Source organism: Gopherus evgoodei, chromosome 2 (genome assembly GCF_007399415.2).
Source record: "Gopherus evgoodei ecotype Sinaloan lineage chromosome 2, rGopEvg1_v1.p, whole genome shotgun sequence".
NCBI classification, from domain to species: Eukaryota; Metazoa; Chordata; order Testudines; family Testudinidae; genus Gopherus; species Gopherus evgoodei.
The window spans coordinates 240,695,152-240,767,240 of record NC_044323.1 but is presented as its reverse complement, the minus strand read 5'-3'; the positions used below and the strand labels follow the sequence as shown (position 1 = coordinate 240,767,240).

Genomic DNA, 72,089 nt, shown 5'->3' with positions numbered 1-72,089 from the left:
TTCAGGTAGAATTATATGATTTAGGCCATGCAGAAAAAAACAAACAAACAAACAACAAAAACCCTTGGGGGTTATATCTAGGTTCTAACAGTGTGAATTTTGCCTCAACCATATTTGGCAATTGGCATTCAGGGTCTGTTGCTCCCATATGATATATAGATATTTAAAAAAAGAAAAAAAACAATAAAATCTCTCTGGTAGTTTAAGTTAAAAGACTGACAGGAGAAACAAAATTACAAGTGTCTGTTTCAGATGCTGTTTGCACCTTTTTAGCTGAAATACTCTATATAATGCAAGTTAATTAATTTTAGGGTTTTTTTTAAATTAAAACTCTTGTTTTATTGAAGCCTGAAATCAACCTCTGCAAAACACATAGTAATGTTTCACAGCATTTTGTTTACATAATATGCATATGTCTGTGTTCCCATTGTCACAAAAATTGATCTGAAAAATTGGACAAAGTAGCAAAAATGACACTTTTTGTTGGAGCCACATATATGTTTTAATATCCAAGGTTTCCAGTCAAAAAGTCTCTTCTGTGTCAGCAGAGAAAATATCAGCAACCACATGTTTTTGGGAGTTTTGACTGATATATTAAAGGCTCCAGCCTTTTTGCTATTATACATATAAAGAGATAGTATCTTATTCAAATAATTACAGTTAAAGCTAGGGACAAAAAACAATGTGTCAGCCACTAGCTACTGGTCAGTGCTTATTTCCAGCAGCAGGACTTGCATCAATTGATGTTTTTCTACCTGATGAAATACCCGTGTTCGCTATACAGCTTGTCACTAATGTATCTATAATGAACTACTGGTGGCTCTCCAGTGGTTCAAAAGTAGCTCTTCCATCATGGGAGGCCTGAGTCCACTGGTGTCTTTCGAGCTCCATTGGAAGTCATTGGAGTCCATGGCATTTCCTTCAGTCCTGTAGATGGGTTATGGATCCAAGTCTTTCTTCCAGGTCAAAAATCTAAGACCCGATCTCAGGTAGAAGCAATGGAGCATTAATAAAAGTGGCTGTCCCCCATTCAACCCCACAAACCTAGTGACAGTGGAATTGTCAGGCACCAATCTCAAAGTAAGGAGAACAAGCCACTGCCAAGAAGCTAATGAGCATGGAGATAAGTGGACGAGAATAAGGAAGTCTCTAATTAGCACATAACTGTAGCTTTAATAAAAGTGTTTGCATATGGTTCTATAGTTAGGTGATAGCCACACAAGTCATTTAATTAACATTCCTACATGTATATTTTGGCAAAGAGGATGGAATCCTAGAATCTTTCATAATAACAATGTTGCTGTTGTAAAAATATTATCTGCTGGCATTCTTGTGATTTCATTCTGCTTCAGTATTTTCATTTTATTTTTGCTGCAATTGACTGTTTGAAATACAAGATTATTTTAAACTGATTTTTAATCCTAATTTGAAAATAAACATTCTCATTCCCTATGTCAATACAGAACTTGCTGTGGGCTCTCTTGTGGCTATTAAAGCTATTGCTATAGTTCAGATCTGATTCTGCAAGGTACTCAGGGCATGATTTTTCAAGGTCTGTAGGCGCCTAACTGAAATTAATGGGAGTTAGGTCCCTACATACCTTGAAAAATCTAGGCCTTAGCTAGCACGTTTCAGGAGGCATTCAGCACCTCACAGGATTGGGCCCTCTGTGCAGGGATGGGAGTAAAATTGAACCAATGGCAATTCCCATAGGTGCTCTGGGAGTGCGCTGGAGAGCAGCAACTGCAGTGCCTTTTGCACTCCTTCCACTATCAGCCCCCTGGTCCACTAGCTGGTCAGTGCATCTGGCTGTAGGATTTTGGGTCTCCACTTTTCATGTGCATAATGAGGTTGTGGTCCCTGAGCCCAATTTCCCACCCTTCGTGCACACCTATAGCCATGCTAACACTAGGAAAAAAAGTGAATTTTGGCATGTGTTAGCTAACATGGGTTAACTAGCATGTGCTAAAATCCTTGTGTAGACAAGGCAAGTTCTAGTTTTAAGACATGTTAACTGGTTACAGCAAAACCCTAGGTTCCTCCCCAGGGTTGACACTTACAAGTTAACACCTATGAAGATACTAGGGTGACCAGATGTCTCAATATTTGACCCTTTGTCCTGTGTCCTGATCAATGTATGATAGGAACGCCATTTGCCCTGATATTCAGGTAAGGAGGTGAGCGAGAGGGAGGCGCTGACTCCATGGGTGCTCCAGGGTTGGAGCACCCATGGGGAAAAATTGCAGCCAAGCTCCCCTCTCCTCGCCTCCTTCTGCCCCGCTCCTTCCCCCCCCCCCCCAAGCGCTTCCTGCTGCCAACAGCTGTTTGGCAGCACTTAGCATTTTCCAGGAGGGAGGGGAGGTGCAGGGACATGGTGTGCTCAGGGGAGGAGGTGGAGAAGAGGCAGGGAAAGGGCAGGGACTTGGGGCTAGGGGGTGGAATGGGGGTGGAGCGAGGGCAGATGCTTGGGCCAGAAAAGGCAGGGGGGGTGAACACCCACCTGGAAGAGGGGAAGTCAGCACCGTAGGGGTGAGTGGTGGGCAGGGGGGTGAAGAGGCAAGCGGTGGGTGGGGGACTTAGGAGGGATGCCACAAGCCAGCAGGGGACATGGGGATGAGGAAGGGTGCTGGGAAGGCAAGCAGTGAGGGGGCAGGACCTGGGGCAGAGTGGGAGCAGAGCCTGGGAGGAGCTGGGGTGGACTGTGAGTGGGGCTGACGGCACCCCAATGTGTCCCGATATTTTAGTGTTGTAACCTGGTCACCCTAGAAGATACAGATTGCCCTGTCTACAAGAGGGTTTTAACATGTGTAAGCCAGTGGTATGAATGAGCTCTCTGCTGCCATCTATTGATCAACTGGAAGAAAAGACCTCAGGAGCAGACCTTATTTGCATAGACACACATGCTTAGTGAAGGTGGTCAATAAACTGCTCTGCTTTTCCAAGGTGATCAGTCGTGGCTGTTTTGGATTAAAAGTCTTAAGTGCAAGTGAAAGAGTGTAATAAGGAGTCTGTTTAATGAGTACTAGATGTCATCTGATCCTCCCCCTCCAGGGTGTAAAGACAGAGCTGATCAAACTCAATTGAGAGTCCTTGTCTCTTCTCAGGTTTCAGAGTGGTAGCTGTGTTAGTCTGTATCAGCAAAAAGAATGAGGACTACTTGTGGCACCCTAGAGAGTAACAAATAAATAAATGTGTTGGTCTCTAAGGTGCCACAAGTAGTCCTCGTTCTTTTTGTCTCTTCTCAGTTCCCATTGGAGATGAAATCACTGCTGAGCAGATCTAGGGGGCTGAGCCTTAGACCTGGTGTGGGTACAGGGTTCCAGTGAAAGACAACACAATGGAGGCAGCAGAAGCGAGTTTCCCCAGTACCTGTTGAAATCACTAAGAACTGAAATCACTAAGGACTGTTCTAGGTGGTGAAACCTTAGAACACAGTATTGAGGCTAAAGCCATCATGGTGAGAGATGCAGTATCAGCATCAGATGCATCCCCCCATGCAACAAACCCTAAAGCTGTGATTCCTAATAGCTGGGCTCATAGACTTTAAGGTTAGAAGGGATCATTATGATCATCTAGACTGACCTCCGGGCTAGGAGATGTGGTGCTGTTGGACCAAGGACACGGCAGAGCAGCAGAGGGGGGCAGCAGCAGAAAGCGGCAGAGGAAGTAGCAGCAGAGCAGACCATCAGCAGAGGAAGTGGCAGCAGAGCATCAGCAGTGGTAGTGGCATCACTTGCCCATCCCCCCAAGGCCTGCAGGTGAACCTACCTGAATACACTGCTGGACTCTGGGACTTCGCTGACTTTGGACAACAAATCATGAGTTGGGTGTGGCAGAGGGAAAGGGAAAGTGGTATGCTGAAGGGACACTAACCACTGGGTTCTCACACTGCAAGATGGGAAACTGAGGCAAAGGACAACTGCCCAAGATGCTGTGGAGTGAGTGTTTTACCTACTGTTTGCATATTTCTGTGTCACTGTTGATGTGTTTTTCCAAATTAATGCTGTGTTCCCTCTCCCATTAATAAAAGTTTGTTATATGCACACTCAGTGTTTGGGAGTGGGGAACTATTATTTATTAGAGGTGCCCAGAGATGATGCTTAGTTTTTCTGGACTTCTGGGCTGGGGCTCAAGACAATTTTGTTTTTTAATTTTAGGTGGAACCTCTAGATGTTGAACCCAGACCTTGTTGCTCTGATGACCACCTGGCAGCACAGTTACACATGTGTAAGATAACCCAAGTTCATAACATTTTTTTCTAAGTGAAGGGGAGAAACCAGAAGATGGCTCTATTTTTAATTTAATAGTCTTATTGTAGATGTTGAAAATGACAGTTTTGCAATAAAACAAATTCAGGGTAGTCCCAAATCCAAACAAAATGACTCATATACATTTCAAGTACAGATTAAAAATGGGCATTTTTGCAGCTTAATATTTCCATGATAATTTTAAGATAATAGAGTTTTTGAATGGGGATTAAATAGTAAGGTACAGAGTTGCAGGTAGTTTTCTTGATATAAATCATTTTCATGAATATAGACGTCTATCTGGTCAGCATTAGGACAGTGGATTTTCAACAACCCATGCCTGTATTAGAGCAATTTAAAACTCAGAAGGTCCCACATTTCAAAATTTGTTTTTCTTCCATATTGGAATGGAAAATTTTCAGACATTCCCACAAAATGAAATTCATATATAAATCATTTCAAGTAAATCAAAATATTTCAATCAAGTGGAAATATTTCATTCTGATTTTGACTTTTTACCAAATAACATAATATAATATAATATAAAATATTTCAAAATAAAAGTTGTTTTGAAACAAAAAATAATCAGTTTTCCATTTTGATAAGGTAAAAATAGATCTCATCAAAAGGCTTTGTTTCAAGTTTTTTTTCTAGATGAAATATCATTGAAATCAACATGATGCTGTAGAAAGTTTCAGATGTGATGAAACAGCAGTTTCTGATGGAAAAACATTTCATCAGAAGTTTTTTTTATCAGCAATATTTGTGACAACATCAGAAGAATATAAGGTTTAGCAATGACTGCTTTTGTTTTATGCATTGTATGGTCTTTAATGCTTATTGTGCTTGACATCAACTCCATATTGGCTTCATAGATAGGCTTACACAAATCGTTATAAAGTTTTGGCAACAATACTTCAAGCTCGGTCTTATAGTTCTCCCTCTTGTGTCTCTTTACTCCTCCATCATTATGTAACCCGTGGGTTTTATTTTGTTGAGAACAACATTCTAGCCACAGCAGAGTCATTGTTGATTCAGCATGATCTGTTCTATTCTATTATAGTCTATTATATTCTATCATAAAACAATTGGAAAAAGTATACATTAGTGTAATGCAATTGCATAACTAAAATGATATAACTTAAGCCATGCAAAAATTAAAGTTCCAGCAGCATCATCAGCTGAGCCTCATTGTGCAAGCTGAATGTTTCATGGTGTCTTTCCAACATAAATATCACACAATTAAGCAAGAAGGCAAGAATAAAATAAATATACAACATGTGCTGACTGGCTGAGTTAACATTGCTGTGGAAATCTTGATTCTTATATTCTTTCTGTGCTTGTGACTGCATCCACAATAGTGCATGTACAGCAATATCTATTTTATTTTCTAAATGAAAAAAAAGTGTGTGTATGTGAAGGGATGAACTGGTTAGGCCCAGTAATGTTATATGGTTTTAGAAAATGAGGTTTTTGTATTCACATTTGATAAAAATGGATTGGGTATGATTATGTATAGAAAAAAGTAATTTTTAGTTATAATTTTCTTTAAGGGGCCAGATTCTCAGCTTGTATAAACTAACATGCTCCTTCTATGCCATTTGGCATCAGCTGAGGAATTGGCCCTCAGGCTTTTTCAGCAGGACTCAATTTACTGAGTGACCATGCGTTTACAGGAGGAGGGATATACCAAATCGGTTCCAACAACATTTTTAAAACTTCACAACATTTCTAATTTAACTTTTCTGTAAAAAGCATCAAGTATCAGAGAGGTAGCCATGTTAGTCTGGATCTGTAAAAGCAGCAAAGAGTCCTGTGGCACCTTACAGACTAACAGATGTTTTGGAGCATGAGCTTTCGTGGGTGAATACCCACTTCGTCGGATGCATGTAAAAAGTGTGGCATATAAAGAAGATATGACACTATGGTATACTACAAAGACTTTACTGGCATTCGTTTTGAATGCATAAATAAGCACTTGTGAATAATGCTGCCAATAAAACCTATATACCACACCACTCTCTATTCTTTCTGGTATGTATAACTTGGAATGCTGCCTACTGGCTGAATTCATACTAGTGTGGTCTGTAGGAAACAACCTTGAATCGAGATTTTCTCTCTGACTAGAATAAGTTTATCTCATCTCTCTCCCTCTCCTCTATAGAGACCATCCTAGTCTGGGTCCTGCCAATATTTGGAAATTCAATGACTGGAAAAAGTCTAGCCAGCAGCTGCCAGCCAAAGTAACTGGTAACTGAAAGCAAGAGTAGATAAATCTCCCCAAAGGAGAACCAAATATAAGATATGCAATAAATGATATACAAAAACAAAAATGGCAAGTATAACCAAATCTTATTCCTATTTTCTCAAGTTTGGTTACAAAGGGGCTTCCACTGAAGTGCATGACAAAGCACCTATCAACTTTGAGAGCGGGTTGAGATCCTGATCCTTGTGATCTGATTGATTTCGTGAGCTACTGAGTGCTCTTGTTTCCCATTCACTGGGGTAGGGAAGGGTGTAGGGAGTGGGGTAGCTAGGGGCTGTGTGTAGACAGGGGGTTGCTAGGGGCTGTGTGCAGACGGGGGTAGCTAGAGGCTGTGTGCATACAGGGGGTAGCTAAGGGTGTAGGGAGGGGGTAGTTAGGGGCTGTGTGCAAGCAGGAGATAGCTCGGGGTGTAGGCAGGGGGTAGCTAGGGGCTATATGCAGGCACGATGGTAGCTCGGGGTTCAGTGAGGAGGGTAGCTAGGAGCTGTGTACAGCCAGGGGGTAGCTCAGGGTTTAGGCAAGGTGTAGCTAGGGGCTGTGTGCAGGCAAGGGGGTAGCTCAGGGTGCAGGAAGGGGGTAGCTAGGGGCTGTGTGCAGGCAGGGGGTCGCTCAGGGTGCAGGGAGAAAGGTACTAGGGGCTGTGTGCTGGGAGGGCTCCCCTGCAGTCCCTGTTTCCAAAGGGCTCTGCCAGCATGGAGCTGGGTCCCCCTGCCCAAGCAGCTCTTACCGGCTATGTGAGCAAAGTGGGCTGGGCACTGAAGAGCGGCTTCAACACCCTGCACCAGCAGCAGCAGGAGAGGAGGGAACACTGTGTCTGCCTGCTTCATGGCACCAGCCAGAGCAGCAGCTGTCCCGCACTGCCCAGTTCTGGCTTTCAGCCTCCGACCTGGGCAAGGGGCGGGGAGAGAAGGAGGTGGATGCTGGGGGTGGAATGCCCCAGGACTGCCCCGTTCTTGCCCTGTAGTTTCGGAGGGGCGACACCTCTATGTCCTCCAGCTCTGTCCATAAGCTCAGCGCTTCTGCACTGTGGGGTGCACCAGGTCTTGGGGCTCTGGAATTCAGCCCTGCTGCTCCTGGCTTCAACAGCAGGGGACATCGGGGATCTGGGCTTCAATCTGGCAGGGGGTGCCTGGGACGGGGGCTTCAACCCCACAGTTCCTGGCTCATAGGAGGTGCTGGGATATGCATGCCATCTATTGCACCCCTGCAGTTAGGGAATCCCGTTGCCAGTAATCCAGCCACTATTTCCCACACATTGCCCAGAGTCACGGTCTGTAGCAGGAGGCGATTAATGGCCCTGCACACTTGCATCACTGCAACCCCCACAGTAGAATTCCCAACTCCAAACTGATTTGCGATTGATCAGTAATAGTCTGGAGTTGCCAGCTTCCATACAGCGATCACAACTGAGTTCTCCACTGTGAGGGCGACTCTCATTTTGGTGTCTTTGCAGTGCAGGACAGGGATGAGTTCCGCACATAGTTCCAGGAAGGTGGCTTTGTGCATCTGAAAGTTCTGCTGTCACTGCTCATCATCCCATACCTGCATCATGATGTGATCTCACCACTCAGTACTTGTTTCCTGAGCCCAGTAACTGTCCATCATATGCAACTGCTCTGTGAGTGCCAATATCAATCTTGAATTGTTTCTTTATACGGCACACAGCAGGGCAGACACCAGGATGTCCTTATCAGATTCGCAGCTCATGAAATACAGTACTGCCAGATCAGCTGCATTGTGTTCGTAACAGTTAGCACAAGACTGGAGAGGAGTGCAGGATCCACGCTTTCAGAAAGAGATGGCAGGCTCACAGTTTACAGAAATTGTTGAAAAGCAGCACGAAATATAGTCGGAAGCCCATAGAATTATGGGATGGAGAAAACTGCATCATGGGACGGTGACCCCCAGGACTCCAAGCAGGAGCAGATGGTGAGTTGCACAGTCAGATAGCCAGCCATGGTGCATTGCTCTCTCTGCCAATGTAAGAGCACCAACTGTGGATGCATTCCACCCACACAAGGAGCATTGTGTGGATATGCACAAGTGATTTCATCTGAGTGGTTTATGACCATCGACGGAACTTAAGTTGACATAACTCTGTAGTATAGACATAGCCTTAGACTGACCAGATGCTAGAAGTTACAGTACATTTCCACTCCCTATCACACTCCATTTGGGGAACTATTTATCTTGGGGCATGGCTACACTTGCAGATGTAGAGCGCTTTGAGTCAAACCAGTCTTTGTGGAGCTCAGTAGGGAAAACGATGCAGTATGTCCACACTGACAGCTGCAAGCGCACTGGTGTAGCCACATTAGCAGCTCTTGCAATGGCCACAGAGAGCAGTGCATTATGGTAGCTATCCCAGCATGCAAGTGGCTGCAATGTGCTTTTCAAATGGGAGGGCAGGGTGGAGTGTGTTGTGTGTATGTGGGGGAGAGAGGGTGGGTTTTGGGGGGGCTGAGAGTATGTCAGCTTGCTGTCTTGTAAATTCAGACAGCAGCAGAGTCCCCTCATCCCCCCACCTCTCTCTTACACACAGCATTCCACAGTAATAGCTTGCTTTGTTTTGGAGCAGATAAGTATGCTGACTGTCAGAAACGGAGCTTTCAAAGGGCATATCCACATTCCTGCAGCGATTCCAAAACAGTGACAAGAGTGGCCACTTGACTTAAGGGGATTATGGGACATTTCCGGAGGTTGATCAGATGCAATAATGCAACATCTCATTCACACTGATGCCGAGGCATTTCAGCCGAGGTGCAGCAAGTGTTAATCTTCTCATGGAGGTAAATTACCAGGAGTGCTCCAGCTGCAGAGTCCAGAGTGCTCTAAGTGGCTTGCCAGTGTGGACGGCTGATGAGTTAGGGCACCTGGGGTTTCTTTAATGCACTATAACTTGCATGTGTAACCATGCCCTTAGTATGCTCAAGCAGATTGCTTCTGACAACTTCCTTTTTGAACATATAGCCTTGCTAAAGTGTTGTCACTTCTAAAGCATTATACTATTAAGTTTTAGGTCTTGTCTACATTTAAAATGCTGAAATGCTGTGCCACTGTAGCACTTCAGTGAAGACACTACCTATGCCGACGGGAATTTCTCCTGATACCATAGGTACTTCACGTCCCCAAGCAGCCGCAGCTATGTCGAGGGAGGAGCCCTCCTGTTGACATGGTGCTGTCTACATACGGGGGGTGAGGGTGGTAGGTCACTATAACTACATCGCTCAGAGGTGTGGATTGTAGTTATATTGACATAAGTTCCTAGTTTAGACCAAGCATGAGCCCAAGTAAGACATACGGTACAAATTTTCCCTGGTGTGGCCAAAATAACAGCTAAATACAATTCCAGCTGCTGTATTCAGGGGAATTGAGGGGCTGCTTATTCTCCCGTTACTCTGACAAATGGATTTTGGGATGGTGGTATAATAACCTGCCAATTTCCTCCTTAGTTTGTTCTTCCCGAGGTAAAAGTTTCCAAGGTTGTTAGTGAAACACTAAAAGACACAGATGTAACCTTCCAATAAAGTAATTGACAGAGGCAGTATTCTTTCCAAAACAAAGTATATTTTATTAAATCCCTAATAATATATAAATCCCTAATAATCCCTAATACAATATAATCTAAAAATCCTAAGCAAGGCACAAAATCCCTGACACAATCCCTTATTGCAAGTTAAAGCGCATTCAAACTACAATAGCAAATAGGTCAGATGATTCTAAGGGAAGCGATTTGTTACAGGTGGCCAGTTTGCAACAGACCGCCGATTATACTACATTAAAAATTGTATTAAAAACTGGCAAATTTACTTGTTAAATCCGTTGGTATCCCTTTAAACCATTTCTGCTGCTTAGCTTCTCTGTGCTGGTCACAGTTGTTACAGTTGCAGATTACTCCCTGTAGCTTCTTTTTGCTCTGTCCTTTCATCCTGTAGTTGTTTTGTTTCAGTGTTGCCAATGCTGTGGCCGCTGCTGATGTTTACTGCTGCTTTCAGTATTTTCTTCAGAATTCTAAACTGTCTTTTCAGCAGTTCTTTTCTCCTTTTGGTCAGTCCCCTCCGATCTCTTGCTCCCATCCTGCAGAGTCCTAGAGCCCAGGCTCCAGCCCAAGCCCAGAAGTCTGCACAACAATGAAACAGCCCCATAGCCTGAGCCCCACGAGCCTGAGCTGGCTGGCATGGACCAGCCACAGCTTTTTCTTTGCTGTGTAAATGTGCCTTTAGTGACTCAACCCTCCAGCTAGGTCACATTTTCAACATGACCCCTTTCAGGGTATAAAAAGAGTCCAACAATAGGGAAGTCTTCAGGAGAAAGCAAGGGATTCAGGGCTTCCCCCTTGGGTCAGGGTCTCATGGTCAAGGCCCTGGGGTTTTCAGGATCTTTCCCCATCTAGGCTCTCCATTGAGGGACAGACGTCCATTGCTGTCCCTCTTCAGGGCGTGGTAAGGGAGCTCAGGCCCACACTCTCCAGTGGGCTCCAATTCAGGGGCCTAATGGTAGGCAGTTAAGTCCTGCCCCCTCAGGTGTTATATGGTTGCTTCCCTGGAACACTTCCTACCCATCCCCTTGCTTCCCACTGAGTAAAACAAAGAGCTGAACACAGAGATAATGTGTCTAACTTTCAGAGAGTCACAGGTCCCTTCTTTGTAGGCTTGGTCAGGTCACTGTAGCTGGGCCTCAAGCACCAAGAGTTCAGTGTTCAGGTCAGCTCATCTTTGCTTTCTGCCAGCAAGCTTACTACTCTGCTCTCCTTTTCTCTGCCTGCATTGCAGGAGTGGAGGAGCGGATCTGCCTGGTCCCAGAGCAACTCCTCGCTGTCGCAGCCCTAAAGCCTGTGCTCAAATATGATGTCTGTTTGGCCAATTGTCAGTCAAAAGGTCACATTGGTACCGTGTGCAACACCGTAGTGCCATGTGCGTAGTCCTGCTCTCTTTTCCTGGTCACCTAGGGGTCAGGCTAGTGCTGTGTGCAAAAATACCAGTGTGCCTGTTCTCGAACCTTCTATCGGTCAAAAGGTCAAGTTGGTGCTGTGTGCAAAAGCATAGGGCTGTGTGCAAAAGTAGTGTAACGGGTTCAGCTCCCATTGACGTAGAGGGCACCAGCTCGGAACCTGGTTGGTGAAGGAGCTAGGGACCAATCAGTCGTTGACACGAGTAAGAGTGTCCAAATAAAACTAAGTCTCACGCCAAAATCTGCAGGAGTATCCACATGTTAGCTGGAAGGCCTGATCACCCTTCCAGCCAGGGTCTCTTCCAGATTTAGCCTGCTCATGTTGTGTCATTTTGGTTCTTTGGATTACTTCCCCTCCTCAATTCGCCATGTCCTTGGTGTCTGTACTGCTGGTCAGCTGCGCCTGGAGTGTGGTATGCGCATTTTAATTTCTGTAGATACTCTGTTTGTTTAACTTTTTCCCTTTTTCCCTTTCCTTGCTTGGTACCAAGTTGTGTATATAGTATGTGAGAGTCAAATTGTTGTATTGATTGCTATTGTGGTTGTTTGTTGTATTTTACAGCATTCAATTAATGTACGTACAGTTTATTTGGTTTGTGTATCTGCTCTGGTTTTTAGTGAGCAGTTGATAATAGACTACTTGGTTTCTTGTTGGATGTAAATAGACTGTTTTAAATTGTGTATGGTTTTATTTTGGTAGTATTGTTAGTTGGTAAAAGTGCTCCTCCCCAGCCCAAGTTGTAACTTATCTCGGTCAATAAATGGCCACGTGGTTTGAAATTTCAATCTGTCACGTTTTGATTTTCCTCTCTCAATCAAATCCTTACTCGAACCTGCACTGGTCTCGGACACTCGCTGGTGCATGATTTGTACATTCCATCAAAACGTTTTCTTTGATTTTATTGGCCAATGTATTCTTGAATTGTTTGCAGCAGTGTTTCTCAAAACATGCTGCAGAACACGTTATCATGGTCCACAAAGAATTAGCCGGTCAATGATGATTCCAACCTTAGTTTAAGTGTAGCCAGAGTGCTGAAAAATTCCACTAGAAGAAGTTTTTCTGTCTTAAAAGAAATATTTTTTTCATGTGGGCAAAGAGGGCAATATCACAACACTTCAGCCATCATCTGGCTTTTCTCAGGGGTTTCTAATGCACATGTAGGGAAGGTTGGCTAAGATGCAAGGGAAGAAACTGCTAAAGAAAGTGCTATCAACTGAGAAAGACTGTTCATTAATGTTAAGAATTGTCAAATCATGGAATTAGTAAGGAATGCAAAAATGTAGTAATATATACAGATCTGCACATCCATTAACACTCACAGATAATCATGAGACAGATTTTACCACCCTTACTTACATTTCCTTAGTCTGTGATTAGACCCAAGGAATCTAGGGCTTTGCCTGAAGCAAGGTAATATTCAACATGAGTAAAGGTAGCAGAATCTGAGTCTTATCGATCAAAATCTGTAATGATGCAGCTCACATTTTTCTCTTTTAAAGCACAACTCCCATAGGAAAATGAAAATGTTTGGGATAAGAAAAGTCCTGTACTTTTCTGATGACCAGTTCAGTTATTTGAATTTGGGGAAAAAAACCCACAAAGAATACCCTGAAGAGCAAATTTGTCATTTTAAATAGTACCATGACATTTTTTCACTTTCTTATTGGTATTTCTATACTTATAAACAAGAAAAAACACACTTTAGTGTCAGCCCCGCCTGGCTTTTATACAAATGAATGGTATGGGAATGGGACTCATACATCCTGTGTAGAGAAGACCAGGGAAAAAGGCAGACTCTGTGCTCAAACGAGTGCAGGTAAATGCTCCATCATTATTCCTCCTTGGTTCCTTCCTCCAGTGGTTTAACAGTGGATACATATTTATATTACCTTAGTACTCAAAGGTGAATCATAGAATGCTAATTCCTACTTGGTTTACAACGTACTACATGTGGCCATGTTGCATGACCATGTTTGTCCCCCTTGTTTGCTTTTCATACACTTGTCTGCAAGAAGTTTTGATCATGTAAGTGTTCTTTGTGAGGGAATTTTGGACCCAGAATTAAAATTCATTTAATCATAAACTGGAAATCATATTGTGGTGAAACAAATACCTTTTAACAGAATAAAAACAAAATAAAACAAGTGGGGTATTGCAATTTTAAGGTCAAATATTTCATGAACTGCCAAGACCAGCACTGAATATTCTATTACATTGACAAGAAAACAATTTTAAGGTCCAATGCCTCATGAACTCAAATGGAGGTGTATATATAAAAGTACCAATCGACTTTGTTATTTTGTAGCACAAACAGACTATCACAGTATGACATGGTATAAAGGTTTATTTTGGGGTGATATGCATAAAATATCTTTGGTTAAACTAATCTTGATCAAATTGATTAACATGTATATATGCACACAGCCAGTATAGTTACCCTGCTGAACCATAGTGAGCCCTTATATATTTGTGTGGTCCAAATAAAATATTTTGCTTATTTGATCCTTTTTTATTTTGAAAACTTTTCATGGGACTATTGCCTTTGTGAATATATGTGCTAGGAATAGGAGTGTCTACCTTTAAAATGAGTGCCACGTTACAGTTCCTTTATTGCACGAACTCTGAGTAAGTTGTATGAGCCAAAGAACCAATTTTCAAGAATCCAGTTAAAATATATATTTTCCACCGGCACTATACTCATAGTTTTGATTTTTTCCAATCACTTGTTTCTACTTTCTTTTTTTCTGTTACCTGCTTATACACAGTATGGAGGATTGCATATGGTTTTCAGGTGTCTTTTTAAAATGTTGGCTATGTTTAGCTCAATGACAAAACTGTCATTGACTCCAAAGAGGGGCAGAATGTCACCTCACATATTTATATATAATCAGGTATCAATATGATAGGCCAGAGAGTATTTGATTTCCATTTCAGATATAGCCAGTCTAACTCTGATGAAGTCATTTAACTTTATGGAAATATATGGTCCTGTAAAATTTTACTGTGTAATTAATTTTGGTTGTATCTGCATGAGCAGTAAACTATTTCTACTTTTCTGACCCAGTGTGGGTGATTTAATAATTATAAGTCTTAACATGAATAATTAGACTGTATATTGCAATCTGAAGAAAGAGGCAACTACTTTCTGGGAATGGTTTCAGAGTGCTAGCCATTTTAGTCTGTATCAGCAAAAACAACAAGAAGTCCTTGTGGCACTCATAGACTCATAGACTCTAGGACTGGAAGGGACCTCGAGAGGTCATCGAGTCCAGTCCCCTGCCCTCATGGCAGGACCAAATACTGTCTAGACCATCCCTAATAGACATTTATCTAACTTACTCTTAAATATCTCCAGAGATGGAGATTCCACAACTTCCCTAGGCAATCTATTCCAGTGTTTAACTACCCTGACAGTTAGGAACTTTTTCCTAATGTCCAACCTAAATCTCCCTTGCTGCAGTTTAAGCCCATTGCTTCTTGTTCTATCATTGGAGGCTAAGGTGAACAAGTTTTCTCCCTCCTCCTGATGACACCCTTTTAGATACCTGAAAACTGCTATCATGTCCCCTCTCAGTCTTCTCTTTTCCAAACTAAACAAACCCATTTCCTTCAGCCTTCCTTCATAGGTCATGTTCTCAAGACCTTTAATCATTCTTGTTGCTCTTCTCTGGACCCTCTCCAATTTCTCCACATCTTTCTTGAAATGCGGTGCCCAGAATTGGACACAATACTCCAGTTGAGGCCTAACCAGCGCAGAGTAAAGTGGAAGAATGACTTCTAGTGTCTTGTTTACAACACACCTGTTAATGCATCCCAGAATCATGTTTGCTTTTTTTGCAACAGTATCACACTGTTGACTCATATTAAGCTTGTGGTCCACTATGACCTCTAGATCTCTTTCTGCCATGCTCCTTCCTAGACAGTCTCTTCCCATTCTGTGTGAAACCGATTGTTCCTTTCTAAGTGGAGCACTTTGCATTTATCTTTATTGAACTTCATCCTGTTTACCTCAGACCATTTCTCCAATTTGTCCAGATCATTTTGAATTTTGACCCTGTCCTCCCAGTTTGGTATTGTCCGCAAACTTAATAAGCGTACTTTCTATGCCAACATCTAAATCGTTGATGAAGATATTGAACAGAGCCGGTCCCAAAACAGACCCCTGCGGAACCCCACTTGTTATACCTTTCCAGCAGGATTGGGAGCCATTAATAACTACTCTCTGAGTACGGTTATCCAGCCAGTTATGCACCCACCTTACAGTAGCCCCATCTAAATTGTACTTTCCTAGTTTATCTATAAGAATATCATGCGAGACCATATCAAATGCCTTACTAAAGTCTAGGAATATCACATCCACCGCTTCTCCCTTATCCACAAGGCTCGTTATCCTATCAAAGAATGCTATCAGATTAGTTTGACACGATTTGTTCTTTACAAATCCATGCTGGCTATTCCCTATAACCTTACCACCTTCCAAGTGTTTGCAGATGATTTCTTTAATTACTTGCTCCATTATCTTCCCTGGTACAGAGGTTAAACTAACTGGTCTTTAGTTTCCTGGGTTGTTTTTATTTCCCTTTTTATAGATGCGCACTATATTTGCCTTTTTCCAGTCTTCTGGAATCTCCCCCATCTCCCATGATTTCCCAAAGATAATAGCTAGAGGCTCAGATACCTCCTCTATTAACTCCTTAAGTATTCTAGGATGCATTTCATCAGGTCCTGGTGACTTGCAGGCATCTAACTTTTCTAAGTGATTTTTTACTTGTTCTTTTTTTATTTTATCTTCTAAACCTACCCTCTTCTCGTAAGCCTTCACTATATTAGACATTCCTTCAGACTTCTCAGTGAAGACCGAAACAAAGAAGTCATTAAGCATCTCTGCCATTTCCAAGTCTCCCGTTACTGTTTCCCCCTCCTCACTGAGCAGTGGGCCTACCCTGTCCTTGGTCTTCCTCTGGCTTCTAATGTATTGATAAAAAGTCTTCTTGTTTCCCTTTATTCCCATAGCTAGTTTGAGCTCATTTTGTGCCTTTGCCTTTCTAATCTTGCCTCTGCATTCCTGTGTTATTTGCCTATATTCGTCCTTTGTAATCTGACCTAGTTTCCATTTTTTATATGACGCCTTTTTATTTTGTAGGTCATGCAAGATCTCGTGGTTAAGCCATGGTGGTCTTTTGCCACATTTTCTATCTTTCCTAACCATCGGAATAGCTTGCTTTTGGGCCCTTAATAGCGTCCCTTTGAAAAACTGCCAACTCTCCTCAGTTGTTTTTCCTTTGAGACTAACAAATTTATTTGGGCATAAGCTTTTGTGGCCTAAAACCCACTTCATCAGATCATGGAATGGAAAATACAGAGGCAGGTATAGATGCACAGCACATGAAAAGATGGGAGTTGCCTTACCAAGTGGGGGATCAGTGCTAATGAGATAATTCAATTAAGGTGGAAGGGAGCTATTCTCAACAGTTGACAAGAAGGGAGGAAAATCACTTTTGTAGTACTAATGAATTCAGTGTAATCAAGGTGGCCCATTGCAAACACTTGACAAGAAGGTGTGAATATCAGCGGGGGAAAATTAGTTTTTGTAGTGACCCATCCACTCCCAGTCTTTATTAAGGCCTACTTCGATGGTGTCCAGTTTACAAATTAATTCCGGGTTTGCAGTTTCTCGTTGGAGTCTGTTTTTGATGGTTTTTTGTTGAAGAATTGCTCTTTTTAAGTCTGTTACTGAGAGCCCAGGGAGATTAAAGTGCTCTTCTACTGGTTTTTGAATGTTATAATTCTTGATATCAGATTTGTGTCCATTTATTCTTTTGCTTATTCTTATTGTTTGGCCAATGTTACGGTGGCGGGGGGAGGGCATTGCTGGCACATGATGGCATAGATCACATTGGTAGATGTACAAGTGAACAAGCCCCTGATGGTGTGGCTGACTGTTCCTTATTATCTTCTAGGTGTCTGGAAATTGATTGCTTAATTATTTGCTCCATTATCTTTCCACGTACTGAAGTTAAGCTGACTGGTCTGTAATTCCCCTGGTTGTCCTTATTTCCCTTTTTTATAGATTGGCACTGTATTTGGGGAATGGGACACTCACCAGTCTACATGTATTAATCAGCTAGGGGATTGTGAAATGGTTTCAGCATTAGGTATAGATAAACACTTCAATTATTTGGGAGAAGGTAAAGTATACTTTCATGTTAGAGAACCTGCTAATTTTCAAACTGAAACTCAAAATATTACTGTTGTGGGCACTGTGGTGGCAGGTACCTGGTGCATCAACCAAAGTATCCAAGAAATTCAAATAGGAGACCAAAAATAAACTGTACCCATCATAGTATTAAAGGATCAGGATATTTCAGGAACATCTTGAAGGGGATTGTCTAACCAAGTCCTATTTCAGTTGGAAAACCAGACATACATTACACAACTTAATGCAAAGTTAGAACATCAGGTAGGGAATATTATGGTAAAAATGAATATTGTTGATGAAAAAATTGCAAAATAAGTTGAAATGATCAAAAATGTTATTCAGCTTAGTTGGTGAGAATTGGTTTTGCAATGGCCACCTACCACAAAGGGAGTTTTGAATGTAATGTTACATCTTATAGTTGTATTATGCATTATACAAATTGTTTGTGTATTAATTATTTTTTTAATGTGTTGTTGGACCAAAATAATGTATTTTAGACTGTGAAGCATTCAAGAGAAGTTGAAAATTGAAATGAACTTGTTAAATTAGTTAAGCACGTTGTAAACAGGACCTGAAATGAAGCATAACCCTAAGTAATATCCTCCCTTGAGGGCTGGTGAACCAAGGACAGGTAAGATCCCTAAAGGATAGGGGCAACCTAAGACAGGCCCATTGGGAAAGAAAAGAAAAGGAGTGGAATGTAGGCTGTGCTAATAGTATAGTGTCAGTATAATGAGTGCAGCCTAAGGGCTGTCTATCAAGGTGCCTCCTGTGTGACCTTTGTGGATCTGCACATGTGCAGAATGGACTCCTGGCCCGAAGATTGCAGATCTCAGAGTCTTGTTATGGTTATGATTCATGTGACAGGCTCTAGTCTTGCTCTGCAGAGTAACAGTTCCTGATTTGTTAATTTGTTTACCTATCAATAACTCCGTCACGGTTGGTATTTTTTGGTCAGTTTTTAATACATATACTGTTACCAGTTCTCTAGAGAAAGTTATCTGTTGGTCAGGTCACACCACTACATCTCTGCTTGAAGCAACATTCTGGTGTCCGTATTACTGGCTTCTACCCAGACAGACCATGAAGGTAGTAGATAGAACGTGAGGGGATTACTACCACCAAGAGGAAGCATAGGAAGGTAGCTAGATGGGTAACGCCCGCATCAGTGCCACCTCAGATAGTCTTCCGTTCCACCTCTAATTCCTGTACCGCTTCCCAATGGCTGGTAAGGGAACCCAACTCTGCCTGCAACTCCAGGTTCCAGCCCTTGGACCCTATGACTAGTAATCTCAGTCCCAAGTGCTGTTTCCCTGAGCTCCTTACTACCACACATCTCTATCATCTGATCTATCTCTAGATTTACTACCAGAGCTTCCTCTGATCTCTGTGACTATTTCACCTCCCTTGGCCTCTTGCCAGACTTCCTAGGCTAGGGCAAATCCAGGGCTTATTCTCCTACTAGACTTCTTCCTTCTTCCTGACCAACTCCCTTTGCCTCTAGAGAGTGACTGCAGGCCCCTTCCCTGTAAGCCTCTGTAACCAGGCACAGACTCACCCCTGCGGCACCTGAGTCCTTGGGAATTAGCTCATTTGCCAGCCAGGAACACCCTGTGCAGGCCAGTGATCTGCCTTACCTCACTCTGGCCCCTGTGTCTCTCCCAGGACCCAGGACCCCTTCACAGAGTTTCTGCCCCTCCTTTCAGAACCTCCTAAATATCAGGGTCTCTCTCACTCAGCAGAACCCCCACCCACTATACTCACTTCACCTCAGTCTTGGCTACCTCCCAGTCTCCATCTAGCCCCCACTCACTGGGGCAGACTACAGTATAAGCCATTCATCACAGGCAAAAGGGTTTGGACCTGCTGCCTCTGGCTACCCGTGGACTGCACCCTGCAACCCAGTACCTAATAGGCCTTTCCAGGCTGTAGTGTGGGGCTTTCCTAGGCTGGAGCTCCCAGCTCCTCTGGCCCTTCCCTAGGCCTGCTCCAATCTGGGTTCCTCACTTAGCACCTTGCAGCCAGGCCCATCTCCCTCTCCAAGCAGAGAGAAGCTGAGTGGGCTTCTGGTTCACAGCCTCTTATAGGGGCCAGCTGGGCCTGATTGGGGAATGGCCACAGCTGAGCCTACTTTCCCCAATCAGCCCAGGCTTTTTGCCCCACCCCTCTCCTGGGATGTTTCAAGCCCCGCAGGGTGGGAACAGGTAAACACCCCACTACAACCTCCTTCTGTTCCCGGAAACCCAATAGATACAACCTCCTTCTGTTCCCGGAAACCCAATAGATACAACCTCCTTCTGTTCCTGGAAACCCAATAGATACAACCTCCTTCTGGTCTCACTTCCTAGGCTTCATCTGCAGTTAAGATTTATCAATCTCTGCCTTCCCTCCAGGTGCAGCATATAAGGTTCATTGGCCCTTTCTGACCCACACTAACCCACTTTGGGTTTGTGTGGAGAGAACACCCCATCACACCCATTTTTCTGTTCCTTTACTTCCACACTATCCGTCAAAGCCCCAAAGCCCTTTCTGCTCCAGTAAGCCCCTGAGAGTTTTCCCTATTCTAACTCCAAGGATGTTCGTTCTCTCTGATGGCTAAATTTCAAAGCGGTGCCGCGGCAGCGCTTTGAAGTGTGAGTGTGGTCGGAGCGCCAGCGCTGGGAGAGAGCTTTCCCAGCACTGCACGTAAACCACATCCCTTATGGGTGTAGCTTGCAGCGCTGGGAGCCGCGCTTCCAGCGCTGCAGCACTGATTACACTGAGGCTTTACAGCACTGTATCTTGCAGCGCTCAGGGAGGTGTTTTTTCACACCCCAGAGCGCGAAAGTTGCAGCACTGTAAAGTGCCAGTGTAGCCATGCTGTTTCTCCTTGCCTCCAAACAAACAGTTTCCAACATGTCTGATGACAGCACATTAGTTAGATTAGATATAATACTGAAGAATATAGGTTCTGATACAATAATGAGGGCCATATAAGTCTCTGTGTACTGTAGGTAGACTGTGGTGCTGTTAAGATGTGGCTTTCTCTGATTGGCTCTGGATGGCTTCTCTGTTCAAATCTCATGTGATTAGCTTGTCCTGATCAGAAGCAGCAATAATTCAGTTCCTCACCATTAATTCAAGCTGAGGCTTCAAATTCCTGACACTTGAACATGACAGCCCCTCCTACCTGAGATGACCAAATCTGCTGAGACCCAAAGATGGATTTCAGAAAGGCCTGTTAGGGCTCTGGAAGGAAGAGGAAGTAAATATCTAAACATTTTCAAACCAAATTGCAGTTATGTCCACCCTTATGTCCAAACTTTCTTTCCAGTTTGACTTCTTTATCCATATAGATTACATAGGGTTTTAGTCAGACAAATAAAACAGCAAAAGAAACAAACAAAAGTGCCTCAAAGGAACATCAGGTGTAAATGGGGATCATTTTAATTATTTATTTAAATGCATAGACATTACACATTAGTTCAAAATAATCTATATTTCTTTGTTTTCATAACATCAAGAATTGAAACAGGAATACTAATTGATATCTCAGTTGTAACATACGTATTTCATCATATAATATGGAAACAATATGTTCAATAATTCACTGCAACCCTGTGTCAAATGAAGTTTCTTCTATGACAAACATTTTGAAGGAAGAAAGAAAGAAACCTAAAAATGTGTGAGAAACAAGAAATTCCATTGCATAAATACGTAAAAGATTCTGGGGTTGATTTTTAATAGCAAGAGCCAAATCTTCTGTTGTATGTATGAATGCCAAAACCTTCTATTTTGTTATGGTATGGTATGGTATGGTATGGTATGGTATGGTATGGTATGGTATGGAAGAAAATGAAGAGAAAAGCAAATAGACAAGCATTTAGTAATTATACAGTATCTGAAATCAGTTCACTTATTTAATGAATCCCAGCACACAAGCACTTCTTCAATGAAACAATAAGATCCTGCATGAAACAAAGAGATTTACTTCTTCAGAGCAATCCCATATTGCCACTAACTCCCTGTGAGGAGGGTATTACCTCTAACTTTGTATCTAAATAGTTTCTGCCTTGTGTGAACATGTGCTGAAGATCTAGTGAGTTTGTAGGATGAACAGCATAGAAGGGTGCACTACATCATTATGAGTTAAACATGGGGAAACCCGTTTTCCACCTTGATTTTGTCATTTTCCAGAACACAAGAAAATAATTTTGAATTCAAAATGTTTTATTCCTGTTGTCTCTGTAGTGCTTCTCAAAAGAGAGCTCTGTACAATAATGCTGTTTACAGTGGGTGGCTCCTAAACCAGGAGTTTAAGCCCATTCCATTAATCAGTTTGAATCAAATATTGCAATCCATAACAATATAACTAGGAAATACTTTCTGTTTGCCAGACAAAAACCGTATCCTGGGCCAAACTCACTAACCAAAAATTGAGCAGAAAGAAGGCCTGGGACTTATGCTTAATAATAAACTAAAATGTCATAAATTAATCAGAAGCATTCTTTTTCTTCTAGAAGAAATGAGAACTTGAGGGGATCATGTTCATTGTATGCATAGCAATAGTGAATTCTGAGAGAAGCTCTGAAACCCAATGTATGGGTTCACATACTTTCTGGTTATCAGAACCAGTGCATAGTCAAAAGCCAGGATGCAGGAATTTATATACTTCACAGTTACAGAAAACCACCAATAAAAATGGCAAGTCATTTGTGAGTGGCCTTCAGGTCGGCTGAGATCATTCCACTTTAGTAAATGAAATCAACAGTAACTGAGGGAAACTTTACTCACAAGACTCAAGGCTTTACAAAATATCTTATTACTATGTGTATAAGGCCCCTGTCAGTAATGATTTCAAATAGCCTATGAACACATTTTAATGATCCCAAATCTCCTCCTAAGGGAATAACCTACTTCAGAAAGATTCACTTTGCTCTAATGGCTCTGTGAAGCCATACATCCTACTTCCTAGGGATCAGTTCATTCCCCACTGAATTCCAACAGAAAGGAATTAGGCCTCAATTGATGTCAATGGGAATTTTGCCACTGATTTCAATAGGTCCAGAATCAGACACTTAGGTAGGTAAGAGAAGATAAAGAAGACAACTAGATTTCAATGGAGTTGCATGGATGTAACTGAGAGTAAAATTAGACTTCATATATACATAACTCTCTTTAGCAACACTGGGAGTTAAGCACAGGAATCTGGAAGAAAGTAAGCTCCACACAGGCCGGCTCCAGGTTTTCTGCCACCCCAAGCAATGGGGAGAAAAAAAAAAGCTGATCGGCGGCACTTTGACGGCAACTCAATCGTGCTCCTTCATTCTTCGGCGGCAGTTCGGCGGTGGGTCCTTCACTCCCTCTCTTCCTCTTTGGCAGCACTTCGGTGGCAGCTCAAAGAGGAAGAGAGGGACTGAGGAGACCCCTGCCAAATTCCCGCCGAAGACCCAAACGTGCCTCCCCAAACACCTGCTTCCTTAGCTGGTGCCTGGAGCTGGCCCTGGCTCCACAGCAAAACTGATGAATACCACAGCTAGGGTCTTATTCCTACGCTAAAGAAAAGACAGCAATTCCTGATTCTGGACCTATTGAAATCAGTTGCAAAATTCCCATGGCTTACAAGCACTAGAGTATGTATTGTAACATCAGAAATAAAACTCGTCTTCTGCAAAAATGTCTCCAGCACCAGAATATACAGTTTAGCACCAAAAAGACAGCCTTTACTAGCTATTTGCTCAGTAAATAACATAACAGTGAGGCAAAAATATCACAGGCAATTATTATAACATGAAAGGCTGCACTGGGTTCTTAATGGCATTGCTGCATCCTTTTAGCTTTTTACTCCTATAACTCTTATAAGTGTCTCTTATTTTAAATCACAGTTATTCTTCATCCCTATTTTATTCCTTGTATAGTTTCATAAATATGTTTTATATTTAAAGAAGAACAAAAAATATTGTATCCAAAAGGAATATTTTTCCAATGGCCAGTCTACTGTTATAAAAGCACACTGCTATTCTGCTCTGTAGGAAAAAGAGTGCAGATTTGTAAACCTGTGAAATGGGTGGAATAGTCCCATGATATTTGGGGTTTTGGGGGGTTTCTTTTTTTTCAGCATAGCCCTGTAATGGTGAGGGAATATTATATGACACCTTTGGTCTTCAGCATATTCCTGGTACTTTTATTCCAACAGCATTTTGTGTCAGGTAATCAATCAAGCAGCACTAACATGGGCTATCAAGGTAGATGTTTGCTGGCATTGTCATTATTCAATCCAAGGGAAATTGCAGGAACTCATATAGATAATGCACATTTATAAAAAATTGAAAGGTAAACTGCATTTGGTTAGTCAAATGTCCAGTTAGCTGTAACCTTCTTTGTTAAATGAAATATGTTAAACTAAATGCTTGCTGCTGGTTTTCTCAGAAGCTGCTCTTATGAAATAGCTTATATCCAGATTATTTCCTGCTGTTGTAAATTACAGTGTGATTATGACAGATATAATTATCCGTAGCACCATTACTGTGTTTTGAAAAAAAATCTGCACCCCTGTTTGATAGTAGCAAAGTTTCCTATTACTTATATCTACAGAAAACAAAATATTCCAAAATATCAGCTTATTATTACCAAGTTAAAAAAAAGTTACAGATACAATAACATATATACCCGTTATAATACTTTCAGCTGAATTACAGAATTATAAATTAATTTACAATTTCTAGTTCTGTTTGGAAAGTGTACCACACAATGTACAAGTTGCAAGTTACAAAGTGCATAGTTATTAAACATTAACCCTAATCCTTAGGCTCTGCATCTTAGAACTTTTGTTAATGTAGTCTCTGCCTGTTATTTTTTATAACTTTTTTGCAAATGTAAGGAAATGCAAAAGTAAAATTTTATCTGTTCCCCCTTCATCCTCCAAAAAACATCTGTCATGTGGTACAAAAATGCATTTTGCCTCTATATTCCTTAGTCAAAAACTCCCACTGGGATACAGAACATGGCCTATGTACCACTTAAAATGGAACCTTTCAAATAGAGCCTTAAGTGCTGCACAGAGCTTGTGTTTTCCCTCTGCAAAGGGGTGAATTTCACCCAGTTGGACTATTTGACCAAGCGAGGACTGCAGGACTTCAAGACCATTGTTAACAATAAGGAAAACCTGCAACATTTAAATTCTTACTAAAACAAAAGTTACAGAAACATCACATATGGTTTTGTTTTTAAGTTCTGATGCCTAGTGGCACTATATACTTCTCTAATTATTGTCATGTCAGACAAAGGAATGTCAGCCAGACATATGCTTGAAGAGCTACAGTACAATAAATGACATTCTCTGAGTTAGTGTCTAATCATAGAATCAGAGGGGTAGCCGTGTTAGTCTGGATCTGTAAAAAGCAATAGAGAGTCCTGTGGCATGCGTCTGACGAAGTGGGTACTCACCCCACGAAAGTTTATGCTCCAATACATCTCTTGTCTAATCATAGATATCTGAAGTATGATAATTCCATTTGCCATGTACTACAGAACTCATTCAGTCCATATAATTGATCCCTTTGGCAATAGGGTTGACTACATGTAAATTATTCCCATATTTGTAATTTCAGTAAAGCTATCATGTACTCTGGTAGCAGACTTTCTTAACCAGCCTTGGGAAGAGGACATCTTTGCTTTAAAATAAAATGCATATATATATATATATATATATGATTCTGGTGAAACTCACGAACTTCCAAAGCTCATGAGCTTCAAAGTGCCCAACATATCTGTGCCAGGCAGAGTGGAAATGTGGGAAATTGTAAACAACTAATCACTTGTATTCTATGTTCATCATGAGCAAAATTCTGCCTTGGGATATGAAGGTACAACTCTCAGTCACTTCAATGACAGTTGCACACATGCATCTGAGGGCAGAATTTGTACCCTGGTCTGTTATGGATACCATTCAGGACAAGCAATCTATACATATATACAGTGTTCTAGTTTCAACTGTAGTCCCTTTTCCATAAATTTTCTACTTAGCTCCCACAAGAAGTTTGCTTTTTGGAGAGGATAATAAGTATAATTTTCTTTGCTGGTTTATAAAGATACTTTTCAGGAAATAGCCTCACCATACCGTTTGAAGGACTCTGTCAACTGTTTTACAGATTCTGTTTTTTTGTTGCACACTGTTAACCTCTTCCCCCCTTTTTAAATAAAAGTTCCCTTTTCACTTTGTACTTTTTATTTGAGATATCCTTTAGTCAAAATTGTGCAACACTGAGGCCTGATTGGAAGTTTTACCTGTAGCACTATTTCAGCGAGGGATGTGTTTTTTGTTTGTTTTTTACTAACATATTTATACATGTAAAAGCCCTAGTATGGATCCAGTTATACTTGTATAAAGGTGTCTTATGCCAATATAGTTATTCCCCTTCCCATATGGAATAGTTGTACTGATAAAGAGTGCCTTTATACTGTTATAACTGCATCCACACTAATGGGGTTCTACAATGTTAACTATCCGGTATACTTAAAGTGATACAACTTTCTAGATTAGACAAAGCTTTAGTCAGGTTGGTGAACATTTGCAGTTCCATCATATTTCTTAGTGGTACAAGGGCCAGCATGGCTCCCTGTTCTTTACTTCTCTATCTCCACACAGGCATCATTGATGATAGCAGCAGCTGTGTTTGGAATTCTTGAAATATCTTAAGTTAATCACTGTTGTGCATGGGGGAGCTAACATAAGGCTGAACGCTGGAGTTCCTCCTGCACATGTGTTTACTCTTGCTCAGAGTCCCATTGACTATGCAGGAGTAAGCATAAGTGCAAATGGGAGTAGCCATTTGCAAGATGAAGACAATGTTGGCGGGGAAGGGTAGGAGGTGTACTTTTTTTGTACATTTGTACATTTTTCATTTTTAAATAATTGGTGTAGTTGCCAGTGACCATTATCTATCTATAGCTATAATTTCAAAGGGAGGGGTCACATTTTAGACTTAAGTTGACAGTGCCCTTTTAAATTTTCTTTTAATATCAAACAGAACATATTCTTTAGAAAGTTACACTTTCTTAAGATGATATAAGATTATCCTTCCCTACATGACCATGGCCTGAAATGGAGAACTATAGTTATAAATTCCAAAGAGTTAAAAATGAATCTATACTGTACTCTGAAAGCTAATTATGCAAAAGGATATAAAAAGAAAACAAGAGTATTATTACTATATATATATATATGTGCAAAATTCAATATACAAGCTTTTGTTACTCAGCCATATTATTTGAAAATAATGTAAACTTGTGTTAACTTATTTAAACCAATATAAGTAGTTTGATGTTATTCCTGGAAAACAAAGATTGTCAGTACAAGCCGCTCCATAACTAGGAGGACAAGCAGAACACGGGACTCCTACTTTATACGGCGCTTCTCCAATCCAGTTGCCCCTGAAAATATAAAGTAATACATATTTTTAGTAACTTAAGAAAAATATCTTTTAATAAGTGCAAACTAAGTTTGAGTGATGTATTGCCTATCATGTATTTATAAAATATTTTCATATTGCATTGGTGACAGACACTATTTTTGGAATGACTTTTGCAACTTTGCTCTCTAGAAAGAGAAACCAACCAGAGGGCTCTTGTTAATAATATATTAATGTCACAGTGTTGTTGCAAAGTTTTAAAACTTTCATTGACTGCATATTTGTAGTGTTTATTTTCAAGATGGGAGTGGGTCTTTCGAGGATTTTGTTAGAGGGTTTAGCTCATCAGGGATCTGTTTTGCTGGGTATTGAGTGTGAACTCATGTTGATTTACTCAAAGAAACTGGGAAATGAAGAAAGAATGACATGTAGAAAGAGTGCAGGAACTGTGAGATGGCAGGAAAATTTCACTGAAAGATGAAGTCAGGGGGTCTATTGGGATTTCATGAGGACCCAGGGATTTGGCTGGAGGTTATAGGTGCCCAGTTTCTGCTAGAGGATCGAGGGTACAGGAAGGTAGCAGGCTGCAGAGGCAATCATGAGGAATGAGGTAGCCTCAAATGAGGCATCTGAGTAAGCATCCAGACTTCCAGATGCTTACACAAAGCTCTAAACTTTTAGAGATTGACCCATCATTATTGACTCTGGGATTACAGGATGGTCACTGGAGAAAGAAAGCTAAAATTAGATTTCTACTTAAATGTTGCATTTCACTAAGAAAAAAACCTTCTAATACATGTGTGATGTGCTACAGCAGTGAGTAATGCAGTTATTTGTCAAGCATTTTCTCATTCCCCCTTCCCAGCCAATAAAGATGGATCAAAAAGCCTAACTTCAGGTTGTGTCTTGGAAGAAAGTAGGAGTCTCTCAAATACTTTACTCATTCTTAGTCCTATTCCAAATGGGCACAGCAGACTGCACAAGCAGGGAAATTTGCTAGCTTGATAACAGATACTGTAATCTAGAAGGAGTGCCACAATTTGAATGTTGGCTTCATTCATCGGGAGTGATTAATAGAGCTGTAGATTAAATATATCAATTAATTAGGTCTAAACTATACACACATTTTTAAGCAACCCTTCTTAACACTGTTTCTGAAATCAGAAACTCAAGTAGACATTGTGGACTACCTGGCATATTTTTCAACCAGTTTATAGTAGGGTATACATCAGCCAATAGGAGGCATAGCGCTGATGTCCTGGGCAATTTGAATAATGTTCTTCTGCACCTCTGAAACCCCTCTAGTTTAAAATGGTTACAGTGTTCTTCACTTCCTGCCCTCAACTATTGTATAGTGCTGTGGTATGCTGTGTAGCTGAGAGGTGCAAACGTCTTAGGGATTAGTGAAGTGATATGTAGATATTCAGGTCCTGACCTTGATGTCCTTGCCAAATTTCATTCGTTCTTTTCAGGCAAATTTCCAATGACATAAAAACATGGACATAGGAATTGCCATGCTAGACCAGAACAGTGCTCCCTGTAATACCAAATCCTTTACCTGACAGGGCCAAATACTAGGGATGAAAATACTGGTCCCACTGATTGACTTCACTGGAGCCGGGAATTCAACCAAAATACTTCAGAGGAAGATGTAAGAAACCCTTTAGCTTATGGGATAACCTGCCTATATGGGAAGTTTCTTCCTAGCTCTAGTCAATGAGTGGTTGGCTTATGCTCTGAAGGATGATAGCTCATGTCTCATTTAAAACACTCTTATCTTATCTAGTGCAACTGTTGATGCTCTCATTATCCACATAAAATCTAACCCTTTTTTTTAATCCTTCTAAGCCTTGGCATCCATATTTAGTGGCAATGAGCTAATAACTTTGATAGAGTAAGGGCCTAGTAAAAACTGAGTTGGGATCTCAGGATTTCTGCTAGTAACTGCAAAGTAAATCAGAATTTTCAGAACAAAAGAAACTAAATGTAAAATATCATTATTACAGGGTTAATAATGCATCAAATAATGCATCAGATAACTCAGTAGTTCTCAACAATGCCTCATTCATTTGCCATAATTGAATGAAATGAATGATATACCTTAATAATTTTGTAATTACTTTGTGTTTTGTAATTTTTGACACATATATGCATACATTATAATGCCCAGGTTCCTATTAAAGACAGGCTTAAGTTATGATATTTGGAACCTGATTGGGGTATCAGTCCAAACATCCCCAAAGTGTGGAGATTGGAGTCAGATATGGTTTTACTATCTGATCCTCCTCTAGTTCCTTTGCTACTACTTTTTATATTAATTGTAATAGTAAATATAAAGGACCTGCCTTCTTGCCTCCCAAAATAGAAGTGGTTTCTTCTTTGGAGGTTTTTTCATAAAAATTTACCTGTTTGGGAGTTGCAACTCTTCAGAGAGACAGTTAAAAATTCTCTTCTTATGTATATGGCAGCTGGGACAATGAAATTACTCACACTCATTCACTGCCCTATTCTTTACCACTTATGGATCTGTGACATTTAAAGTTTATCAAACCTTTACAACTCATTATTATTTGTTTGGGTTGTTTTATACAGCACCATTGGCAAGGCCCTTTATAGACGTTTAAGGCCCCAGTCTACAATGGGCCAACTCTTGTCAGTAAGTGCAAATCAACATAAGTATGGATTGCAGAACTGGATTCCCTAACATCGCAAGGGAGTGAGGAGAAAAAGCGGTGGGGGGGAAAGAGTAATGCAAAGGATGAGCATTACAATAACAAAAATAAAGAGATGTGATTTTGTTAAATACACATCTTGTTATTCCTCTTTGGTTTGTACATTTTATATTTCCAATTATTATATTTGTTCAGGGAAGCAGGCCCATCACAAAAGCATGACAGGAATGCTAGCTGGAAAAAGGAAGTAAACAGTCCTATCAAATAACCAATACATGCATGAAGTATAAAAGTAAACAGAATGAAAAGAAAGCAACTCACTTTGGGGCATAGTTGCATACCAAGTAAACAGCTTGTCGCCAAACAGATCCCCAGACATTCATATTGTGGCATGTGTGGACTGCGCAGCCTATACGATTGGAAGTGGCCCAAACCATCTGAATAAATAATCGTTATTCTTTTGGTGAAGTCAACACTGAAAAGAAATATTATTGACACAGACACACACACACAGACATACACACACACGTACATATACACATCACAGAAAAGTCCAATTTTGAACTATAGATTGGTGAAAGAAGAATGGAACTCATATAACCTGTGTATAATGTGTGCACATGGGTCCATAGCATCTCAGAGGGCATCTAGGGTTGCAGTCCTGAGGATATGGAAAAGCATAGTCTTTCACTTCATCATACCATGGCTTTACTAGCTGAAGAATGGATCGATACCTAGATTAATTTAAAGACATAGGTTGTGGGGGAGGGAAAGTTCATTTTCAAAATTTGTTATGTTAGAACATTTGGCTTGGCATCCATAGTACAGTCCATTCACAAACTGCTATTCTGTGGAGACCTGAAATCCTTGGTTACAGTAATAGTCACCAATGATTAATTCTCATGTTCCTGAATGGAATGAAAATCTTTATAAGCTGTAAACAAATTGAGTTCTTGCCATCGCACTAGCTAAAAGGTTCAGATTGGTGTAGCTCCATAGAAATTGACACCAGCTGAGGATATGGCCCTCAATTTTTTAATAAAAATAAAAGATTTTACAAAATGACATCTACCTACCTTCCAGTTCTTACAGATAGGTTTTGGCCCAAGAATCTCAGTAAGTAGGAAGGTCCATGATCCCAAATGCATGTTGCAGCCCAAGCCTCTGCGGACTTGGCAAGAGTTTCATCCCAAACCTGACAAAGTAAAAAATCCTTAGCAGTGGTACTGAAAAATGTAGACTAATGCAAGATGCAGGTATATATATGATATGATATGATCAGGTCAATATAACATATCAGATCAATAGCTCAACACTTGAAGAAGATTTTTATAATACTTGATATTAAATCTGTGGTTACCATGAAAAAATATGTTGTGTGTCTTATAAAAAATAAAATACAGTCAGAGAGCTCCATCATCCACATGAACATGGTTACATCATGTATGGGGACTTGTCAGATCTATCAGAGGGCCAGGACACATCACCAAATTCCAGCACCCCGAGTATGCAGCTGTGTCCCATCCTGTATGGAAGGGTCCTCCTATGACACTATTTTCCCTATCCACTTTCCAGGAGTCTTTGGGGGCTCTTTGTATTGGATAGAGTCCAGAAAGGGCAGTGGGGATCCCATGAATTGTTGGGGAGCAGGGCTAAGAAGACACACATTGTCCTGTGAAACATTCTAGAAAGGATGCAACCTCAGATGGTATAACATATTCCATGAAACCCCTACACATAGTAGGTGGAATAGCCAGCCTGCTTTCTTTGAAGTCACGTTGTCAGGAAAGCGAAGGGCTAGAGTGGGGGTAGAGGGTCTCCTAGGGACCCCTCCTCCAGGATCCACACTGAGCATGTGCTTCCAGAGCTCATCTCACAGGGCATCAAATACTGTTCCCCAGTGGAATAATCAGCAAACAATTCTGTTAGAAGATCTTTTAGTGATTTCCTCCCTCTAAGTTTTCTTCCATGATTTTTACTGTGGGAACAAATGATCCAGCACACAGTTCTTTATTACTAGAGATATTTGCATTAAAGGGGGATTTTTTTCCCTCAAGAGTTAAATAATGTCTCCTGCTTGTACCTCATTTGTTTACATAGATCCTTGGTTTGTGTCTAGACTCAGGGTACATCTTCACTACCATCCGTATTGGCGGGTAGCAATCGATCCCTGAACGAGCTGCTGTCAACTCCAGAACTCCATCAACATGAATGGCAATAGCGGAGTCAACAGAGGGAGCCGCAGATGTCTATCCCGCGCCATGAGGACGATAGGTAACTTGATCTAAGATACTTCGACTTCAGCTATGCTATTCACGTAGCTGACGTTGCGTATCTTAGATCGATTTCCCCCCCAGTGTAGACCAGCCCTCAAATGCAAACAGTTATGAAGTCATAAACAGAGGAATGTGTCAGTTAAATAATATAAATAGCAGCAATCAATAATCTCTTATAGAATGAACACATATTCAGGGTAATGCCTCTAGTAATGAGCATTTTACTAATATCATAGAACATGTGCAAATTCCAAAATATTTAAAAAATAAAGTTATTCTCAAGTAACAAAATATAACTCCAGACTTGGATGCATGTTTATAATGCCTCAAAGTTCAGAGTATTCCAGTTCAGGCTTTTGGTCCTCAGAGTTCAGGGTATTCCAATTCAGCCTTTTGGTCAAGGCCAGCTTTAACAAATAGCAAACAGAAATGCAAAAAATCCTGAAACAATCCAGATAAATATTTTATCCAGGCCAAAAATATATATTTAAAAACAAAAGCAAACCAAAAGCATCCAGTGAAGCTGGAAAATGGAACATACACTTTGTCACATATGATGTAAGATGGACAATTGGGAATAAACACCATAGAGGACAATTTGGCACATAATGCCTATATCTTGACAATGAGCTAATGAGCTGCTATTGATTCTGGGAATTACCGACCAGTGAGAATTATCTCAGTACTATAAAAATAGTTGAGAAAAATCATTAAAGTTAGGGTTACGGAGTGACTCAAAAGTGCCCTCTTTCAGTGTAATCAAATATGAGATGCAGGAGAAGGCATTGATAGTTTAAGTTCATTTAGAATTTCAAAGTGCAATTGAGGAAAGAGCCTTTTAAGGAACTCTAGTAGCTACCAGAAGAAGTAAAGTCCCATCATGGATTAAAACTGGTTGTGTCCCCTCCTCCACCACCCCACCTGGGCTACCTTGACAGTTATCCCCTATTTCTGTGATTAGTTAATAAAGAATGCATGAATTTGAAACAACAATGACTTTATTGACTCTGCAAGCGGTGATCGAAGGAATGAGGTGTGGGTGGTTGGCTTACAGGGAAGTAGAGTGAACCAAGTGGGTGAGTTTTCATCAAGGAGAAACAAACAGAACTTTCACACTGTAGCCTGGCCAGTCATGAAACTGGTTTTCAAAGCTCCTCTGATGCGCAGCGTGCCCTGCTGTGCTCTTCTAACCACCCTGCTGTTGGGCTGTGCATAATCAGCAGCCAGGCGATTTGCCTCAACCTCCCACCCAGCCATAAACATCTCCCCCTTACTCTCACAGATATTGTGGAGCTGACAGCAAGCAGTAATAATAATGGGAATATTGGTTTTGCTGAGGTCTAACCGAGTCAGTAAACTGCACCAGCGTGCTTTTAAACGTCCAAATGCACATTCTACCACCATCCTGCACTTGCTCAGCCTATAGCTGAACAGCTCCTGACTACTGTCCAGGGTACCTGTGTATGGCTTCATGAGCCATGGCATTAAGGGGTAAGATGGGTCCCCAAGGATAACTATAGACATTTCAACATCCCCAATGGTTATTTTCTAGTCTGGAAAGTAAATCCCTTGCTGCAGCCATTCAGACAGACCAGAGTTCCTGAAGATGCGAGCGTCATATACCTTTCCCAGCCATCCACGTTGATATTGGTGAAATGTCCATTGTGATCCCCCAATTTGTTTGAGTGATTCCAGAGAGGCTATTGCAAACTAGCAGTTTATTCCATCACTGCTACAAACTTGGTACAAGGACTTTACTATTATTTGTATATATATGATATATTAACCATTTATAACTCTCTCCTTTTATTATTAAACCTTTAGATTTTAGTTACTGAAGGGCTGGCATCAGCATGATTATTGGGTAAGAACTGAGTTATGTATTGACCTGGCTAAATGGCTGATCCCTTCTGATTCTGATTAAAGTGGTTTTCAGTAACCACTCATCATAAGTCCAAATGTCTGGGTGATGAGCCAAGGGAAGGAATGCATAAGAGGGCTATGTTTTTCGCTTCTTGTTAACTAGCGTGGTGATACAGAAGCTCATTTATGTTACCAATTTGGTAAACTCTAATGATAGAATAACCACCAGTTTGGGGTGTGTCTGCCCTATTTCTTAGCAGTCTTTCCTGAATTTGGTATTCTCAGTTGTGACCCACTGAGGCATGGTGAGAACATGGTGTCCAAAGTTTTCTATCTAATACTAGACTTTAAATAGGATTATATATGAACACTATCAAATAGATTGTAAACTGGCAAAGGATAATGATAAATTACAATGCTTTTTCCATTTGGAGATGGAGAAATGTGTCCAGTGATATACTGCAGTGACTAGTGCTTAGGCTAGTTTTATTTGGCATATGACTTGGAATAGAGAACAAAGAGTGTAGCTGCAGTTAACACTAAATGGGGAGATGTTGCAAACATGAATCAGGACAAAAAAAATAAATAAATAAAGGGATTTTGGAAAGGTTGAAAATATAGGCAAGAAATCCCAAGATTATATTCTTCACTGACGAATTCATCTGATCAAATGTAATCCAAAACATATTTATTCAAAGAACCAAGATACTTAAGAAAGAAAAAGAAAGAAAGAAAGAAAGGTCTGATTGTATTCAGCAAACTAAGAGACTGTCTCTGGAAGCCACCCATATATGTAACTCCTGTGGACTTCAATGAACATTCGACACAGACGGGATCACAGCCTAACTTTCGGTCTGGATGGCAAAAGAGAAATGTGCATATAATTTCAGGCTGTGTATGCAGAAGTATTTTATTAGAGCAGGGACGTAATAAGGCCCTCTTTTTATGGTGTTGATGAGACCACCCCTAAAATACTGTGTTTCTTTTGATTTATTAATTCATCATTATTAGTTTTCAGTCAACAGCACAAGTTGCTAGCAACTGTGAAACATAAAATAAGGCCTAATTCTTGCATTGAAGAGTTTATAATCTAAGACAATGACAAAAGGTAGGGAAAATAGCACCACCATTTAGTAAAGGGTCCAGGTGATAAATGGCCATGTCATGATAATACATTTTTAAACAAATATTATCAATCAGATCCTCAGATGATATAAATGAGCATAGCTGCAATGCAGTCTTGCCCGATTTTTTTGCCATTTGCCAATTATAGTTAGACAGTTTCTTGTAGGAGTCACAGTGGAAGTGATTTCTCCAGAGGGATTTGACAGTTGAGAGGTAATGGACTCATGAACCAAACCAGAGAGGTTTCTACATTTTAGTTTAAATTCATGGATGAAATCCTAACCTTGCTGAAATTAATGGGACTTTTACCACTGGCTTTAGTGAGGCCAGAATTTCATCCCTGTTTTTTTTAACTCTCTTCAAGCAAGAAGTACAGTAAATCTTATCATTCCCATCAAATACAGCAAATAGCAGAGGAAAGTGTAAAACATACTGCTCATAATGAATGAACTGTAAGAAAGTGAAACTAGTATTCTTTCATAAGGATTTTTCAATATGGTTTGGTAATAGTTACAAACAACTTCCATTCCTGAGGTGCTCGTAACTCTGAGGTTCCACTATAGCTTCCATAGTGCCTAATTTGTAGCTGTTAACAGCATCCTGTCACACTATGAAACAAAAGTCTTTGAGACAAGGAAAAACAATATATTTTCTAACTTTGCTGAGGCTGTCTGCAGTCAGAAGTCCTCCATCACCATTGCTTTCACAAAATCTAATGCAAGTTTGCTAAAGGGTTGCTGAATTATACTATACATGTGTTTCAACTTCTAGATATATTTATTTCTTGGTAATTTCCCAAGAGCAAACTGCACCTTTTAAAATGGTCTCTAAACAAAATTACTTCTCTTTTATTAGTGAACTAAAATATTTAATGTGCTTATTCTTAAATACACTATTGCACTTGGCAGCAGCTGTTCAGGACAGTTTGAACATGCAAGCTTTGCTAAGAGCATCTGTGGATGATGAATGTGCAATGTCATGATTAAATTATACTGACTAAAACAAAACAAATTTAAAAATCAACATACTCCATTTTTCTGAGCATGCTATTGGGATATATCAAACTTTAATGACTCAGATTTTATTAGCATGCTGAAACCACATACAATTTTCACTCTGTACATGCACTACAGCAGTTTTCTTTTGCATTCATTGAGTGCCTGCTGTATGAATACTCAATTGTAATAGAATTAATGCCACCTCTGTTTTTAGGTTTGCTCTTTTGGAGGAGTACTTACTGGTTTCAGTGTAGACCAGGCTCAAGTCCCACTGTAACCTATCTTGAAATGACACATTATGCATTTATCACTGGATTCAAAATTAAGCTTTCATCTAGGACTTGTCTATGAGAATATTTATTTTTCAGCAAGCTGGGTTGTGAATCTACCTTGTGCTAACCTCCCATGCACTAATTATCCATGTGGACCCTGCTGATGCACACTAACAGTTTGGGAGTGCACTTACTATACACCCATTTCAAAGCAGGGTCTAATTCAGCACCCACTGATGTCAATGACAATGCTCCCACTGACTTCAATGGGGGCAAAATGAAGTCCACGATTGTATTCCCTCATTATGTTCAGTCCTCATGGAAAAATGGGATCATGTAGAGTTAACAAGGACAGCTAAATGTTTCAGCTTAAATGCTTCAGCAATTACAGTATGCAAACCATGCTGATGTTTAAACTGCCACTGCCAGATGTCAGGATTAGCATCCCATGAAACTATATGGAGCAATTCTTTTCAGAAACTGTTGTTTCAATTTGTCTGTTTGAGGAATTCCTGGTGGCTCACGAACCACACTACATCAGGTGACATACTGAAGGTTTTCATAACTAGGAGGGCTAGAAATACACACACACTCTACAAATACTTAATGGAAGCTTAAAATCTGTGTAGATTGAAGGGTTTACAAGAGAAGTGCCCATGTGTGAGCATTGGTTTAGTCCCAGTCACAGCTCTGGAGGAGCTGGAGTTGATATACAGACCTCAGTCCCTGGATAGCACTGGAAGAAGCATAGGGCTCTTCACATCACACCCCATCAACTTCTCTAGGCAGGTTAGAATGGTACTGACCAGTTCTGGAGGCAGCAGTCTGATAGCCTAACACAAGTCAAAAGGGAAAAATGGTAGAGAACTTTGAACCTCAGACTGGTGCATGGAGGACACCACTCTCCACCTGAAGAAAATAAACAGGCAATCCCACATCTCTTTGTGTATGTGCAAATATTACTTTTAAATGTTATACTAGAGTATATTTATTTGACTTGATTTCAACTGACACAAGTGATTGTTTCCTCCCTGTTGTGAAAAATTATCAAAATTCCACCACTGGATAATCTTGTACCAGAGGAAAAATCCATAGCCACTCAATAAATGAATCACTCACTAAGGAATAGTTTTCTATCACATCTCTTTAATGCATTTTCAGAGAAACAAAGAATAGAAGATGCATAATTTTAACCATCTATATTGCACCTATCCTCACTGAGATTTATGATCTGACTTTTAAATTCTGCAAGACGTGTAATTTTTTTTCCCCCTAATAAAGAAATTGCTACTTTATTCCAAATGTACCAGCAAGGTCTGCCAACAATTTACTACATTTCTTATGCTTCAGAGTGTTGTTACAATCTTTTTAGTGGCTTACTCTGAAAGTAGACTAAAGTAGGTACAGTTAGAAAAACTTATTTTAGCTTTTTACAGGAAGATAAAATAGCATTGATTCAGGCAATATTCTCTATTTTTGAGATAGTGAATAGCTCCTTAAACCAGTAATACCTATTTATAGTTGAAATGGTGTTTTTAAAGTCAGCTCTTTAACTATGTCTATTGCGTAGGAGTAATATTTTAGAAAGAATTACTGATTTTGGTGATTGAATGCAACCGAGTATTCCAGCAAATATATAAATGGGCCTCAGAATTTTAAATTTGTGAAAAGTCAGACTCAAGATCCATAAATAAAATAATTTTGGTTTTGGTTTTCTGACAATTTTTTTTTTTTAAGGAAATCAGTCACTTTCAGTGAAATAATTTCATTTAGTTTAAAACCCATTTGTCTGTTGGAAAAAAAGTTTTGATGGAAAATTTTTGAGCAGTCCCAATGTTTATATCTCAATGCTCCCTTGCTATGATGTGTGAAAAGGGAAGAGAGGAGGTACAGAATTCTTCTCCCCTAAGCCAGAAGGGGGAGAAGGTTGTCAGGGACAGCAGGAGGTGCTGGAAAGGTAAGAGGGCATCATGTGGAAAGGGACAAATCAAGCAAAGTATTCCATGATAGTACCAGCACTTCTCACATGCGCCCATATATTTCTGCATAATTTGTGCTTTCATTTAAGAACATTTACGTTTCTAGCCCTTATAATCACAAATAAAATGTTATAAACATGAATAAGTGTAATGCTGTCTTCCTGAGACAGATACCTTAATTGGCCAATTCATATTAATGGGATGTTAACTTTGAAAGGTAATGACAATGATTTAAATGACATTAATATTAAACTGCTGATCATTTTAGGAGAAATGTTCAACTACTCTGGAATACTGGGAAGATCGTAGGTTTATGGGAAGAGTACAGAGTATAGCCACACTACCCCCTGTTTTGATGCTGGTCCCTTGTTGGTATGAGCTCTTAATCTTTCCTTGAACAGATAATAAACTTGCCCAAATAAAGATACATTTTAATTTGACTAAAATAAATTTTTCACTTCAATGTAAAGTTTGGAGTAGAGAGTCTTTCATGTGAAGCTATATATATATACACCTGAAACCTTACTTGCACATGCATACTTACAGCATCAGATTGCAAATAAAATGTGGAGATAAGTAATTGTGAGGCCACGTGTACCTAAGAAATTAGGCTGACCCAGCTACTTTGCACACCCCTGAGCAATGTTGTAAATTGACCTAACCCCCATAATAGACAGTGCTAGGTTGACAGAAGAATTCTTCCAAGAGCTTACCAACTCTTGGGGAAATAGACTAACTACAGCAACAGAAGAACCCTTCCTGTTGCTGTAATGAATGTCTATGCTGCTATAGCAATTTAAGTGTTGACATAGCCATATTGTCATGCAAATATAAGCAACATCCTCCTGGTTATTAACATGCACATTCCTTTTATATTTGTGTCCTCATTTACATTATATTCATGGCTGCTGATGGATTTTTCTTTTCAGTTAACAAAGAAAAACCAAACCACCACGATGGCCCAAAGAGAAAATGGCAGGTAAGACCCTACTTTTACAGATGGTCCATCAAAACCATTACATTTTTACATCAAACTTCCCATTTTATTTCTTACAATACATGCATTTTTGCTTATTTATTCAACTGGCTGTGCAGATCAAAAATACTTCATAAAAAGTTAAAGCCTAGAGAAGGAGGAAATCCTTTGCAAAAAGACTTCTCTCTGTGACAAAAAAAATTGGGAAATGGGAGGGGGAAATGGGATGACTGAGGAATGAAATCCTTGGCCTCAATCAGCCAGGCTGTCTGTTTTGTTCTTATACCATGCTTATCACTGTAGCATCTGAGCGCCTTCCTGTGGTGCATTAAGCAATGCGACTACATATCTGTCATGTGTTGTTGTCTGTACAGCTAGAAGACAGCTACACATGTAATCATGGGGAGGAATAGCAAAAGTGGCCTGCTGCTGTCCCATTATGCAGGGCTTTGTCCAAGGTGATTCACTCAGTTTGCAGATTCCAACTGGCCATGCTGGCACCCTCAATGGAGACCTACCACATTGTGCAGAGAGATGCAGAATTCCCGCACGCAGCTTCTCTGCTGGCCCCTCTGTAGAGTGGACCTGTAGCTTTTTAAATGTTTTTAGCTAGTCTGTGGACATGTAGGACCCCTCAGTATTTGGCCCTAAGCTTAACAAAACAACCATCATTTCTTCTGCTTGCATGCTTTTTTAGCAGGGTGATTGAAAATGCGTCCTCTCTTCTCCCTCATTCTTTCAGTACATACTGTGTGATGAAAACACATGAGCTCATTGGAATTTATATAGACAGATTTGGCAAGCTTTATATATTTATTTGGGCTGTGAGATCATTTGGATTCAAGGCAGACTCTCTCTAAGAATAAGAAGAGTTTCTTTGCTCTCAGCTGGCACCTGTTAGAAATGTTACTAGGCATACTGTAACTAATTAGTACGTAGTCTGTGTCTAAATCCTGCCTTAATATGTGCAGCACAAATTTGAAAATGTAGATAGAAATTCCTAGAGTCCACTTTGCAAAGAAAAGATCCTGATTTATTATACAAGGCCACCTGTAAGATATAGCTCTCTTTTGGCTATTATTGCAAATAAATATGAGCAAACAGGTTCACATAAAATAACCCAAAGGGAAATTGTTCTGAGTTTCAAAGACAGTTGGTTAACATTTTAAAATATATAACACAGGTCTGAACTTCTGGTAAGCAGAAGTGCTGAAATACTACAAGGACAGGTTGCCAGCCCTCCAGGATTGTCCTGGAGTCTCCAGGAATAAAAGATTAATCTTTAATTATAGATTATGTCATGCGATGAAACCTCCAGAAATATGTCCAACCAAAACTGGCAACCCTACAAGAGGACCGTTCCTATGATATTCATTCCCAGCATGACCGGAATCAGATGTCTTAGAAATCTCTCAAAAAACCTGCTGTCATGAGACTTCAAGCCAGTTTGCAGATTCAAGAGGTATAGATAAGTTTTATATAAATATCTACATTTTTGGGTACCTATTCAGTCCAAAACTATACTCCTAACTTTTTCAGGTTTGCCCATCACTAATGGCCAAATAGTTTTCTTTCAGTTCTCTGCTTTTCTTCATATCTTTAGAACCAAGCTTTAAAACAATAAAAAGCAAAGAAAGAAAATCAGTAGGCTGACACATTTAATAGTAATACGTTCCTTTCATATGTTATTATTTCTGTATCTTTTGGAAAAGTCAAGTGAAAGAGTTACAAACCTCAAGATATTCAGTGTTTTCCTAACCTACTCCAAGATTCATTTTATTTGGCACGATTTTACTCAGGAAGAGGTACCAAGGGGATCTAACTTTATCCAACTGATGATCATACTGATCATTTGCCAAGAGCCTGAAGGAAGAGTCAGCTGAAATCTTTCATCTGAAATATTTTCAGAGAGAAATGTCTTTTATTCAAGAAAGAAAAACGTTAAAGGAAATTTTGTTTCTTTCAAAATTATCCTCTTTTATATGAGCAACCTGAAACTTTTCTAATTTTGATATACCAGAAACTGATTGTTTTTGGTTTTTCATTAAAAAAAATTCTGAGAAAAACATTTCTTCCATTTCCTTTGAAAATAATTCTACCAGAAAGACAGATGTAATATACATAAAAGACCCTATTGGAGCTGCCTTGCTCTTCAGAATTAAGATATTGTCCAAGGAGGGATAAGTCTCAACATGTGATGCTCCACTTTGATACAAGTTGACAGGCATTGAATGAAGATTAAAGAACCATTTTTCTCTGGACCACATCTTCACACTCAGAGTCAAGCTGGCTCTGGGCCACACTGGAGAACTGTAGAGGATGTATGTCATAGGCCTCACTATAGTCAGCATAACTGGACTGCACTATCTAATAGAGAGCAGGTGGTGTCTCTTGCTCTCTTTGGCATGCACATTTCCACAATTCTGGAGAACATTCTCTTTCTCAGTTTTGTCTCAGAGGCTGAAGGAGGACAAAAATGTAGAGAGGTTTGAAGCCACTACCTTCTCCATTCATGTATGAAGCTAAGTATTTTGTGTACTTTGGATCAGGATTCTTGTCAAAAATGTCCGTCTGTTTTTAAGCAAGACGTTCAAGAGGCGCTATATTTAATAATGAATGAATGTCCAATTCTGAGGGCTCAGGGTTACTGCCCTTCTATAAGAAACCTCACTAGGTTTTTCTTTTTCCCCTCTGACTCAAACTCCCAGAAGGCTTTCTGCTGATATTATATTTACATAATGTAAATATTCATCCACACTTTAGGATAGACACTCCAAAACATTTATGCCTAAAACAAGGGAAAGGAGCTCTCATGCCAAAGCAAATTTAAACAGGACATTCCTTACCATTTTATTGTTTGAGAAGTTCTTTAAATTTTGCAGAGAAGGGATGTTTTCCAGTGGTGGTCTTTTCTGTTTATCTTTCAAACTGTTCTCCAATCATTCACCAATAAACACTTCCTGGCTTTTGTTTTTGACATACACAGTAAGAGCTCTACTTGGTCTAGTGGGATGCTGATTCAATCCCTCAGGTAAGTGAGAGCATTCTAAAAGCTGCTCTGACTTATGCTGGCTGCCAGTGTTACCTGAGGTCAATACAGCAAAAGTGGACCATTGGGGCACAGGAAAGTCACAACTAAGGCCCCTTTACATTGCAATGTCCCCTGACCAGACACCAGCTCCCTGTATATTAAGTCTGCATATGCCAGAGTTAGAGCCACTTTGTTCTGCTGGCATGACAGAAAGCAGCCGTAACATAGGGGAGAATCATAACTTGTCTGGCCATTACTTTATTTCAAGCTTTACCATTTATCTAGGATTTGAGAACTATGTGACTGAGAGAATTCGACATACATAACTTCTTTAACAAAGTCCACTGTGTGTTATTCCTGTGTTTGTGCTATTGAGGTAGTTAGCAATCCATCAATTCAAATGATTGAATGATTGGGCCTAATTTTCATTTACACAAATGCTGCCTTTCACTGCTCTGGTAAAGGAGCCTTAAAGTGGATGTAACTGTAATTTACATGTATTAACAATAAAAACATGGGAGGACATAACCTATGCAAAGAGATTAAAGACATTTGATATGTATCAAACAACTTAGAGAAATAATGCAAAGACGACAACTTTCTGTAAATACTTGAGAGGTAATGATATGAAATGGTACAGGGAGATACATTTGATTCATTGGTTACAAACAGTATATAAAGAGTAATAATCTCAACTTCTCAAGGAAATATTTAGGTTAAACATTTGGAAATCATTTCTAATGCTAATGTAGCCCCTATTTCTTTTTCTGATTTCATAATGTTTGGCCAAAAACATTTCACAGGTTATACTAAGGTAAATTATTTGCTAAGAGATGTTATGAGACATCATCACTATGTTCAAGAGTAGACTATATAAAAGCCATATGTGTTCAATGGAGAAGACAGTTCTGAAAGGGGTTGGAACAGACTAAGAAATCCTGTCCAACCCATTATATATGACTCTTAAAGGAGTTTATCCTACAGGTGTTACAAGCATAGTTGATTTCAATGGGATCATGTACATGAGCAAAGGCAAACAGCTCAAGAAACAAAACATCTTCTGAAATATATGAAAGAAGAAAAGAAACTAGTACATTGACACCTGTAGCAGCACTAGTTACATAATGTTAATGTGGCAAAGTATATAAACAGCAAGACATTTTATCAGCACTGCCAGAGTGCTAGAGGACAAACCAAGTAAACTCACTTTGTTTTTTTATGATGAAAGGCTTTAAGGTGTCAAATAAGCCTCTTTAATGTGCTTGGTATAGTAAGCAAAATTGCTTCAATCTATTTGACCTATCCACCACCCAGCATGTACTTCAAAAGCATCTTCAAGAGTAACTGGATGGCTAGGAATGTTTATACAGAGACTTTCACCTTTAGCGCTCTAGTTTTAATCCAACTAATAGTATTTGGAAGTTATGACCATCTAATGGATACTTATGGCCTCTCTGAAATGAATTTGTGAGCTCATTACTGCTCTTGGTGAACTTGAAGATGCTTTCTAAATACACACAGGGTGAAGTACAGGTTGAAAACTAATAACTTGCTGGTCAATAATATCATGGTGAAACATATGTAGCAATATTTTAGGCAAAGTTATGAATTCCCCCTGTATGATATTGTTACAAATGCACAGCCCTGAGTAGGAAAAAGTTGTTAAACAGGTCTCTCCTAAGCAAAGGAATGTATGTTTACCTATAGAATCAAAACTAGGGCCAAATAGATTAATGGATTTTATTCATCTGTTTGCAGTGTTGCTGTAGCCATGTTGGTCCCAGGATATGAGAGAGACAAGGTAGGTGAAGAAATATATTTTATTGGACCAACTTTTGCTGATGAAAGAGACAAGCTATTGAGCTATATAGACCTGAAAATCAGCTCTGTGGAGCTTTAAAGCTTGTCTCTCTCACCAACAGAAGCTGGTCCAATAAAAAATATTACCTCACACACCTTAGCTCTCTCTTTAACGCTCTGCATCAGATATTGCTTAATACAATAGGTCTAATTCTTTTCTTGCTTTCCCTGGTGTAAAACAAGAATAACTCCTTTGAAATCAATGGAGTTACACTTGTGTAAAACATATAAGCAGAAGAAAATCAGGTCTCAAATAATAATGTCAAATAACTCAAACCTTTAGTGCAAGGAGCTCCAGTTTGCCAATGCAAAATCCAAAATAAAAATGTTAAGACCAGAACATGTTTCACATTTATAATATGTCTGAGACTGATGTGTGGCAACAAAAAAAAATATATCCCATTGTTCTTATCAATTTGGCTATCAAATTAAATGTGTCATGGAATCACAAGAAGTCTGGCAATAGGCTAAGCTGGCTACCATATACAAATCTTGTGCATTCTTGGCCTTTCCTTATATCAGTAGTATAGCCAAGAGAAGACCTGTAAACATACAAATTTAAAACAGGAGATGGCATAATGCCCAATGAACTCAAAATATTACTAAATGTAGAGACTGCATGGGAGGCAGAAGAGATTTGGGGTCAGAAAGAGACGTTAAAGGAGACAAGCATGAATGGAGGGACAGTCAAATAATTGGAGTATGGGGTCCAGGTTCCTGTGCTAAATCCTAAATCCTATCAATAGAAGAGACTGAGAATGTGGGAAGGAGTAAGCATGTAGGGCATTTGTGAGGAAAAAAAGGATTCAGTCAGGGGGAAAGAGCAGAATGTGATTTGCATGGACAGTGGGACAAAAACAAGGAGAGACAACATATTCTTTGGGTTTTTTTCCAAACCAGTTTTCCCATCCCTATTTTAATGTACTGTATGAAAAGATCCTCTTTCAGCTTGCCTGACAAGATATCTATTCAATGCACTGAAACAGCATCCTCAGCTACTTCAAAGTTCTCCTGCATCTGACATGTTTTTTCCTAGTCATAAGGTGACTAAGATAATGATTTAGGAAGACCAGTTTCACAACTAGCTGTGCCCCATTGCAGATGCCTCAGGGTAGGATGACATAATTCTGTGAATGTTCCACATGATGCATTTGGTCTATTGGCAACAACAATATGTCCCAAATATTGAGCGTCATAACCTCAAATGTAACAGAGACCTGATGTTCCCAGCAGCACATTACTGATGAAATTATACATACTGAAATTTCATGAAGAAATTACATGGAGGACTCCCAATGGAATCCAAGTTTTCCATAAGACTCCAATACAATGCTGTTGGGTGAGGGACAGCTAGGTGAATTATGGGTAGTGCCTTGAGCTACAACTTGCAGATCTAACTGAATTGTAATATCTAGTCCTTTAGCCCAAGTTCTCTGAACACTGAAGAGGAAACAATGGAACACATCACTGCCATTGTGACCCTTGCTGACTAATTAAAACAGGAAGCAGTGCTTCAGAGGAGGCCTAGTTCTTGTCTTGGTGGCTACTGAACTGGCTGATGCTCAAAGCAGCACAGATACACCTGCTGGATGGCTGGTTGCAAGATATTCTACAGCGAGGATGGCAAGAAAGGGAGTAAAAGGTAGCTTGTCATGAATTTCACCCCTCCTGCCAATGGCAGGATCTTGGTTCTTTGTCAAAGCTGTCAGGTCTAAAGGTCACCACTTTGGGCTGAAGCCCAGCAGAAAGCCCAACAATATGTAATGAAGCCCTAGCAGTTTCTGAGAGGTGTTAATTAACACAAATAAATTAAATGAATGGAGTCATCCTCCTCTTTCCTGCTCGTCACAATTTCTTTACTTTCGTCTTGCGAATGATTCTTTTACAAAATGCTTGAGAATATGAATTTTTTCCTGACATTGCTTTTGAAGCAAATTTCAGCTGGTTTCATTGTAGTCAATTGCACAGTACATTTCCAAAAGACACAAGGCAAAGGGAGGGGGAGGCTAGACGGCACTTCTCCCAGACATCACAGTGAAGTTTATTTGTACAGAATCAATAGAAACCATCAATCACAGAATCCAGTAATTAAAAGTCTGATTGCATTTGACTTTTGACCTTCTTATTTTTTTCTGCCTTTGACCTTTTCACTTAACCAAACTTCAAACTCAATCTCCATCACAGACACAAGCCCTGATGCGGCAAGATTCGACACACACTCAGTTCTCTGAAGTGCCCTTGGGAGATACTCAGCATGTTGCATGACCAAACACAGATTTAGGTAACATCTGTGACAGAGAGAAGTCCAAATTGTTAGTCTTTAGCTGCTAAAGGGGAGGAGTTTGTTTTTATTACCATCATCCCCTTTTCTGCATGTCATGTTAGTGGTGTTATGTTCCTTAAATCTGTTAACCAGCTGTTGTCATCTGAGATGCTCCTGTGTCTTTAAGTGAATATTATACTCCATATACAAAATTTGACTGCCCTTTTAAAACAATGTGAATTCCTTACTTGGTAGGTAAAAGGACTTCTGATTAACTAGCCTATTTTTAATGTTAGAGTACTAAAGTATGCATGCATTGAAAGCTGAAACACATATTACAAATACACTGGCTTTCAATGACAAAGCATTAAATCATAATGAGGAAATAATAACCAGTGTGTTCAGTTAGCATACTGTAGAAACAGATATTTCCCAGAAAGAACTTCAGCCAATAAAGAGAAAAAATGCCTAAGGATATCATGCACACTGATTTCTGAGTAAATCCAACATGTTTAGAGAAACATTTTAAACAAGTACTGTATCTAACAGAGAAATAAAACCATTATATGAATACAAAATATGCACGCAAAATAAAAACCATAATCATCTAACAAATCGATCTTTGCAAATAATATATGTGGAAGAGACTAGCAATGTTCATGGGATGCATTTTTTTTAAATACACCACTGTTATGACTTAGTGTTCTCCCTAGTAATTCAGAAATGGAACTATTAATAATTAGGATCTTAACCACTTGGTTTAGATGCTAATTATTTAAAAGCAGATTGTATATCCCTTACTTACCTTCATGAGCAGTGACTCACATGAGTAACTCTACTGACTCAAATCCCATTGACTTTATTGGAACTACTTGTGAGAGTAAATGTTCACCAGGGTGAGTAAAGGCTTCACAATTTGGCTCTTAACTCTTATAATTATTCATCACAATACTTCAGTTAAAAAAAACCAAAACGTTATAGTAAAGCCATGCAGTGGTTACAAAGCATTTGTCTACTGAACTAAAAAATGTTGGCTTGGCTCTGGAAAATGAAATCACTGATTTATAGTCTCTTATATTTTCCAGCAGGTCTAATGAAACATTATTCCCCTCTCAGAAGTAAACGAAAATCCACTTACCATATACTCCATGTTTGAAGCAGGTGGAAAGACTTTGCCTCTGACTTGATTATGATAATCAAGGATGGCAATCATGTCATTCTGTGAAATGTATCGCTTCCGCCTGACTTTGGGGATTTTTGCAGAGTCCAAGTGAGCTGCCAAAGCTGCTTCAATGTCAGTGAAATTTTTGTTTGAGAGGAATAGGTCAGTGGAATTGGGTAATGCTATTGCACTTGTTTCACAGAGAATGAAAAATAAGAAGGCACAACTGATTGTAGAGATTACTGTCATTTTAGGGCCAAGGGAGCAAGATAGGCCACAGGGTTGCTCAGCTTTAAGACAGGAGAGCAGAGGGCAGACCTGTGGAAGAAAAGGTGTCAAAAGATGTGATTCTATACACAAATTTATGGCTTGAGAGAAAAAGGGAACCTTTCCCCCACCCAAGATCAAAAGGTTTGTTTTTTTTCACAATTTGTTAAATCTCTGATACAAAGCAATTTAGAGCTATTCCTTCATAACACAGAGTATGAAAGTGAACCTTAATATGAACTTTTGAAAACTAAGGTCAAATAAAGTGCCATCATATCTGGACTACCATAATCACAGATACACTTTCTGCACAATGACTGTACTAATACACACCATCGGTTTGTACTACACACCATACTCCTTGTTCTAACTGGGCAGACTGCAAGGAATCTCACAGAATTTTATTTACTGGTGATGAAAAATACATTCCAGGGCATGTCTTTTACTGCTTGCACTCATGGCTCTGATAATGCCTCACATACAAACTAACAGGCAAAGAATATAAAAAAGCATGAAAATAGGACATCTTAGTAATACTATTCAAATCTTACTCCAGCAAAATATGATGAACAGTAATAAAAAATGCATGCAAAGCAAACTTATTGAGTTGAATGGCTTACCTCTGTGTAATACCAAAAATCAGTACAGTATACTGTGATCCCAATTTATACAGCTCTTTCCTAAGCTGTAGTGTGAACCATTGTAATGAGGATTGTGTCTTATTACAAACCCTCAAAGAACAAAACTCTGCTAGTTTTGAAGCTGCTGGCTGCAGGAGCTACTAACAGCTTTTATATATTACAGTCTGTATGATCCAGAAAGGGCAGTCTCTAAGTCTCTTCCTAGCCAAAATGAGAGGGGTGGAGTTTTGCACAGAACACACAATGATTGGGTGGCATCTTTTTAATGTAGGTGGTTAAAATATTGTGTCATACCCACAGCTGCTATACAACAAAGAGGCAAAAGACAAACCTCTTTTTTTCTTAGTACTTCCTACCTTTTCTCTTTCCCTACCCTCATTTGATTAAATTCATCTTGATTTCCTAATACTATTTTATGGTGATAATGGGAGGTATCAGTATTCAAGCAACCAGCAATACAATTTACATAGGCAATGACTGGGTATAAGATAGTGACCTGGTAACTCAGACAACATACAAAGTGAGTGCTCAGAATAATCCATGGGAATTACTTTAAAGAGTGGTTTCTCACTGAGCTATGCTAGTGGGCTTACAGGGCATGCAAGCAGCAGCATAAAAGGGAAGTGTTTAGTTCATTCATTGTGGAGTGTATCAGACACTCAAAGCCCTGCTCCTTCTTGCTCACTCTCTTGCTCTGGCTTTCTCTCTCCCTCTCTCTCTCATACACCTACAAGTTCCAAAGCAAGGATCAATAAAGCTTATAACTAACAAATAGGTCAGTTACCTGAATGTCTGCCTCTGAGAAACTACAGAAACAGAATGACTAAGAGTGAAAGAGGGCCAGGGAACCATCTGTTTCAGATTTAATAGCATATAAATTGGAATTATTTAGGCACAGAATGGTTCAGCCACTCATACAGCAAAGCTGAGGGCACAATACTGAGGCCATGAAGAATGTAACAGCAGCAACAGCCAGTGGCTAGCAGCCAGCAGGGGGTTAGGGATTGGAGCACATTCAATGTCAGGCTGAACTAGTTGCGAAGAATAGGAAATTTGGGGCACTCTGTAAGACAAGGCCCCTCAAAGTATTTTGTGATGTCATAAACAGGATGTGTAATGTTCACAGGACAAGGGGAATGGAAACACTTTCAAAAGAGTTTATTAGTTTATACACCATACATTATCACTTACTGAGTTTGCTAGTACACTAGTTTGCAGTATTTCGCTACATGAATTTGTAGCCAGGAAGTGTGATCCAGTGGTCACTTCATGGGACTGGAAGCCAAGACTTTTAGGCTCTATCAGGGAGCTGTGTGTGTGGTCTACATGAAGTCATTTAATCTTTCTGTGCTGTACATACAATAGTGCTTCATAGACATGTTGAAAGACTCACATATCTGGCTTTTGTTGATGCACTTTGCAATTAAAGGTATTATGTAAGGATAAGGTGTATTATTATTATAGTGTTATTATATATGCCCAGATTATCCAACACAGGTGTCAAAATTGTACCCACAAAATATTCATATGGATGACCAAACAAGAAATTTTGAACACAGGCATATTCTGTGTGTATAATGTTGGATTGTAAATGGGCGGACTCACTGCCGCAGCACCTCCTGCTGGTCATCCTCAGGAATTAGCTCTTCAACCCAGGAGCACCCTCTGCAGGCCAGTGATCTGCCCTGTTTCCTGCTACAGGCCCTGTGTCCCTCCCTGGACCCCAATGCCCCTTTTACATGGGGTTCTGCCCCCTAGCAGCAACCCCTTTTCCTTAGGGTTTTCCCCTCCCCAGGAACCCCTCATCCTCTATGCCCACTTTGCCTCAGTGTAGGCTACTGCCAGTCATTGTCTAGTCTCACACCCTGGGGCAGACTGCAGTATCAGCCACTCATCAGCAGCAAAGGGGTTTGGACCTGCTGCCTTGGCCTACCCCTGGGTTGCACCCTACAACCCCAGTACCTCCTGGCCTAATTCTAGGCCACAGCCTGGGGCTTTCCAGACAGGAGCTCCCCAGCTCTACTGCCTTTCCCCAGCCCCGCTTTACTCTAGGTACCTTGTCAGTTCTTTACAGCCAGGCCCTTCTCCCTCTACAAGCAGAGGAAGACTGTCTGAGCTCCTGGCTTCTCTGACCTTATATAAGGGCCTGTTGCTCAGTTTGGGGTGTGGCCCCAGCTGCTGCCACTTCCCCAATCAGTCCAGCCTAAAAGGCTGCTTTCTCCAGCCCCAGCAGTTATCCAGGGCTGTTTTCACCCCTTCAGGGCAGGATCTATTGGGTGTCTGGGAAGAGGGTGGGTGAAGCCCGCCCACTGCTAAAGGATCCCCCCCAGCTTAAGGGGAGGACCCACAGAACCCACTGAGTTCGGGGGACAACTAATAGAAGAACACGGACAGGAGTGAGGTCAAAGGGTCATAAGAAGGGAACCTGACGGGGACACCGAGCAGAGAACCCCGGACCCCTTCCGGGCAAGAGGAGGGTACCCACCGCTGATACCGGGAGTGCTCTGTGTCTGCTTAGGCTGTCCTGCTGGCTGGAGCGCTCCCCCTCCTTCTCTAGCTGCCCTGCCGGCTGGAGCTCCTTCTCCCTTCCTGGGCTGCTGCTGCTGGTGCTGCTAGCTGGAGTGCTCCCCTCCTGGACTGCTGCTACTGCTGCTGAGCGAGAGGTGGGGGGGCCCTGTGGGCCAGCCCCCACTCCTCCACCTCCGGAGGGAGAAGCCAGGACCCCACCACCGCCACCACCACCGCTGCTGCCACCTGCGTGGGGTCCTTCCTGCCTGGCCACCTGGGTTGTTGGAGGAGGAGCCGCTGCTGCTGGAGCTGTGTCTGCCTGGGGAGCTGCTGGAGCCTGGAGGCGCCTGAGGCCTGAGAGGACCACCGGCTGCTGGGGGAGCGCACAGGTAGACCCTGAAGACCACTGTGGAGGGGGCCCTCAGAAACTGAGTGACTTTTTGACTGTGCTCTAGTGGTGGGGGTGTAGACTGTGTTTGTGGGGGCACAGGGGGTGTGGCGTGGCGCCTGCCCCCTGGTCCATCTGTGCCCCCCCAACCCCCACCACCACCGTTGCCCCCTCCACCACCCCCACAGACTGCTTACCATCTGCCTCGGTCCCCACCTCTGGGACTCCGCTGCTTGCCTGGCCAGCCACGCCCTTTTTCCACCGTTTGGGCCTCCAGCAGCAGCCAGCCAAACCTTTAGCCCTTGCACAAGTGCTCGTGGGTGCACGCACCCCCCCAGCCCCCTCCCCGAACTGACCCCTCCCCCTCTGTGACGGACCCCCCAGCCTTTTCCCCTTGTTGCCTGCCCCATTGCCCCCTGTAGCCTTTTGCCCATCCACTCCCAGCTTCAGTTTGTTTGCCTGCCCCGCCCGCCCCCCTTTGTAGCCTTGTTTGTCCTGCCTCAGCCCCGCAACCGGCCCCTTGGTCCCTCAGCCCCACTCCCAACCTTGTTGAGCCCCTTCCCTACTGCCCCTTCGCCCTGTCCGCCCCCCCCCTCGTGCGCCTGTACCCTTCTCTTGCGCTTGTGCCCCCCATTTGAGTTTTTCCCTCCGGCACTGCACCCCCCCGATTGCTTTTGTATCCCTTCCCTCCCCTAGTGCGGCTAGAGGAGCCGGTTTTCCCTCCCCTGTCCGGTGACTGATCCCCGCCCCCGAGTCCTTGCTTGGCCCCTTATCTGCCCCCCTGCCCCCATTTTGGCACCCTCCTCCCCTGCCTGCAGCCTAGCGGGGAGGAGTGGTTGCTCTTCTTTCCCCTTCCCTCCCTTTCTCCGGTGTTTCCCCCCCCTCCCTACTCGTCATGGCGGGGGATGCAGCGGATGGGACCCCTGGGACGACCCCTGTCCCTCCCGCCCACCCTGCTCCCTCCACGACCCCCCTAGTCTCCTCCGCCGCCGCTGCTGCCGGACCGCCTGCCATCACTCTCGCTGCGGCGCCGGCGGCGGCGGGTGCAGGGGTGACCTCTGCTGCCGCCATGTCCCTCGCCTCCTCTGCTTCTGGGGGACCCCCTCCGGCTGGCGGGAAGGGCCAGGGCAAGAAGAAGGGAAAGGGCCCCGCTAGGAAACCTAAGCCCTCCATGGCGGAGCCTGTCACCTCTGCCGCGGCCCCACCACCGGCCGCGGCGCCCCTCCCCGCTGTTCCCTCCACCAGCTCTGCGGGTGCCCCTCCCCCGGCCCCCAGGGCATACGCCCAGGTGGCGGCGGCCCCCCCCGCCTGCCGCTTCGTCATCTCCCCAGGCTGCCGCCTCCGCTACCATCTATAGCGGCCGGGGCCCCTTCCCCACCTTGACCAGGAAGCACGGCGTCCGTTGCCTCCTGGTGCCCGCCTCGCCCCACGTGGAGACCTACGTGCGGGCGTTGGCGAGGGTGGTGGGGCCCACGGCCATCGTGGCGGCCTCCAAGATGTATGGCAAGGTCGTCTTCTTCCTTGCCTCGGAGGCCGCCGCCCAGGAGGCGGTGGAGAAGGGCCTGGCGGTGGGGGGTGTGTTCGTCCCCCTGGAGCCGCTGGAGGACCTGGGGGTCCGTATTACCCTGACCTCTGTCCCCCCCTTCCTCCCCAATGCCGCCCTGTTGCCTGTCCTCTCTACTCTAGGGAAGCCCATTTCAGTGGTGAGCCCTCTCCCCTTGGGCTGCAAGGACCCCGCCCTCTGTCACGTCCTCTCGTTCCGCCGGCAGGTGCAGCTTCAACTGCTGCCGGCGGCACGTGGCGGAGAGGCGCTCGAGGGGTCCTTCCTGGTCCCCTATCAGGGGGCCCATTACCGGGTGCACTATTCCACGGGGGAGGCCCGGTGCTACCTCTGCCGGGCGATGGGGCACGTCCGGAGGGACTGCCCCTTGGCTCGGCTCGGAGGAGCGCCCGGGACCCCCGAGCCCCAGCAGGGTGCCGGCCCCGTCATCGCCGGCACCCCTGACCGCCCGGTGCCCAGGGCCGCCCCTCCTCCTCCTCCATCCATCACTGCTCCCGCTCGGGCTGCAGGGGTACCTCCCTCGGCATGCCCAGACGAGCGGGTGGGCCCTGCCTCCGCTGCCTGCACTCTGGCGGGGCCTGTGGAGGAGGGTGTGGCGGGGGTATTGCCGGGCGTGGGAGAGGGCACTCCCCAAGGGGTATCTTCCCTTCCTCCCGCTGTCTCACCAGTGCCCCTCCAGGTCCGCGACCCACCAACCCTGCCCTCTGACCCGACCTCTGACACCCAGCCCGTGAGCGACGCCATGGAGGGCTGGACCCTGGTCCAGGGTAGGCGGGGCAAGCGGAAGGCTCGAGCTCCGCTCTTACCACCTGATGCGGGAGCCCCCTGTAAGACCAGGAAGGGGGCCACGGATGCCGAGCCTTCCGCCATGCCCTCGGGGTCGGCCCGTCCGCCGGTTCCGGCCAGGGAAGTCGTGGCGGCACCAGAGGGTTCCACCGTCCCTCCTCTGCAACCCCCCTCTGTGGCGGCCTCGGATTTGGTCCCCCCTGCTCCATTGCCGCCTGCGCCCCCTGCACCAGTCGGGGCGCTTATTTCCTCCTGCTCCAGCGGGGAGGACCCCGGGGTGGTGGGAGGTGAGCACCCCTCCATATTTGAGGATATCGAGGCCCTGGGTCTGACCCCGGTCACCCAGGGGGAGGATGACCCTCCGCCAGCGGGCCTCGACCTAGCCGTCCTCACCCCAGGTCCCCTCTCCCCGTGTTCCCTCCTCCTGGCCGCTGCATCCGCTCCCGCCTCCGGGGGACCCCTGGACTCCCCGCCCTGCCTGGCCGTGGTTGGCGCCCCGCTGACGGCCGCCAAGCCCGTTGAGGCGCCGGCCGGTGCCCCACGGCCGGGAGACGGGCTCACGGGGATATCCCTCGGTGGTGCGGAGCACCCACATCCCTTCCCGGGCGGGGGCCCCACCGACGGTGTTCCATCTCCCGATGCCGTGGCTAGCGCGCCTACCACCGAGCCTGAGCCCGGCATCGCTGGGGACCCCCTCCCTGCCCCTCTGATCTCCGCGCCTGGCCGTGAGGAGCACACTCCTGACGGTTCAGCTCCTGCGGTCCCGGATCCCACCTCTGTCCCTATCCCTGACCTCGGCCCCGCCCTTGGCCTTGACCCCGTCCCTGTCCCCTCCACTGCCCCTGTTGTTATTGCCGCCCCTGGGGCTGTCCCCTTCCCTTTTCCGGAGGGTGACCCCCAGAGGGCGGGCTTTACGTTTTGCTGTCCCAACCCCCTAGGGGCTGCACTCTTCCCTCCGCCGCCCCCCGTCGAGCTGGGCTCTGTGGCGGACCTTGTGGCGCCGGCCCATCGGGCACCACGTCGGGGGTCCGCCCCTTGCCTTCCCGTCCCCATGGGCCACGAGGTTGTCCCAGAAGCCCCGCTAGTGGGTCACCAGGGGCCAGGGGCCCCACCCCCCCACGCGCTGCGAGAGGAGCTGCGGGAGTTCCTGGAAGACGTCAGGGGCTTCTGCAACAAGGTGGCGCTTGCTCTCCAGCGCTGGGGGGATTTCCATCAGATCCTCCGGGCCGCGAGGGCCCTCATGGGGGAGGGCAAGAGGACCGGGAAGCAGGGTGCCGCGACTTACCAGCGGGTCCGCGGCTTCCGTGACTCCTTGCTCACCTTCGGGGTGGGTCACGGTTTGCTGCGCGGCCCACTGGGGGCCGTGGGCGTCCCTGCCGGCGAGGATCCCCCCCAGCCCTCCTCATGGCGCCCATCATCTTTGCCACATTGAACACCCGGAGCTGTAGGGTGGGTTTCCGCAGGAGCCAGGTGCTCTCCTTCCTTCGGGAGGGGGGGTACTCTGTGATTTTCCTGCAGGAGACCCACACATATCCGGCCGCTGAAGCCAGCTGGCAGCTGGAGTGGGGGGACGGGGTCTACTTCAGCCACCTTTCCACCCGTAGTGCTGGAGTGGCTACCCTGTTCTCCCCCGACCTACGGCCGGAGGTGCTGGGGGTTGCCGAGGCTGTGCCGGGCCGCCTGCTGCACCTCCGGGTCCGCTTGGAGGGGCTCGTGGTGAACCTCGTGAACGTCTATGCCCCGACATCGGCCCCGGAGCGGTTGCCGTTCTATCAGCAGGCGTCCGCCTTCCTCGGCTCCCTGGATCCTCGTGAGTGCCTGGTCCTGGGTGGGGACTTCAACATCATCCTGGAGGAGCGGGACCGCTCGGGGACCGAGCAGAGCCCGGCCGCCGCGGACGTCCTCCGGGAGATCGTCAACCATCACTCCCTGGTGGACGTCTGGCGCGACCACCACCCGGACGATGTCACCACGTTCACCTATGTCCGGGTAGGAGCCCATCGGTCGTGCCACTCCCGGTTGGACCGCATCTACATGTCACGCTTCCACCTTTCACGGGCCCTGTCCTCCAGCATCCGGCCGGCCCCTTTTTCTGACCACCACCTCGTCACCGTGACGGCCTCTCTCAGTGCGGAGAGGCCGGGGCCGGCCTACTGGCACTTCAACAACAGCTTACTGGAGGATGCGGGCTTCGTGGCGTCCTTCCGGGAGTTCTGGCTGGCCTGGCGAGGGCAGCGGCGTGCCTTTCCCTCGGCACGGCGCTGGTGGGATGTGGGGAAGGTGCGCGCCCGGCTCTTCTGCCGCGCCTACACCCGGGGCGTCAGCCGACGGAGAGATGCGGCGATAGAGCAGTTGGAACGGGAGGTCTTAGAGCTGGAGAGGCGTCTGGCCGCCAGCCCCGAGGATCCATCCCTGTGCGGAGCGTGCCAGGAGAAGCGGGAGGAGCTCCGGGTCCTCGAGGACCATCGGGCTCGGGGCGCCTTTGTTCGCTCCCGCATCCGCCTCCTTCGGGAGATGGATCGCGGCTCCCGCTTCTTCTACGCCCTGGAGAAACGGAGGGGGGCCCAGAAGCACGTCACCTGCCTCCTGGCGGAGGACGGCACCCCCCTCACGGATCCGGCGGAGCTGTGCCAGAGGGCACGGACCTTCTACGCGCGCCTTTTCTCCCCGGATCCGACCGATCCCGCCGCTCGCAGAGTCTTTGGGACGAGCTCCCTACGCTCAGCGCGGGCGCCCGGGACCGGCTAGAGCTGCCTCTCTCTCTGGCCGAGTTCTCGGACGCCCTCCGTCGCATGCCCACCAACAAGTCTCCGGGCATGGACGGGCTGACCGTGGAGTTCTACCGCGTGTTCTGGGACGTCCTCGGCCCAGACCTGGCCAGCGTCTGGGCCGAGTCCTTGCAGGGCGGGGTCCTCCCTCTCTCGTGCAGGCGAGCTGTGCTCGCCTTATTGCCGAAGAAGGGGGACCTCCGCGATTTACGGAATTGGCGTCCCGTCTCGCTCCTCAGCACGGACTACAAGATCATCGCCAAGGCCCTCTCGCTGCGGCTGGGGTCCGTGCTGGCGGACGTGATCCACCCGGACCAGACCTGCACCGTCCCGGGCCGTAGCATCTTCGATAACCTCTATTTGGTCCGGGATCTATTAGAGCTTGGGTGCAGGGATGGTCTGTCGTTCGCCCTCCTGTCCCTGGATCAGGAGAAGGCGTTCGACAGGGTGGACCACGGGTACCTCCTGGGCACTCTGCGAGCGTTGGGCTTCGGGTCCCAGTTTGTGGGTTTTCTCCAGGTGCTGTACGCTTCCGCAGAGTGTCTGGTCAGGCTCAACTGGACCCTGACCGAACCGGTCAGCTTCGGGCGGGGAGTGCGGCAGGGGTGCCCCCTCGGGCCAGCTGTACGCTCTGGCCATCGAGCCCTTCCTCTGTCTCCTCCGCAGGAGGTTGACGGGGTTGGTGCTTCAGGAGCCGGAGCTGCGGCTGGTCCTGTCGGCGTACGCCGACGATGTGCTCCTCGTGGTCCAGGACCCGGGCGACTTGGCGCGGGTGGAGGCCTGCCAGGCGGTGTACTCGGCGGCCTCCTCTGCCCGGGTCAACTGGGTCAAGAGCTCTGGCCTGGTGGTCGGGGACGGGTGGCAGGCAGGCTCCCTCCCACCCGCGCTCCAGGCCATCCGGTGGAGCGCGGGTCCGCTGCTCTATCTCGGCGTTTACCTTTCCGCCACGCACCCGTCTCCGCCGGTTTGCAGGTCAGGGTGACGGAGCGGCTCCGGAAATGGACAGGACTCCTCCGGTGCCTTTCCCTTCGAGGGAGGGCACTGGTGCTCAACCAACTGGTCCTGTCCATGCTCTGGTACCGACTCAACACCCTGGTCCCGGCCCCGGGTTTCCTGGCCAACCTCCGGACTGTGATTCTGGAGTTCTTTTGGCCAGGACTGCACTGGGTCCCTGCAGGGGTCCTCCACCTGCCCCTGGAGGAGGGGGGGCAGGGCCTGAAGTGCCTGCGCACTCAGGTCCACGTCTTCCGCCTCCAGGCCCTGCAGAGGCTCCTGTTTGGTGCGGGTAGTCCGGCGTGGAGCGTATTGGCGCACGCCTTCCTCCGCCGCTTTCGAGGGCTCCGATACGACCGGCAGCTCTTTTACCTCCATCCGAGAGGTCTTCCACGAGACCTCTCCGGGCTGCCGGTCTTCTACCAGGACCTCCTCCGGACCTGGAAGCTGTTCTCTGCGACCAGGTCCGTGGCGGCCACCGTGGGGGCCGACCTCCTCGCGGAGCCCCTGCTACACAATCCCCAGCTTCGTGTGCAGGTGGCGGAGTCCCCCGCGGTGCGCCGGAGGCTGGTCCTGGCGGGAGCCACCAGGGTCGGAGACCTCCTGGACTACGACCGGGGAGGCTGGCTGGATCCCCTGACGCTCGCTCACCGCATGGGGCTCTCCAGGCCGTGCACTCCCCGGCGCGTACTCCAGGAGGTGGAGGCCGCTTTGCCGCCCGCTGCTCGGGCCTATCTCGACCGGGTCCTGCGGGAGGGCACGCCCCGCCCACCCCCCACCCCAAGCCCTCCGGACCTTTTCATCGGGCCCCTGCCCCGTAGGCCCGACCGCCCCCCCCGTCCCTTCTCCGCAAGCCGGCTGCACGACCTGCAGCCGGTCCGTTTCCAAACCGCGCCGAGGAAACAACTCTACACGCTCGTGCTCCACACCCTTCACCTCCTCACCCTCGTGTCCCGCCCTGATACGAAGTGGCGGGACCTCCTGCCACCTCTGGAGGGTGAGGAGCCCCGGTGGGCCAGCCTCTACTCCACCCTGGTCCCACGGCCCACTGGGGATATCAGTTGGCGGCTCCTCCATGGGGCCGTGAGCACGGGCGTGTACTTGGCGCGGTTTACCCCTGTCCCGGACACCTGCCCCTTCTGCGGCGTGAGGGAGACCCTGGCGCACGTGTACTTAGAGTGCGCCAGGTTGCAGCCCCTACACCGGCTCCTCACAGCCATCCTCTTGCGTTTTTGGTTACACTTTTCCCCTCACCTCCTTCTGTATGCACTCCCTATCCGTGGCCCCACGAAGTCCCGGGACCTCCTGGTCAACCTCCTCCTCGCCCTGGCGAAAAAGGCCATCCACGCGACCAGGGAGGGGAGGTTGGCCGACGGAGACTCCGGTGACTGTGGGGCTTGCTTCCGCTCCATGGTCCGATCACGCATCCGGGCGGAGTTCCTCTGGGCGGCGTCCACTGGCTCCCTTGACGCCTTCGAGGAGCAGTGGGCGCTGTCCGGGGTTCTCTGCTCGGTGTCCCCGTTAGGATCCCTCCTTCTGACCCTTTGACCTCACTCCTGTCCCTGTTCTTTTATTAGTTGTCCCCCGCACTCAGTGGGTTCTGTGGCCCTGTGGTTCCTCCCCTTAGGCTGGGGGAGGATCCTTTAGCAGTGGGCGGGCTTTGCCTGTCCACTTCCCAGATACCCAATAGATGGCTGGAGTGCTCCCCCTTCTCTGGCTGCCTTGCTGGCTGGAGCCCCTTCTCCCTTCCTGAGCTGCTGCTGCTGGCTGGAGTGCTCCTTTGCTGGACTGCTGCTGCTGCTGCTTGCTGTCGCTGCTGCTGGGCGGGGTGGGGGGGCCTTGCTGGCCGGCCCCCACTCCTCCACCTCTGGGGGGAGAAGCCAGGACCCCATCACCACCACCACCACTGCTGCTACCACCTACGTGGGGTCCTTCCTGCCTGGCCACCAGGGTTGCTGGAGAAGGAGCTGCTGCTGCTGCTGGAGCTGTGTTTGCCTGGGAGCTGCTGGAGCCTGGAGGAAGATGAGGACTGAGAAGACCACCGGCTGCTGGGGGAGTACACAGGAAGACTCTGGAGACCACTGTGGAGGGGGCCCTCAGGAACTGAGTAACTCTTTGACTGTGCTCTAGTGGCGGGGGTGTAGACTGTGTTTGTGGGGGCACAGGGGGTGTGGCGTGGAGCCGACCCCCTGGTCCATCTGTGTCCCCCCCAACCCCCACCACCACCGCTGCCCCCTCCACCACCCCCACAGACTGCTTGCCATCTGCCTTGGTCCCCACCTCTGGGACTCAGCTGCTTGCCTGGCTTGCCACACCCTATTGCCACTGTTTGGGCCTCCAGCAGCAGCAGCCAGCCACCCATATTGACTTTGCACAAGTGCTCGTGGGTGCACGCACCCCCCCTTCCCTGGACTGACCCCTTCCCCTCTGCAGCCTGCCCCCTAGCTTTGCCCCTTGTTGTCTGCCCCATTGCCTCTTGTAGCATTTCCCTGCCCCCCCCCCAGCTTCAGTTTGTTTGCCTGCCCCGCCCGTCTCCCTTTGCAGCTTCGTTCGTCCTGCCCCAGCCCTGCAGCTAGTCCCTTGGTCCCTCTGCCCCACTCCCAGCCTGGTTGCTCCCCTTCCCCATGGCCTCTTCATCCTGATCGGCCCCTCCCCTGGGCACTCTGCGAGCGTTGGGCTTCGGGTCACAGTTTGTGGGTTTTCTCCAGGTGCTGTACGCTTCCGCAGAGTGTCTGGTCAGGCTCAACTGGACCCTGACCGAGCCGGTCAGCTTCGGGCGGGGAGTGCGGCAGCGGTGCCCCCTCTCGGGCCAGCTGTACGCCCTGGCCATCAAGCCCTTCCTCTGTCTCCTCCGCAGGAGGTTGACGGGGTTGGTGCTTCGGGAGCCGGAGCTGCGGCTAGTCCTGTCGGCGTACGCCGACGATGTGCTCCTCGTGGTCCAGGACCCGGGCGACTTGGCGCGGGTGGAGGCTTGCCAGGCGGTGTACTCGGCGGCCTCCTCCGCCCGGATCAACTGGGTCAAGAGCTCTGGCCTGGTGGTCGGGGACGGGTGGCAGGCAGGCTCCCTCCCACCCGCGCTTCAGGCCATCCGGTGGAGCGCGGGTCCGCTGCTCTACCTCGGCGTTTACCTTTCTGCCACGCATCCGTCTCCGCCGGAGAACTGGCACAGTTTGCAGGCCAGGGTGACGGAGCGGCTCCGGAAATGGACAGGACTCCTCCGGTGCCTTTCCCTTCGAGGGAGGGCACTGGTGCTCAACCAACTGGTCCTGTCCATGCTCTGGTACCGGCTCAACACCCTGGTCCCGGCCCCGGGTCTCCTGGCCGACCTCCGGAAGGTGGTTCTGGAGTTCTTTTGGCCAGGACTGCACTGGGTCCCTGCAGGGGTACTCCACCTGCCCCTGGAGGAGGGAGGGCAGGGCCTGAAGTGCCTGCGCACTCAGGTTCACGTCTTCCGCCTCCAGGCACTGCAGAGGCTCCTTTATGGTGCGGGTAGTCCAGCGTGGAGAGCCCTGGCGCACGCCTTCCTGCGCCGCTTCCGAGGGCTCCGATACGACCGGCAGCTCCTTTATCTCGACCCGAGGGGTCTTCCGCGATACCTCTCCGGGCTGCCGGTCTTCTACCAGGACCTCCTCCGGACCTGGAAGCTGTTCCCTGCGACCAGGTCCATGGCGGCCACCGAGGGGGCCGACCTCCTCGCGGAGCCCCTGCTACACAATCACCAGCTTCGTGTGCAGGTGGCGGAGTCCCCCGCCTTGCGCCGGAGGTTGGTCCTGGCGGAAGCTACCAGGGTCGGAGATCTCCTGGACTATGACCGGAGAGGCTGGCTGGATCCTCTGACGCTCGCGCAACGCATGGGGCTCTCCAGACCTTGTACTCCCCGGCGCATACTCCAGGAGGTGGAGGCAGCTTTGCCTCCCGCTGCTCGGGCCTACCTCTACTGGGTCCTGCGGGAGGGCACGCCCCGCCCACCCTCTACCCCAAGCCCTCCGGACCTTTTCATCGGGCCCCTGCCCCGTAGGCCCGACCCGCCCCTGCCCCTTCTCCGCAAGCCGGCTGCACGACCTGCTCTATCTCGGCGTTTACCTTTCCGCCACGCATCCGTCTCCGCCGGAGAACTGGCACAGTTTACAGGGCTGGGTGACCTGCAGCCGGTCCGTTTCCAAACCGCACCGAGGAAACAGCTCTACACGCTCGTGCTCCACACCCTTCACGCTCGTGCTCCTCACCCTCGTGTCTCGCCCTGATACGAAGTGGCGGGACCTCCTGCCACCTCTGGAGGGTGAGGAGCCCCGGTGGGCCAGCCTCTACTCCACCCTGGTCCCAAGGCCCACTGGGGATATCAGTTGGCGGCTCCTCCATGGGGCCGTGAGCACGGGCGCGTACTTGGCGCGGTTTACCCCTGTCACAGACACTTGCCCCTTCTGCGGCATGAGGGAGACCCTGGCACATGTTTACTTAGAGTGCGCCCGGTTGCAGCCCCTACACCGGCTCCTCAAAGCCATCCTCTTACATTTCTGGTTACACTTTTCCCATCACCTCCTTTTGTATGCACTCCCTATCCGTGGCCCCACGAAGTCCCGGGACCTCCTGGTCAACCTCCTCCTCGCCCTGGCGAAAAAGGCCATCCACGCGACCAGGGAGGGGAGGTTGGCCGATGGAGACTCCGGTGACTGTGGGGCTTGCTTCCGCTCCATGGTCCGATCACGCATCCGGGCGGAGTTCCTCTGGGCGGCGTCCACTGGCTCCCTTGATGTCTTCGAGGAGCAGTGGGCGTTGTCCGGGGTTCTCTGCTCGGTGTCCCCATCGGGTTCCCTTCGTTTAGCCCTATGACCTCACTCCCGATCCTGTTTTTTTCATTAGTTGTCCCCCGTAATTATTTGGTGTCCCAGACCTGTGGGTCCTCCCCTTAGGCTTGGGGGAGGCCCTTTAGAAGTGGGCGGGCTTCGCCCGCCCACCCCCGCTGGATGCCAATAGGACCCTTTGACCTCACTCCTGTCCCTGTTCTTTTATTAGTTGTCCCCCGCACTCAGTGGGTTCTGTGGCCCTGTGGTTCCTCCCCTTAGGCTGGGGAAGGATCCTTTAGCAGTGGGCGGGTGAACCGCCCACTTCCCAGACACCCAATAGGTACATGGATATTGGATAATTTGTTCCATTTAATGTTCTCCCCTATGTAAACAAAGTGCATATTTGTGTATATACTGCTAAGTAACTGCCATCTCCTTGTTTGAATATAACAGGACAGATACTCAGGTAGTGTAAATTGTCAATGATTCTCACAAGTTGAGAAATTGGCCCAACCTATCAAGAAGTTCAAAGGATTAATTTTGCAAAGCAATCACATTTTAGACTGATATCATTATTACTTAACATTTATATTATGGCTAAAGGTTAGCCCCATTGTGCTAGATGCTGTGCAAATATGATGTATTAGCAAACATTATAAAATATCAACACCTCTTAAGAGATTTGCAGACCAATTTGACAAATATCAGAACAGGTTTGCTTGTGAGATTTCCTTTATTTCCATTACTTTTGGTTATTGTTTAACTAGTAGTTTGCATGTCTAATGGGCATTCACAGTAAATGCTCATGTAAAAGTAGACACACAACTGCATGCAATCCTAGCAGGTGTAGCCATGAAGAGCAGACTGTGAACATGAGAGTTCTTGGTGCATCAGAGTGCCTTGACACACAAGTGTACCAACAAGTACTCAAATAAGAAGCAATAGCAAATGCTGAAGCAATAACTCCTACGAAATTCACAGAGTCTAAGGCCAGAAGGGACCATTGTGATCATCTATAAAAAGCAACAAAGAGTCCTGTGGCACCTTATAGACTAACAGATGTATTGGAGCATAAGCTTTCATGAGTGAATACCCACTTCGTCAGATGCATGTAATGGAAATTTCCAGAGACAGTTATAAATATGCAGGCAAGAATCACTCTAGAGATAACGAGGTTAGTTCAATCAGGGAGGATGATGCCCTTTTCTAGCAGCTGAGGCATGAACACCAAGGGAGGAGAAACTGCTTTTGTAGTTGGCTAGCCATTCACAGTCTTTGTTTAATCCTGAGCTGATCGTGTCAAATTTGCAAATGAACTGAAACTCAGCAGTTTCTCTTTGAAGTCTGGTCCTGAAGTTTTTTTGCTGTAGGATGGCTATCTTTAAATCTGCTATTGTGTAGCCAGGGAGGCTGAAGTGTTCTCCTACAGATTTTTGTATATTGCCATTCCTAATATCTGATTTGTGTTCATTTGTCCTTTTACATCAGGATTGTCCAGTTTGGCCGATGTACATAGTAGAGGGACATTGCTGGCACATGATGGTGTATATAACATTGGTGGACGTGCAGGTGAATGAACCGGTGATCTTGTAGCTGATCTGTTTAGGTCCTTTAATGGTGTCACTGGTGTAGATTTGGGGGCAGAGTTGGCATCAAGGTTTGTTGCATGGATTGATTCCTGAGTTAGAGTTAATATGGTGCTGTGTGTGGTTGCTGGTGAGAATATGCTTAAGGTTGTTGGGTTATCTGTGGGTGAGGACTGGCTTGCCTCCCAAGGCCTGTGAAAGTGAGGGATCATTGTCCAGGGTGGGCTGTAGATCACTAATGATGCATTGGAGAGGTTTAAGCTGAAGACTGTAGGTGATGGTCTCATAAACAGATAGCTAAGGGTTAATGTCTCTTTCACCTGAAAAGAAGTAACCTGAAACACCTGACCAGAGGACTAATCGGGAAACAAGACTTTTTCAAATCTGGGTGGAGGGAAGTTTGTGTGTGAGTCCTTTGTTCTGGTCTTGAATCTGTCCCTCTCGGCTATGGGAAGGATTTTTCTGTTTCCTGCTTTCTAATTTTCTGTTTCCCAGTTGTAAGTACAAAAAAGATAAGACAGTGATTTATGTTTTTTTTTATTTTGTATTTACATGTGTGTAGTTGCTGGAGTGCTTTGAATTGTATTATTTTTGAATAAGGCTGTTTATTCAATATTTCTTTTAAGCAATTGTCCCTGTATTGGTCACCTTAATACAGAGAGACCATTTTTATGTATTTTTATTTCTTTTTACATAAAGCTTTCTTTTAAGACCTGTTGGAGTTTTTCTTTTGGGGGGGGGGACTCCAGGGAATTGAGTCTGTGCTCACCAGGGAATTGGTGGGAGGAAGAAGTCAGGGGGAAATCTGTGTGTGTTAGATTTACTAGCCTGACTTTGCATACCCTCTGGGTGAAGAGGGAAGTACTTCTGTTTCCAGGACTGGAAATAGAGAGGGTGGAATCCCTCTGTTTAGATTCACGGAGCTTGTTTCTGTGTATCTCTCCAGGAACACCTGGAGGGGGGAAGGGAAAAGGTTTATTTCCCTTTGTTGTGAGACTCAAGGGATTTGGGTCTTGGGGTCCCCAGGGAAGGTTTTTGGGGGGACCAGAGTGCCCCAAAACACTCTAATTTTTGGGTGGTGGCAGCTTTACCAGGTCCAAGCTGGTAACTAAGCTTGGAGGTTTTCATGCTAACCCCCATATTTTGGACACTAAGGTCCAAATCTGGGACTAGGTTATGACAGATGGCCAATGTAATTCTGTTGGTTTCTTTCTTTGGCTTGTCTTGCAGTAGAAGGCTTCTGGGTACATGTCTGGCTCTGTTGATTTGTTTCCTTATTTCCTTGTGTGGGTATCGTAGTTTTGAGAACGCTTGGTGAAGATCTTGTAAGTGTTGGTCTGTGTCTGAGGGGTTGGAACAAATGCGGTTATAGCTCAGCGCTTGGCTGTAGATGATGGATCTTGTGGTGTGTCAAGGATGGAAACTGGAGGCATGAAGGTAGGCATAGCAGTTGGGGGGGGGGGTTCGGTATAGGGTGGTGTTAACATGAATGCCATTTTTTTGTACCATGGTGTCTAGGAAGTGGACCTCCCCATCTAGATTGGTCCAGGCTGAGGTTGATGGTGGGGTGGAAGCTGTTGAATTCGTGGTGGAATTCTTCCAGAGTCTCCTTCCCATGGGTCCAAATGATGAAGATGTCATCAGTGTAACGTAGACAGAGAAGGGGCGTGAGTGGATGAGAGCTGAGGAAGCGTTGTTCCTGGTCAGCCATAAAAATGTTGGTATATTGTGGGGCCATGCGGGTGCCCATAACGTTGCCACTGGTCTGGAGATATATATTGTCACCAAATTTGAAATAACTGTGTGTGAGGATAAAGTCAAAGAGCTCAGCAACCAGCTGTGCTGTGTCATCTTCAGGGATACCCTTCCTGACAGCTTATATTCCATCTGTGTGTGGGATGTTTGTGTAGAGAGCCTCCAACCCCATGGTGGCTAGGATGGTGTTTTCTGGAAGATCACCAATGCACTGTAGTTTTCTCAGGAAATCAGTGGTGTCACAGAGATAGCTGGGAGTGCTGGTGGCATAGGGTCTGAGTAGAGAGTCCATATATTCAGATAGTCCTTCAGTGAGAATGCCAATTCCAGAGATAATGGAGTGTCCAGGATGTCCAGGCTTGTGGATCTTGAGTAGTAGATAAAATAACCACAGTCGGGGCTCTAAGGATATGCTGATTTGTTCCTATGTTAGTGTGGGGAGTGTCCTGAGTAGATGGTGCAGTTTCTTAGTATATTCCTCAGTGGGATCTGAGGAAAGTGGCCTGTAGAATTTGGTATTGGAGAGTTGTCTGGCAGCCTCCTTCTGGTAGTCAGACCTGTTCATGATGACAATAGCACCTCCTTTATCAGCCTCTTTGATTATAATGTTGGGGTGGTTTCGGAGGCTGTGGATGGCATTGTGTTCTGCACGACTTAGATTATGAGGCAAGCGATGTTGTTTTTCCACTATTTCTGCCTGTGCATGTTGGCTGACGCATTCTATGTATAGGTCCAGACTGTCATTTCGACCCTCAGGAGGAGTCCATGTGGAGTTCTTCTTCTTGTGCTGTTGGTGGGAGAGAATCTGTGTACCAGTACGCTGTTCAGTGTTATCTTGAAAGTATTCTTTGAGTGGGAGTGATCATCTACTTTTAACTCCTGTATTGCACAGGCCATAGAACTTCCCCAAAATAATTCCTGGAGATCTTTTAGTTAAAACATCTAATTTTGATTTATAGATCATCAATGATGGATAATCCACCACGACACTTGGTAAGTTGTTCTAATGATTAATTACTCTCACCATTTAAAATGTATGCCTTATTTCCAATCTCCCTCTGTCTAGCTTCAACTTCCAGCATTGGATCGTGTTATACCTAATTTTAACTGAAGGATCCTAGGCAATCGCATGCATGATGTCTAAATTAGGTTTTGTTCTGAAGTAAAAGAGTCAAGAATTTGAACTGCAGTTGAAATTACTCAAACACAAATGAAGGCAAATCAGCTAAATTCCAATAGGTGTGATTGCCAGGAGTCACCAGGGGTGTTTATGCCAGAGACAGAGGTAGAGAGTGTAAGGAAGAATGAAGGAAGACAGAACAGTGTAGCATCAAGGATGACTAAAATCTGTAAGAAGAGAAGTGAAAATTGAATGGAACTATTTACCTTGATACCCAAAGAAGTTATTATGCACTTCACAAGACAAGGGAGCATCAGACTAAGGAGCCCAAGTGGGGGTGTGAGAGGTAACAAACTGACCACTGTTAAAGGGAGATTATCAGAAGTAAAAAGAGGCAAGTAATCCTGGTTAATGAGTCCGTAGTTAGAAATATGGCCCAAGATATCTGTGAGCCTGATTAATGACAGAGTGTGCCAGGACAGGATTCCACCAAAGGATTCCTGGGTAGCTTGAAGAATGATGGCAAAGGTCTCATGATTTTAATCCACATGACAGCAAATGTCACCAATAAAGGAAAATTAATGAAGATTATCTTCTGAGAGATAGGGAGACGCACTGCAGGACTGGATGGTCTTGTCTATCATTTCACAAGGTAGAATGTCCACTCAGATCAAAACAGCAGAAATGACAGGATGCCGTAAGAGCCAGAGATACAAATTTTAATTGGGAGACAGCCTGTAGGTTTATTTCAAACAGAATAGGAAACAGGAGTATGAAACTCACTAGTTCCTGGAAATGTCACGTTAAATAAAGTGGTGAGACTAAGGACCCTTGGTTCTTCTGTGGTGGCCCATTGGGCTGATGAGGCTGAGGGCTGTGATGCCTGTTTTATCTCTGAATTGTCAACATTTGGCTTGCATCCAAGCCTTGCATCCTTTTATTGAAGTAGCAGCCTTCTGTGGTTTCAGAACTGAAGAACCAGATTTCCCTGTGTGCATGTATAGGTGAAAGTGAAAGAGATTTGTTTAGTATTGTTTGTCATCAGCAGGCACATCAATTTGTCACACAAGGACCTTCACTTCAGTAATACCTGCTGTTATAACCCCCCATGCCTATGCAAGAAGACCAGGTGGCTCCATTTGCTAATAAACATATCTGTGGAAGAAGTGTAGTAAATTTACTCCTACCCATCACTGGTTTACAAGAGACAGGGTAGACAGGAAAAGAGAGGGGATATAAAGTTTAGAAGAAAGTATTGAAATAACCAGGGTTGGCTCCAGGTTTTTCACCGCCCCAACCCACCTCACCACTTCTTTGGCAGCAGGTCCTTCCCTCCGAGGTACCCGTCGCCGAATTGCCGCTGAAGAGCTGATGTGCTGCCCCTTCCCCTTGGCTGCCCTAAGCACATGCTTGTTCAGCTAGTGCCTGCAGCCAGTCCTGGAAATAACAGATTGGAGAGTGAAAGTGAGGGAGAAAAGCATGCAGACACTTCTCAATTTCTGGCTTAGCTAAAAGCCTTGATGGATCCCTTCCTTAAATGGAATGTGCTCATAGATCCCAAGGCCAGAAGAGACCACTGTGATTATCCAGTCTGACCTCCTGTATATCACAGGCCATAGACTCACAAGCCCATTCATTCAGACCAACAACCTCTTCAACATGAATGCACTATGCTGAGAGTTTGTAAAAAGACTGAAAAATAATGGATTTTTTAAAATTTTAGGTACACTATAACATATTAGCAGACTAGATTGTTTGGAGTTTGGTTATGAAATATGAAGTCTTTTAACTCTAAATTACCAGTCTGAATCCAGGTTTGAATATTAAATATCAGCCATTCAATGGGTGAATTCCATTGATTTCTCAGTGAAGAAGTATGCACATTACAAATGCTACCATTCTAGCTGGCACTTTTATTGGTTTTCTCTACAGATGGATGGGTTATAGATTGAACCAGTATGGAAGGCACACTATCATCTGACCCCAAGAGGTGACCCCTTCAAATCAAATCAATTTTACCTAGATGCATAAGGCTGGGTTTGGGGATCAATGTAAAACACTCAGGATTGAAATATTTGGGCTAATTTATTTACTTTGATGTATATTTGTTTTTAAAATGTCTGTCCCAGGTTCCAAGTACTTTTGCCATAACATTTAAAACCCTACAAAATGTTTAAAAATAAAATCTATTTCACTAGCCTATTCCTATCCTGAAGTCCCAGTAAAAAATAAATCAGTAGAACACTGAAGAGTGAAAAATATCACATCTTCAAATTCCCAGCCATTAACCCACTGCACCAAAGCCTAAAGAAAATAGATGTTTCACACTGGACCTTCAGGTCAACAGATTAGGACTATATCAGACCAAAGTAGGGAATGAATTCCAAAGTCAAAAGCCCTCTGCCACCAACACTTTCTCCGTTGCGCCAAAAGGATCCAGCCACAGTGCTGAACTCATCTTCAGCAGTATCACATGGGGGGATGGATACAAGCACAGAAGTCCCAAGCCAGATACAACTGTATAGGTAAATCCTAATAGCCTTTAAACTCCATTTGGAAACCAATTGCTAGGCAATGAAGATAGAACACAGGAAGCACTGGTGTTATGTGCTCAGAATGAAACACACTAAGCAGGCTAAGCAGGCTAAGCAGACTAATGAAACAGACTAAGCAGGCTTCTACTTTGAGCACCAGCTTCAGTTTCCCAATTGATTTAATATGTAGAGCAAGCTGTAGTTTAGTTTGGTGGCTATGATTGAGGATTTAGATGTCAGCAGTAGCAAAGTTGGCATCTGAAAGACACTTAGAATAATTTCTTCAAACTGGTCATCACAATACCAGAAATATGTCAACAAGCTGGGACTCCTGGGTGCTACTACTATTACCACTATTACTAATAGTCCTACTACTATTGCTACTATTACTACAAATAATAATAATAAATAATAATAATAAATGGAGGAAATGTTAACGACTCCTGGCAAGAACCCTACTTCACCAAAAATTGCTGCTGAGCATATCAGATGCAGATATGTTTACTAGAATGGCCCTTCTATATTGCCAGAAGTTCCCTTACTAGGTGTATTATGATGTTCCATTGATTTGAAGCAACTATTATACTTTTGGACATAGATAAAAAAATCATTTCATTGGAACGTCAGCAGCACAGAGGAGAGTAGCAAGAGTATTTACTAAACAGAGTGTACTTGTCATATTAAAAGTACATTTTCCAGATGTTTTGTTGGCTGCTGTCATATTACGCCATTCTGTGCAGTGCTATGATGTTCCTTTAGGGTTCTTATCATAACCAGCAAAATGAAAACAAATGAATGTATTACAGTTGAGCGTCTTCATGTAGATAAATTACAAAACAAAGTCTCCCAATCCATTACCGTAGTGTCTGCAATGCTCATCATTTTGACTCCTGGTGAGCGAGCCTAAGCATTTTTGTCATGCTGTCTCATAGCCCTGCAGTAATGTTTCCCCTTTATATGGTCCTTTGGAGATATGTAAGCATCTTTATAACTAAAGATGTCACTGAAAAAAATCTAGTGTATTGCAGTACTAAAAAAGGTAAGATTTCTCATACTGAGCACAGAGATTTATATGTTTAATTTCTGTTGGACTTAGCAGCCATTTCAGCAAAGGATAGTATACAGAAGGGAAAGGAAGTCTATTGGAATAGATATCCTTCTGTCTGTCAGATAGCAAGGATATAACTCCAGGAAAGAACAATTTAGTCTGAGTGCTATTTCTTTATTCAACACTATTAATACTTCTTTTCTTAGGAAGAGGTAGATAGAGACCCAGCATCAGCATTGCAAAATGCAAGGCTATTCATCGTCACTATTTCTCACTGACATAGAGGACTCTACTTTCTGAATATGCTTCTTTTGTGAACAACAGATAAAGTTAACTCAAAAATGGCCAAAATGATTTCTGTGTGTGGAAAGTTAATTCTGAAAAAATCCTTGCTAAATTATTATGTGGGAGGCAGTGTAGTCTACCTGGGTCCAGAGTCAGAAGAACTGAGTTCTATGCCTGTCTCTTCTACTAACAGCTGGATGACTTGGATAAGTCGTTTCCCCTCCAAGCCTTTGTTTATTAGGAGTATAAGCTCTTGATGGCAGGGACTGTCTCAATATAGGTGTTCATGCAGTGCCTAGCACAATGTAGCCTCCAAAATTGCTTTGCACATCTTAGTGCTACTGTAATACAAATAATTGACTTCAGAGGGAACAGAGCTAGGCTAATTCTTTGAACATCTATCTATTTAAGAAACGTATATGTTCCCCATTCCCACAGCATCTCAGTGCCACACAGTCTTTAATATTCTTACTCTTACAACACCATTGTGAAGTAGGGAGGTACTGTTCTACCCATTTTACGGGTGGGGAACTTATGCACAGAGAGACACAGGTTTTTAAAGGTACTTCAGAGCCTCATTCCCGTTGATTTTAATGTGAGTTAGATCCCTAAATACCATTAAAAATCTGTCCCTTGATCTCTCTCTGCCTCAGTTCCCCACCTGTAAAATGAGTGTAATCTATGGGATCTCATAGGAAGTCTCTGGTAGAGCAAGGAATAGAAACCAGATCTGCAAGTCCCAAGTTAATGCCCTAGCTGCTGGGCCATCCATCCACCCTTCACTAAATGTGGATTTGGTGCCCAGCTTTTGGCACTTAGTTTGAAAATGCTAGCCAATATGCAGATTAAAATTTAATTGAGATAAAATAAAATTAGATCGGAGCCTAGGAATCAAAGCAGTCAATTAAAAATTACAAGTCTATTATTACAGGATAAATTATTAATAGGTCCAGAAGATTGAGAATCTGTGCATGGAGGGACATGTTATAGGTAGATTTTCTCTTCACTCTCAGGTGTTGTGTGTGTGTGTATATACATATATTTCTGTTGAGCTCATAGACTCATAGACTCTAGGACTGGAAGGGACCTCGAGAGGTCATCGAGTCCAGTCCCCTGCCCTCATGACAGGACCAAATACTGTCTAGACCATCCCTAATAGACATTTATCTAACCTACTCTTAAATATCTCCAGAGATGGAGATTCCACAACTTCCCTAGGCAATCTATTCCAGTGTTTAACTATCCTGACAGTTAGGAACTTTTTCCTAATGTCCAACCTAAATCTCCCTTGCTGCAGTTTAAGCCCATTGCTTCTTGTTCTATCATTGGAGGCTAAGGTGAACAAGTTTTCTCCCTCCTCCTGATGACACCCTTTTAGATACCTGAAAACTGCTATCATGTTCCCTCTGTCTTCTCTTTTCCAAACTAAACAAACCCAATTCCTTCAGCCTTCCTTCATAGGTCATGTTCTCAAGACCTTTAATCATTCTTGTTGCTCTTCTCTGGACCCTCTCCAATTTATGCACATCTTTCTTG

At 44.6% G+C, this 72,089-nt stretch overlaps 1 protein-coding gene across 1 annotated transcript; it reads right to left on the bottom strand.

Annotated features, from left to right (window-relative positions):
* Positions 1–21,100: 21,100 nt before the first annotated feature.
* Positions 21,101–48,541, bottom strand: PI15 (peptidase inhibitor 15). Its single transcript, XM_030553299.1, has 6 exons — positions 48,417–48,541; positions 47,506–47,847; positions 30,801–30,919; positions 30,326–30,458; positions 30,046–30,161; positions 21,101–27,074 (listed from the first exon to the last, which is right to left on the bottom strand). The coding sequence occupies exons 2-6, from the start codon at positions 47,776–47,778 to the stop codon at positions 26,939–26,941; spliced, it is 777 nt and encodes a 258-aa protein (XP_030409159.1). The 5' UTR covers positions 47,779–47,847; positions 48,417–48,541; the 3' UTR covers positions 21,101–26,938.
* Between the last annotated feature and the right edge of the window lie 23,548 nt (positions 48,542–72,089).

Excerpts from the sequence above, each read along its gene's own strand:
- PI15 (XM_030553299.1), bottom strand. The coding sequence starts at position 47,778 with ATGACAGTAATCTCTACAATCAGTTGTGCCTTCTTATTTTTCATTCTC. Across the intron at positions 30,459-30,800 it reads CTATCTGTAAGAACTGGAAG|GTATCGATCCATTCTTCAGC; the intron begins GTAGGTAGATGT and ends AAATTAATCTAG. Across the intron at positions 27,075-30,045 it reads GTATGCAACTATGCCCCAAA|GGGCAACTGGATTGGAGAAG; the intron begins GTGAGTTGCTTT and ends TTATATTTTCAG.